The sequence below is a fragment of the Adiantum capillus-veneris genome, chromosome 5 (genome assembly GCF_014529385.1).
Source record: "Adiantum capillus-veneris isolate H3 chromosome 5, ASM1452938v2, whole genome shotgun sequence".
In the NCBI taxonomy this organism is placed as follows: domain Eukaryota; kingdom Viridiplantae; phylum Streptophyta; class Polypodiopsida; order Polypodiales; family Pteridaceae; genus Adiantum; species Adiantum capillus-veneris.
This window is the reverse complement of record NC_140935.1, coordinates 50978198-51050286: the sequence shown is the minus strand read 5'-3', so window position 1 is coordinate 51050286 and position 72089 is coordinate 50978198. Positions and strand designations below refer to the sequence as shown.

General features: G+C 42.7%; 1 protein-coding gene across 2 annotated transcripts; it reads left to right on the top strand.

Annotated features, from left to right (window-relative positions):
* The first annotated feature begins 34296 nt into the window (after nucleotides 1-34296).
* Nucleotides 34297-63924, top strand: LOC147457294 (brefeldin A-inhibited guanine nucleotide-exchange protein 2-like). 2 transcript variants are annotated; one of them, XM_086512223.1, is made up of 13 exons: nucleotides 34297-35074; nucleotides 35146-35219; nucleotides 35299-35644; nucleotides 35717-36034; nucleotides 36110-36458; nucleotides 36536-36958; nucleotides 37079-37371; nucleotides 37565-37838; nucleotides 59660-60168; nucleotides 60279-60600; nucleotides 60729-61077; nucleotides 61264-61928; nucleotides 63193-63924. In XM_086512223.1, exons 1-13 carry the CDS (start codon nucleotides 34446-34448, stop codon nucleotides 63817-63819), a joined length of 5178 nt encoding a protein of 1725 aa, XP_086368349.1. In that variant the 5' UTR covers nucleotides 34297-34445; the 3' UTR covers nucleotides 63820-63924. The 2 variants fall into 2 exon arrangements, with proteins under 2 accessions (XP_086368349.1, XP_086368348.1); XM_086512222.1 differs by having other exon boundaries at nucleotides 34298-35644.
* The last annotated feature ends 8165 nt before the right edge of the window (nucleotides 63925-72089 follow it).

Sequence of the window (72089 nt, the reverse complement as noted above, 5' to 3'; positions counted from 1 at the left end):
AAAGGAAAGGGAAGCCAAAGGCGAGCTCTGAGGTACTAGTAAGCATTGATCAAGCGGGCAAAATAGGCACCAGCTGAATCGAGTGCAAGAGATGCAAAGTTTGGAATCGAGCAAAAATTTGGATTTGCAGCTAGCGGGCAGTCCAAATCCGAACACACACACACACTGTGTGTAGAGAGCTATTGAAGAAAGACAAATCGGGCAAGACGCGAAGCCGAACAGTAGGCAATTGCGGGATTGCAGTAGCAATTGGGGAGCCACAACAAGGTTGAAAGGGGTCGACCAAGCTGCAGTAGACTCGAGGAGCAAGAAATCAACAATGAGTACCCTCAGTTGAGTGCAGAGAAATCGGCAACATCGGGCAGCAGGCAGAAAAATAGAGCTTGGAATCGAAGCCAATCGAGCAAGTGCAATTCCCTTGTACTCAACAAATCGGATCTGTCGGCAGCACAACAGGAGAATTGTACAAGCGGGCAATGTGCAGGAAATCGAGACAGAGGAGGCATTATCAGACAGGATTGCAGTGAGTTGGAAGCTCATAGGAGAGAGAGTGTGTGCGTGGCATAGCAGCAGCCCATGGTGCGCAGGGTTTAGCACAGATGATGACGTGACTGCACCGCGAGGAGCACACAATGCCTTGATGCCTCAGAAGGTGATGACACACAGCAGTACAGAGGACTTGATTGGGGTGGAGGCAGGTGTCGGCAAGTCAGAGAAGGTGATTGAAGCAAGAGTCGCAAGCAAGAGCACACACACCCACACCCAGATGTCGTCAAAACTCTGCAGGCCGAATGCTGTAAAAATCAAATTTTTTTAAACTTTGATTACACACTTAGTGTGTGCAAAACCTCGTTCCCACCATCTAGCCCTCCACACCTCGAGCTCACACATGCCTCTCAGGGAACGTGAGAGAAAGGGAGTGAGAGAGAGCAAGCAGGTTTTTTGGCAACCTTGACATCGGCATCATCTTAGTCATCAGTGGCGTCTAGTGATCCTCGGCCTCGGCTAGAGGGTGAGAGAGTGAGAGAGAGAGAGAGAGAGAGAGAGAGAGAGAGAGAGAGAGAGAGAGAGAGAGAGATTAGACAACTCTCCGGTTTGCAGTCTTTGAGATCGGCATTAGGCTCCCCGCTTCAGCGAGCCTAGCATAGATGGCTCAACATTGACTCAAATTTCAAACAACTTACCTCTACGACTGGACATCGCACCGCTCTTGCGACACGGCACCGACACCTCTCCTTACCCGTGGATTTCGACATCCGACCCAAACACCGGGCGTTTTTCCACACAAGCGCGCTCCCGCGATCGACGACCGTGCTTGCGACATGCGCGGGTGAGGTACCTCTATCATAGAGGAGTGACACCGGCATCGGCACCGAGCGCATCGATCGCCCTGTACGACACAGTTTACGGATACGACACCTTTGGCGGCTATTCGACTAGCATATTTCTGCCCGGCGGCAGAAATCGGCACATAGCGACACCCACACGCAGGTTACAGGTTACAGGGAGTTTTTCAGCCCATTCACTCACAGATTCTCCAGGTTACCAGACACAGCACTTTCATAGGCGATTTGGCAGTCATTACGATAGCAGATTCTCTACAGACACATGCATTGACAGATGCATTTTGTTGTGAGCACACATAGTGCTACTGAGCTCTTTGGAGAGCAGATATCCCCGCAGGGATCACTTTCACTGCATGCAGCAGTTCTTGGCGCCTGTTTGAGTGCGATTTTACTCATGTACGTTGAGTTGCGGACACTGCCCACTGTACTCCGTGTGGAGCCATTTTTGGCTATTTTGGCAGTTTTTCCCGGCCGTTTCTGAGACTCGGACCGGAAGAGCCCTTTCTGAGACTGTGGCTAGTCCATTTGTGTCTGCATTAGCCTTTTGGAGGGTCGATAGCGTGAGGTTTTCTTTGAGCTGGGGTGTGCTCGAATGTTGAGACACCTTCGGTGATACAGGTAGCTGGAGTTCCCCTTTACGGTACCCTCGCCATAGGATATGTATCTGGACGATTATTATGCTTTTGACACCGAGTTGGCACTCACATACCAGTGGTTTTGTGCAAAGCCCAGTTAGTGCAGTTGGCACATTTATCTGCATTTTGAGTTGAGTTTTGACTCCTCATACAAAGAAAACTCTGCCGGATTTACTTCCCGCGAGTCGTGCCTTCCATAGTTGGCACTTTTGAGTCTATTTCGGTTGAGATTTTACTCCCGATACAAAGGTTACTCTGTCCAAATTTCTACAGCTTCTCGCCATAGTGTGGCACCTCTCAAACCCTCTTATTAGTGATGGCTTCTTCTTCAGAAAAGGAGGAGTATTTCATTCGGAAGTTCGATGGCAGCAACTTCACCATGTGGAAAGAGCGCATGAAAGATGTTTTGATAAACAAAGGCCTCTCGGAATCGTTGAAAGAGCGCGCAGAGGATGATGATTATACACAAGCTCAATGGGAGCTTTTGGATGCAAAAGCCATGGCTACGATATGTCTACATCTAGCCGAGTCAGTCTTCTTCACTATCATAGGGAAGAAAACAACCAAGGAACTTTGGGATAGCTTATGTTCAGCATGGGAGAGCAAAAGTGCATCAAACAAAGTTTTTCTCATGAAAAAGCTTATGAAGCTCAACATGAAAGAAGGTAGCACAGTTTCTAGTCATTTAAATGAGTTCAACTCCTTGTTCAGTCAGCTGACATCTCAGGGCTTTAAGGAGTTTGACGATGAACTCAAGTCTACCTTCTTATTATGCTCTCTACCCAGTTCATGGGATATCTTTTGCACAGCCATTAGCAATTCGGCTCCAAATGGCAAGTTAGAATTCAATGCTGTCACAGATGCGTTGCTCACTGAAGAGATTCGTCGTAAATCTCTCGATAATGCTAGTCATGGAGATGCATATATGGCTGGCAGTTCAACAAAGCCAAGAGGCCGTGACAGGAACAAAAACAAAAGCAAAAGTAGAGAGCGGAATCCTCGTAGTCCTAGCAGACACAGGAACCAAAGTAGAGACTGCAATGCCAAAAATGTCGAGTGTTACTATTGCCACAAGAAGGGTCATTACAAAAAGGATTGTCGCAGTTTCCTAAGAGATCAGAAAAACATGCAAAAGGATAATTCTGGCAAAGGCAAAAGTACAGTTAAGATTGAGGAGCTCAATATTGTTGAGTCCCCCATGCCTACAACTACAGTAGAGGATGCTCCTCCTCCAGTGATGCTCATTATGCCCACAGAGATTCATCCCGAGGTGACAGCAGATGCCTCCGATGTTCTCATTTTCACTTCAAATCTCACTCCAGATGCTTTGGTTGCACAGGATGAGGGTTATGCACAAAATTGGATCCTTGATTCTGGTGCAAGTTTTCATGTCACACCGCATAGAGAGTGGTTTTCCTCTTATGCATCCATGCATGGAATAGTCAAGCTTGGTGATTCCTATGAGCTTGACATTATTGGCATTGGTGATGTGAAACTTTAGATGCATAATGGCACTACTTTTGTGCTGCAGAATGTCAGACATGTGCCCAAGCTTACGAAAAGCTTGCTTTCTATAGGGCAATTGGATGATCTTGGCTGCACTACAGTTTTTGGTAATCGTTCTTGGATGATCCACAAGAACAACCTTATCATGATGAAAGGCAATAAAAACGGATCCCTGTACTCTTTGTTTGTTTCGAGTGTTGACGAACACTCTATCTCTGTTGCCGAGCTGCCGTCGGCTAGGGCATATTAGCCAAAAGGGAATGAAAACACTTCAGCGTTTTGGCTACTTACCTGTGTTAGATTACACGGACTTTCCATTGTGTGAGCATTGTCTGTATGGCAAACAGACTAGATTGACATCTTCGCCATTGAATAAGAAACTAGGCGAACCTCTAGACTTGGTGCACAGTGATTTGTGTGGTCCAATGCCACATAAAACTCTCGGGGGGGCGAACTACTTTCTCACATTCATAGATGATTCTACCAGAAAGGTGTGGGTGTATCTCCTTAAGCGTAAGGAAGAAGTCTTTTCGACATTCCAAAAATTCATCGCCATGGTTGAGAACCAATCAGCAACAAAGATCAAAGCTTTTCCCACGGACAATGGTGGAGAATACGTCTCCACAGAGTTCAAGGATTTTTGCAATAGAAAAGGCATTCAGCGGCAGTTTACTGCTCCATACACACCTGCACAAAATGGGATAGCTGAAAGAATGAATTGTACGATTCAAGAGCGAGTTGTCTCTATGATGTCTATGGCGAAGCTTACTCCAGAGTTTTGGGGGGAAGCTGTTCTCACAGCAGTGCACATCATCAAAAGGTCACCTAGTTCTCCTTTGAATTTCAAAATTCCAGAGGAATTATGGACTGGCAAAAGGCCAAGCTATGAGCATTTACGTGTATTTGGATGTGAGGCATATGCACATGTGACCAAAGAACTTCGTCGGAAGTTAGATCCCAGATCACACAAATGCATCTTTATTGGCTATGGTGCAAACGGAGAGATGGGATATCGTCACTGGCACCCATAATCAAACAAAGTCATTCGTAGCTCACCTGTGATTTTCAATGAATCAAAAACGCACAAGAAGCCCATCAAAGATGTTGAGTACAGACGTGTTGGTTTTGAGGATGTAGCCTCCGAACCAACTCAGTTCAATAGTGTTACACCCACTCCTCAAGTGCAAGATACTACTATTGCTCCGGAGAGAGCGAAGTCCAGCAGTCAGGCACTGCGACGCTCTGAGAGAGTATCATGTGTGCCCGAGCGGTTTGGGCCGGGTATACACCACATTTTGGTCATTGACACTGGAGAGCCAACCTGCTACAAAGAAGCTATACAAATGGAGGATAGCGTTAAGTGGGAGCAGGCTATGCAATCAGAATACAATTCGATTGTGGCTAATGAGACATGGGATTTGGTCGAATTACCAAAAGGCAAAAATGCTTTACCTTGCAAGTGGGTATACAAGAAGAAGTATACAGCGGAAGTTCCCGAGCCTAGATACAAGGCTCGTCTAGTTGCCAAGGGTTTCAAGCAGCAAAAAGGTGTGGATTTTGATGAGATTTTCTCTCCAGTAGTCAAGATGACTACACTTCGCACCGTGCTTGGCTTGGTTGCTATCCAGGACATGGAACTTGTCCAAATGGATGTGAACACAGCATTTCTTCACGGGGATCTAGATGAAGATGTCTACATGAAACAACCACAGGGCTTCGTATGTGAAACCCAAAAACCAACGAGGACAGAATTGGTTTGTAGACTTAAAAAGGCACTCTATGGCCTCAAGCAAGGTTCAAGGCAATGGTATCAAAAATTCGACAAATTCATGCAGTCTCAGGGTTACATTAGAAGTCAAGAGGACCACTGCTTATACACAAAAAGGTTGAACGATGGTTCTTTAATCATCTTGATCTTGTATGTAGATGATATGCTTATCACAGGCAAATCAATTGATGAAATCAATCAGCTGAAAAAGATGCTAAGCACTCAGTTTTCCATGAAGGATTTGGGAGATGCCAATCACTTTCTTGGTATGCACATCAAGAGAGACAGGCAATGTGGAATTCTTGAATTATCTCAAGAAAAGTACATTCACAAAGTCTTGCAACATTTTAGTATGCAAGGGGGGAAGTCATTGAGTACCCCAATGCAAGCATACTCCAAACTTAGCAAGGAAGACTCTCCCAAGACAGTGGCTGAGAAAGAGGAAATGGCTAAAGTACCATATTCTTCAGCAGTTGGCAGTTTGATGTACGCTATGGTAGCCACAAGACCAGACATTGCACATGCAGTGGGAGTGGTTAGTAGGTACATGGCAAACCCTGGCAAGAAGCATTGGGAAGCAGTGAAGAAAATCCTCAGATATTTGAAAGGTACAGCTAGCAAGTGTTTACACTTCGAAAACATTGATGCATCTATTGTAGGTTACACGGATGCGGATTATGCGGGTTGTGTGGATCGTAGAAGATCCACATCTGGCTATGTGTTCATGTTTGTTGGAGCAGCTATCTCTTGGAGATCGTGTCTCCAAGATTTCACGTCTTCATCTACCACTGAGGCAGAATATGTTGCTGCATCTGACGCCAGCAAGGAAGCCATATGGTTGGCTCGTCTAGTGGGAGATTTGGGCATTCACGAGGTTCCAGTACTACATTATGATAGTTAGAGTGCCATTGCTTTGGCAAAGAATCCAGTGTTTCACTCAAAGTCGAAACACATAGAGGTCAGATACCATGTCATACGAGATGCATTGGTTGGCAAGCGTATCGAGCTTGTCAAGGTTCACACTGATGACAACCCCGCAGATGCTCTCACAAAGAGCCTAGCCTCGGAGCGATTTACACATTGTATAGAACTTATGGGTGTAGAATGAAGCCTCGGCAATGCTTCATCAATTTTGTATAGACTAACTATACTAATGCCACTATTGGCCACCATGACCTTCAAGTGGGAGGTTGTTGGGGTGTAGGCCACGTGGCCGTGGGAAACCACCCTTGTACACTTGATTTTCCCTATTCAATATAGGGAGAGAAAGAGGAAGAGTTGACTCTCCTCTTTCCTCTCCACTAACCCACACAGTGGCTGCCTGTGTATCTCCCCCTTCCCATTTCTCTTCTTCCCCTCTCTTGCACACACTCCGTACACGCACGCGTTGTCGTGCTGTGACACGTACATAGTGGGAACGCATGCTACAAGATCTATCTTGTATTTTTTTAGATACATAATTATATTTCCTATAGTGTACATATGCATATTTAAGTATAATAATAAGCCTTCTATCTCATCCTATTATTTTTCTCAAGGGTAACATATCCTTACTTTACCATCAGAAAATACTATGGGAAAAGCATCAATAGCTCCGCCTCTTTAACTTGGGGCAAAAAGCATTGATTCTTTATTTTTACTATTTCATTATCATCTCACACCCTAGCTAGATCCTATATTTAGGGTAAACTCCAATATATATATATATTCTATGTATTTTTTATACTTTTCTTATATTTCTTTTTAAATAGCTACTAGGAGAGAATCAAATCCTAGTGGGACACTATGTGGCATGATTTCCAAGATACACTTATTTTAATGCATTATTGCAAGCATGATTACAAAACTTTGTCAATGAGCAATGTCATGCTTTCATATGGCATGAGGTGTCCTTTGGAATCAAATGAAAGTCTAAGCTAAGGGGACCACATGAAGACTTTTGCTGCCATAAATGGACCCTATTTTGATGAATTTTTTACACAAGGTTCCAATCTGAATTGGAAAACGATTTTAAAATGAAAATCGTAGCTAATGAGCTGAAGTTTTTGCCCATATTTTTACTTTTTTATTTGGAGCCACGGTTGAGGAGATATGATCAAAATATTGGACCCCAGTCTGCCCACATCATGCAGGGACAGCTCATTTCCAACTTTTTCAATTCCTGTTCACACTGGCTCCTCTCTTCTTGTGTAAACCGTTGGGGGTTCCCTTCACCTATAAAAGGAGACCTCTTCTTCCTTGAAAACCACTCAAGCATTCAAGCCATTGATGAGAGGAATTCTTGAGGGTGTGAGTAGTAATGCCTAATTGTACTTAGCCATTAACATAAGCCCAAGACTACACTTTCTCCTAGAGGGAGACTAGCCATTCTTGCAACAAGCTAACCTTGGAAGATCAACTCTAATCAAAGAAGGTCTTGCACTTGGTGTATCAATCAAAGTGGAATTATCCACTCTTCTTCTCTCTCCATCAATAATGGTGCCAAAGGGTTTGTCAAGTAAGATGTGTTCTACATTGATGTTTTCTTGATTTCTTGTTGTTTTCTTTTTCATCTCTAATCCAACATATATATATATATATATATATATATATATATCTAATATTATCTCCTTAACCAAATCTATCTCTCTCACTCTTAGTAATTCATCCTCTCTACAAATTTTAGGTTCTCTTTGCTACAGGTACATCTCTCCCCGCAGTATCCTTATTGTCTACGGGCAAGAATAGGGCTTGGGAGGGAAAATTCACATCTCTTCACTTCTCTCATATCTACATTTCTCACATACTATCCTAAATGAATAACCCACATGATGATCATTTCTATCACTTTCACTCTGTACAATCTATTAGAATTAACGTATGGATTAGCCGTAAAATACACTTTCAACAACGTATAGTGTTTCTCTTTGGCCCTGAAAGGCTCAATGAAATACTTCTATCACCGGATCCCATCATACTACCTCTCATAGACTATAACTTTTCTTTTGATGTAAGCGTAGTTATCTTGCTATGAACCAAGAGGATTTGTACACACAATTAATCCCAATCACTAGACAAAATATATATATTATAGTAAGCACAAAACTACAATTCCAAAGAACAATTTGTAGCCTATTTGGTCAGTCAAGATTGAATGCCATTAACCCTTTCATATTACCCATGATACAATATGACCATAGCCTTGATGTTTTCATCTTCGTATTGTTTTGACATTCTCTTTTGCGTTCTTTCTTTGTGTGTGTGAATGCAAGAGAGAAAGAGTGAGTCTTCTTTGATTGCACTTCTTTCCAAACCCTAATCTTCATGGCATCTATGGTTTAACTCCTTCATATAGTTTTTGTTGAGTTCTCTCACAAACTCTCACAGCCATAAGCCCAGTGCTTTCTTGGCAAGACCGCAAATTTCTCGATATATTTTTGGTGAACCCGACGCGAATCTGCTAGGGTGAGAGTTTGTGGGTAACCATGGGTGATCATGTTGAGCAACAGGGTATGCATTTTGACCCTGCAACAATGCAAATGTTTCAAGCATTTGCAATGTTCATGCAACAACAACATGCTACTGAAAGAAGGAAGATTTCAGCAACGAAAGCCATACAAGCGGTCGTCAACAGAATGGATCAGTTCAATGGCAAAGATGTAACCAAGTACTTACGCGAGTATGTGAAGGAGATGGAGCTGCATCGCGTGTCAGAAGGTGAGATGATTCAAAGCTTTGAGCTAGTTGTTGCTCCAGAAATTAGGGAGCATGTTAGGACAATTAAAGATGGGCATGGGAGAAATTGGGAAGAACTCAAAGTAGCTTTAAAGGAGGAATATTTCATGGAGGACTCGGAGAGAGTGACCAAAAGGACATTCTTAGAATGGGTAGTCAAGCCAAAGCAAGGACTATCAATAACAGAGCTACTTAGGGAATTTGAGCAGCGCTATGCACAACTCACTAGGACAGAAAGGGCCACACTAGATACAGAGAAGACAGATCTTTTCTTACAAGGTGCAGGTAAAGAGTTTCAAGAAAATTTGGAGCTTCTTCTTGAAGATAAAGATGCTGAGCAAGGACTAAAGACCGACTGGAATGAGGTTGAAGGTGCTGTCTCACTGCTTGCCAAACGACAAAGAAGAAGGGACAAGATGGTAGTAAACACTACAAGTCCTTCCACCTCAACTTCTGACAAAATGGTAAAGCCTACTTTTATCGCTCCCAAGTTTGATGAGTCCATGCTAGATGAGCTTGTGAAGGGAATGCGTGACTTGAAGGTGAAGTTTGCAAAGCTTGAAGAAAAAGGCCAACCATCAGGGCCACTTTGTAGGCAAAGACAACAGCCCAAAGAAGGGTTTGTTAATAGATGTATTTGGTGTGATAGTACAGACCATGTAAGAAGGGATTGTGATGATTTTAGTGATGCTTTGTCAAAAGATGTTGTCTTTTTTAAGGATGGTAAAATCCACTTAAGAGAGACAGGTCTACCCTTGAGAACTAACTTTGGGAAGGGGGGAATGCAAACCTTAGTTGAAGATATGGCAACCAAGCATGCCACCTCTTCAGTTGAGGCAGCTACTTATGGAGTAAAAATTGAACATTTTTATGATGAAGAGGTGAGTGACCATCATGGTCAAATTTGGCCAAATGTCATGCAATTAGCTAAAAAGGGAAAGCTTACAAAAGAGATTCTACATGAAGCAGGTGATTGCATACGTCTAGAAACAGGATGGAATGATCCAGTGGACTCATTGTCAGTGCATGCCTACATTACAAAATGCCAACAAAATGAGGCAATTGTAGAAGAGAAGCGCAGACATGAGAATGCTGATGAAGGACCATCAAAAAGAGCTTCTAGAAGTGGGAGAAGAAGCGACTCAATGCCTTCTCAAACACCCTCAACACAAGGAGCATCTCCACCTAAAGTACTCATGGAGGAGTCTACAACAGGAAAGAAGAAAGAGCGAACGAAAGGTAAGACAAAAGGTCCAACTTATAAACTACAATCTGATATTGAGGTTGCTACAGATTTAAAGAAAGTCTTGGGGGAAAGGATCTTGAATAGCAAGATTGAGTTTACTCTGGGAGAAGTTCTTGGCATTGCAAAGCGTGAATTCCATGAGGAGATCATTGACATCATCAAGAGAAAGAGGCAAACCCTTGCTGAAGTTTCTCGTCCACAGGTTGAAGGGGAAACCTCAAAGACACAAGGGATACAACTGCAAAATAAGGAGAATAATGGAGTTGTGGTAGGATGCTACCAATCTAGTGGGAGAGTGAAGCAAGTGTATTTCTCAAATGATGATGAAGAAGTTGAAGATATTCCTAGGAGTTACTATTCACGAAGTCATTGGGCAAGGGCTACTACAGAAACTTTGGTCAAGGTAGGTGATCTTGAAGAGCCATTTGTTGCCTTGATTGACCATGGTTCAGAAATAAACATAATGTCAAAGAGTCTCTACAACAAGTGCAAATGGCCGATGGACACAGATCATGGCTGGATGGTAAAAGTGGCAAACAATTCATCCGGTGAATTGTATGCAGCATGTCCAGGTGTGAAGGTAACAATAGGTGATGTAAAGATTGACCAAAACTTCTTTGTACAGGATACATCTTCATATCATCTCATCCTTGGACAACCCTACATTGTGGGAGTTCGAATGGAAACAAAGGTAATGGACGATGGTTCAGCATATGCTAGAATACATAGCAAAGATGGTAAACGAGCTGTCCAATTTCTCACAGTCTGTGTAAACCATGAAAGAAATCGTGACAACCTCAGAGAACATCCTCTACCAAAGGTAAGCAAAGAGTTTCATGATCATAGAGAAATGATGGGTTTTTGCCAAGTACCATTGTAAAGCGGGATTGCAGTGGTACAGAAAGAAAAAGGGTCTCGCCTGATCCAAAAATAGGTGAAACTTTCTCAATGAGCTCCTTGGTAACAAGGAATGGATCAGTATGTTTTACAAAACTTGAAGATTTGAAGAGATATGAGAGGCAATATGTGCATAATGTACAAATAGGCATGAAAAAGAGTGGGTTGCTAAAGCCTACTGAAAATGTTTTGGGTTTGTGTGAGCAAGTTTCTTTTGTAGATACTATGGGTGAGCTTGATGCTATAATGAGGTCTAGTTTGCATCTTGAAAATGAAGTTGTGGAAGTTTGCTCTATGGAAATGTATCAAGTAATAGAAGCCTTTAAAGAAAGCCAAACAGTTGGCCCAGAAGTCCATGTTGAAACTAAATACAAGAGTGTAGCAAAGAAGGTGAAACCAGTAGCTTCACCCTTACCACCCAACAACAGGGAAAAGATTGAACAGGCTTCTTTACAACCAAGTTTGCGGAATCCTAAAAAGATCGGGCATACCTTCACAACGGAGTCTTTTCAAGAGTTGCAGATTGGTTGTGAGGAGTTTCTAACACAGGAGGAGACAAAGTGCTTCAAAGAAATGCTTTCAAAGCATGGTAAGGCTTTTGCATTTGAGCCACATGAGATAGGATGTGTTGATCCTTATATTGTAGCTCCTATGGTAATTTTCACAATACCTCATGTACCTTGGAATCTGCGGCCTATTCCGGTTCCAAAGGCTCATTTGCCAAAGTTAGTAGAGCTACTGAATGAGAAAATCAAAATGGGAATCTTGGAGCCTTCTTGTGCTCCATACTCAAACAGGTGGTTCACAGTACCAAAGAAGAATGGTTCTCTACGCTTCATCCAAGATATGCAACCAGTGAACAAGGTGACAATTAGAAATGTAGGTACAGGTCCAATTGTGGATGAATTTGTAGAGGCGTTTGCAGGGAGGGCAATCTACTCAATGGGGGATCTCTACTCAGGGTATGATCAGTTTCAGCTTGCAATCGAAAGCAGAGACTTGACAACCATGAGGACACCTTTGGGTTTGGTAAGGATGTGTACCTTGCCACAGGGAGCAACCAACTCGGTTGCACATATGATGAATGGGATGAATAAGGTTTTACGTGACTTTATTCCTCAAATCACAATGCCTTTCATTGATGATTTGCCTATCAAAGGATGTGAAGAAAGTGACAAAGATGAAGCTTTGGATCTCAAGGGATGTCGCAGGTTTGTGGTAAATCACATAAATGATTGTGATAAAATTTTGTCTAGGTTGGAAGAAGTGAATCTTACATTGTCAGGGAAAAAGTCTATGTTTGGTGTCAAAGAAGTGCTCATTGTGGGGCACATGTGCGGGCCATATGGTAGGAAACCTTGTCCATCAAAGGTAGATGCCATCCAAAGAATGAAAGAAACATGCACTAGAATCACTGAGGTTAGAAGGTTTCTAGGAGCATGTGTCTTCTATGTTATTTGGATTCCACATTATGCATATGTAGCTGATCCTCTTTATCAGCTGCTTAGAAAGAATCAAAAGTTTAAATGGACAGAAGCACATGTAAAATCCATGAAAAAGCTAAAGGAGTTACTCCAGTCAGCAAAGACTTTGAGAAAGGTAGACTATGAGTGTCAAAGGCTAGTGATTGTGACAGTAGATACCAGTCCTACAGGGATTGGATGGGCAATAGGGCAAGATGACAAAGAAGGACACAGGTATGTGGTAAGATTTGGAGCAAAGGTACTAAGTGCTCGCCAAAGAAACTATCCACAGATAAAGAGAGAGTTATGGGGTATGGTTACAGCCTTGAAAAGTGGGAAAGAGTACCTAATTGGTGCATGTGTGGTTGTAGAAACAGATTGTCTACCACTTCTTGGGATGATTACAAGCTGCTCAACACCAGACATTGCTATGTTGCGGTGGATTGCCTACATTAAGTCCTTAAATCCCGAGTTTAAGCACATTGCAGGTAAAGACAATACAGTGGCAGATATGCTATCAAGGGCAAGGTATGAAGATGAGTCACAAATGATTGATGAGGGAGATGATGTAGGCACAAAATTCTATTCTATCTCTCATGTCAAAGGTAACAATGTCTGCATGACTAATTCACTTGAATTGTTCTTGAAAGATCTTTATGAAGGTGATTGGCTTTCTATTGGAAGGTACTTGAGTACTCTAACAAAACAGGATGATTGGTTTGAACAAGAATTCAAGAGGATATGCAGGAAAGCATATGGGTACGTTTTAAGGGATGGTTACTTGTGGAAGCATCTTAAACAAAAGGGTGCTACACCACAACGGGTTATATGTAAAAAAGAGACTCAAGTAAAGCCAATGCAAGAGTTTCATGAGAGTCTATGGGCTGGACACAGGGGTGTGTGGGCAACCTTCTCCAAGTTGAAAGAAAAATACCGGTGGAAGGGTATGTATAAAGATGTATCTCAGTTTGTAGAGTCATGTGTAACTTGTCAAATGTATTCAAATGTTCGACATCGTGATGGATTGCACTCTACATATCCACTAGCCATGCACTATAAATGGGTTGTGGATCTAGTCACGATGCCTTTAGGACTCTGGCAGATGAGATACTTGGTTCTTGCACGAGAGGACCTAACTAACCAGGTTGAAGGAAGAGCATTAAGAGCTAAGACCACAGAAGCTGTGTGCAAATTCCTTCTTGATGAGGTGATTTGCCGTTATGGTTGTGTGGGAAAAATCACTGCAGATCGAGGTGAACTGGATGCCGAAGAAGCAAGGGAGTTCTTTTCTAGATTAGGGATCAAGCTTTCTCTTACTACAACTTACAACCCTGAAGGCAATGGAAAGAGTGAAAGAGGGCATCCTCCTATCATCAAAGCTTTGGCCAAGGCTTGCGAAGGAAGAGTTGGTGAGTGGCCAAAATTGTTACCATATGCTTTATGGGCTGATCGTACAACACATAGCTCAGTAACTGGCTACATGCCTGCGGAGCTAATGCATGGTCAAAAGCCAGTGATGCTGATTGAGGATACAATTCCCACATGGAATGTACTACCTTGGTAAGAGGGGCTTAGTAGGGAAGATCTCCTTCAATGCGTATAAGGCAGCTAGAGAGAAGACCTGGAGACATTGAAGCTGCAAAAGAACGACTCAAAAATGCAAGGTTGAAAAACAAGGACTATTTTGATAAGCGACATCGACTCAAGAGCAAAGCAATTGACAAAGGTGACTGGGTTTTAGTGTATGATAGTAGCCTTGATAACCAGCACACAGTCATGCGTAAGTTCTCAAAAAGATGGTTTGGACCGTATGTTGTAAAGCATGTGCATGAAAATGCTACTTACAGCTTATCTGAACTAGATGGTACAGAAGTAAAGATTCCCATTGCAGGAAAAAGGATTAAAATGTTTAAGAGAAGAGGAGACAATGATCTAGAAGATATGGATGAGGAAGAAGAGAAAAACACAGGTGAAGATCAAAGTGAACATGAAGCTCTGGAATCATCCAGTGAAGAAGAAGACAAGGAAGATGTACAAGAGGTCTAATCTTATAAAGAGACAATGTGGCACATACTGGAGGATGTGCAGGTTTAGAGGGGGTGGATGTCGTGCTGTGACACGTACATAGTGGGAACGCATGCTACAAGATCTATCTTGTATTTTTTTAGATACATAATTATATTTCCTATAGTGTACATATGCATATTTAAATATAATAATAAGCCTTCTATCTCATCCTATTATTTTTCTCAAGGGTAACATATCCTTACTTTACCATCAGAAAATACTATGGGAAAAGCATCAATAGCTCCGCCTCTTTAACTTGGGGCAAAAAGCATTGATTCTTTATTTCTACTATTTCATTATCATCTCACACCCTAGCTAGATCCTATGTCTAGGGTAAACTCCAATATATATATATTCTATGTATTTTTTATACTTTTCTTATATTTCTTTTTAAATAGCTACTAGGAGAGAATCAAATCCTAGTGGGACACTAGGTGGCATGATTTCAAAGATACACTTATTTTAATGCATTATTGCAAGCATGATTACAAAACTTTGTCAATGAGCAATGTCATGCTTTCATATGGCATGAGGTGTCCTTTGGAATCAAATGAAAGTCTAGGCTAAGGGGACCACATGAAGACTTTTGCTGCCATAAATGGACCCTATTTTGATGAATTTTTTACACAAGGTTCCAATCCGAATTGGAAAACGATTTTAAAATAAAAATCGTAGCTAGTGAGCTGAAGTTTTTGCCCATATTTTTAATTTTTTATTTGGAGCCACGGTTGAGGAGATATGATCAAAATACTGGACCCCAGTCTGCCCACATCATGCAGGGACAGCTCATTTCCAACTTTTCCAATTCCTGTTCACACTGGCTCCTCTCTTCTTGTGTAAACCGTTGGGGGTTCCCTTCACCTATAAAAGGAGACCTCTTCTTCCTTGAAAGCCACTCAAGCATTCAAGCCATTGATGAGAGGAATTCTTGAGGGTGTGAGTAGTAATGCCTAATTGTACTTAGCCATTAACATAAGCCCAAGCCTACACTTTCTCCTAGAGGGAGACTAGCCATTCTTGCAACAAGCTAACCTTGGAAGATCAACTCTAATCAAAGAAGGTATTGCACTTGGTGTATCAATCAAAGTGGAATTATCCACTCTTCTTCTCTCTCCATCAATAATGGTGCCAAAGGGTTTGTCAAGTAAGATGTGTTCTACATTGATGTTTTCTTGATTTCTTGTTGTTTTCTTTTTCATCTCTAATCCAACATATATATATATATATATATATATATATATATATCTAATATTATCTCCTTAACCAAATCTATCTCTCTCACTCTTAGTAATTCATCCTCTCTACAAATTTTAGGTTCTCTTTGCTACAGGTACATCTCTCCCCGCAGTATCCTTATTGTCTACGGGCAAGAATAGGGCTTGGGAGGGAAAATTCTCATCTCTTCACTTCTCTCATATCTACATTTCTCACATACTATCCTAAATGAATAACCCACATGATGATCATTTCTATCGCTTTCACTCTGTACAATCTATTAGAATTAACGTATGGATTAGCCGTAAAATACACTTTCAACAACGTATAGTGTTTCTTTTTGGCCCTGAAAGGCTCAATGAAATACTTCTATCACCGGATCCCATCATACTACCTCTCATAGACTATAACTTTTCTTTTGATGTAAGCGTAGTTATCTTGCTATGAACCAAGAGGATTTGTACACACAATTAATCCCAATCACTAGACAAAATATATATATTATGGTAAGCACAAAACTACAATTCCAAAGAAAAATTTGTAGCCTATTTGGTCAGTCAAGATTGAATGCCATTAACCCTTTCATATTACCCATGATACAATATGACCATAGCCTTGATGTTTTCATCTTCGTGTTGTTTTGACATTCTCTTTTGCGTTCTTTCTTTGTGTGTGTGAATGCAAGAGAGAAAGAGTGAGTCTTCTTTGATTGCACTTCTTTCCAAACCCTAGTCTTCATGGCATCTATGGTTTAACTCCTTCATATAGTTTTTGTTGAGTTCTCTCACAAACTCTCACAGCCATAAGCCCAGTGCTTTCCTGGCAAGACCGCAAATTTCTCGACAGCGCGCACTCATCATGGATTGTATATATATTTATACAATCCCTAAAATTGGAAAGCTCAAGGGTCAGGGAAAGAAGGGTAAGAGGTAAATAGTTCAATAGGCTGACGTGAATGAAGACTCCCCCCTTCCTTGGGTAGATCATACTTTAAAAGCATGTCATCACATTTTGGAACTAGTTATTCCAATTGGTAAGAGATGAGGATTTTAGCCAATAGTTCTCTATTACCTTGGGTGCTCATCGAGTTGCAAGGGTGGTAAGGTACTCTCCCATGATTTTATTTGCAACGTTGTTGTAGGTGGTGAACTTACAACGGGAGGTGCAACTTCTTTTTTGTTTGTATGGATATGCACAATGGTAGGTGGAGGTTGTGTCAAAGCTTCTATTTCCATATATGAACTACATAAAGAGCAAGAAGCTTCATTTGACTTCCCTGTTCCTGAGCTAGGTGGAACAAATCATTCTTTCTTCGGTACCCAAACTAGCTCTGGAGCGGGTGTGTAGCATTCCGTGATTTTTTCCTTTCCGTGATCTTTAATTTGTTTTGGAGCTACAGGATTGGGCTCACATGGGTCGGGTGTTAGCTAAGAGCACAATTTACATTTTGCCACCCAGATTTGATCATTCCCTTCATAGTAACCTTGGGCTTCCAATAGTTTTTTAGGAATCAAACGCAACGTTTCTTTACATTTCTTGGGATGAGTGGAATGTCACTTACCAGGCTCCTGTCTTTTAGCACTAGCTATGGTCGCTAAGGAAGCTTTAGGGACCCACTTGTTTGTTTGCTTTGTTATATTAGGATGGGTCTTGTGTGTCTCAGGCTTTATTTCAACTACAGAAGTTGAAGCTCTAGAGAGTTGGGCTATGGGGACATATGGTTCAACCTCCTAGACATGCAATGTTTTGGGTTTTATTTCTGTAAGAGGCGATATCTCAGGGACTATGGCTTGAGTGGTAGGACTAAGAGTTGGTTTCTTTGTTGTGACACCCGCAGTCCCCCAATCAATAGTGCATTTGGTGGCTATCATCCACGTACATCCTAGGTTTATATTACCCTCCATAGTTCCAGTAGGCATGACCAAAAAGTCTTGAGCTACAACCCCGTTGTCATAACTGACAGAAGCGTGCCAGATTTCAAAAATCGTGGTTTTTTTTTTTGTTGACACCCTTGACTTGGATAATACTCTCAGATAGAGATGGCTTTCCTAACTGACATCGCACTCCATATGATAGCAGATGATACTTAGCACCCGTGTGCAATAAGGCGCTATATAGCACTTTTCCATAGGCGTTATTTAGCTCAATAGGATATTGTAGAGGTGTGTCGGAGTCCAACCAATCATCCTCTGTTTCAGTGTGGAATGCATGTGTAACTCCTAGATTGGCCTCTGCGATAGATTTCTTTTCATTTTGTTAGAAGAAGGGGAGATCGACCGCTTAAACTATTCAACAAAAGCTCCCAATTATCACCATCAACCTGTCCACCTCTTCTTCCAATTTCCAAGCACACACACTCACACCTAGACACACACACACACACACACACACACACACACACACACACAGTAAACATAGAATTGACATAGACATGCTTGTAAGAGAGTGTAAGAGATCTGTAAGGGATGGAGACTAGATTAGAGAGTACACAACAAATAACCATAGCATAAGAGAGTAGAGAAGAGAATCTGCAAGAGAAAGGCCTAAATCTAATCCCAAACTCCACGGCACCTCTCTTGTGGAGTTGATATTTAATATATTATTTTTGAGTTTAAGGTGCTAAAAATTGAGGCCCCTCTTTTTACAACCACTTCACTTTTGTAAATGAGTGAAGTTCATTAGTTCTTGCATGACCCATAAGGGGAGTTCCCACTACAACTATTTACAGAGCCATAGTGGCTTATTGAAATGATGTTCTAAGATACTGTGCAAAAATGGCCAAGAGTAATTGCTGTTGCCTCTTCATCAACTCCCCGCATTCCACTCTACAAAATCATCATCAACTCAATCAGTAAAATAAATAGACAGCACATAATTAACCATTACGCCAGCTATCCCAATTGCAGCTAACCACTACAACAAGAGGGTGCCCAGTCTCGTAACATCCCTCCCACCAGGGATAGCAACTATCCTCAGTTGCTCACTAGAAAAATCAACTAGACCGTGAGTGATGGAAAGTGTGGAGAAGGTCGGGAAAGTTGCGAAAAAACTTTTCAGGCATCCATTTGGCATCCTCTCTAGGGTGGCCTTTGAAAGTCAAAAGGTAACGGTTATAAACCATTCCAGTGCGTGTAGTGGTGGTCTCATGATCAACTATTTTATCAGGGATGAGTTGCTCTTCTTGTTCTACAAGTGAAGGTGGGTCTTCATAAATGTGGTGTGTTGGTAGGGGTCCTCAGAATGGGCATAAAAGACTAATGTGAAAGGCATTGTGAATGTGCCAATGTGCAGGTAGTTCTAAACGAAAAGAAACATCATTAATGATAGCTGAAATTTTGAAATGTCCATAAAAACGAGGAGAAAGCTTAACAAAGACATTAGTATCAACACTTTTGATCCTTCATTTTTCGATGTAAAGTAAAACATGATCACCTTCTTTGAATTGGTGTGCCTTGCGGTGCTTGTTAGCATGCTTGGTGTAAAGTTCTTGTTAGTGTTTAATGGCAGAATGCACACTTGCATAAATATCATTAAAGTCAATAGTGAAATCATCAGCAGGCACAACATTAGAAAGACGTGAAGCAGGAGTAGGAAGAGAGTGACCATATACAATTTCAAATGGAGACTTACCAGTGGCAGTGTGAGTGGTGTTGTTGTATGCAAATTGCAAAATATGTAGGTAATCATCCCATTTCTTAGGTTGAGAAGAAACATAAGCCTTTAACAAGTCAATAATAGTGCGGTTGGTGACTTCTGTTTGACCATTAGATTTAGGATGACATGCAAAAGTGAAGTCAAGTGTAGTGCCAAGATTGTCAAACACAGTAGCCCAAAAAGCACTACAAAATTTTGAATCTCAATCAAAAATAATCACTTTAGGCAAACCATGATGTGGGAAAACAATCTTAAGAAACAAAAGTGCAGCTTGATGTGCTGTGGTGTTTTCTTACAAGGAATGAAATATGCTTTTTTAGAGAAACGGTCAATAATAGTCCATATCATGTCATGTTTCTGCATTGTGAGTGGGAAACCAGTGACAAAATCCATTGAAATATGTTCCCAAGATCTTTCAGGAATGGGGAGAGGGTATAAAAGTCCCAATTTCTTACCTGTAGCTGCTTTGATTTTTCGACAAATCAAACAAGTTGAAACATACTGTTTAACATCCATTCTCATAGTAGGCCAATAGAAATCACGACATAAATTTTGAAAAGTTGCAGAAAATCCTCTATCTCCAGCATAAGGTGGTTTGTGTAATTCTTCAATAATTAATGTACGGAAAGGTTTAGTCACACACAATTTTTGTTTGAAATAAAGGAAGTTTTCTTGGATAGTGTATTCGAGGAATGTGTGTACAGAATTATCAAGCATGTGCAACCATGTCGTTTTGAAGTCATCATCATGTGCATAAGTGTCAGGCATAGTGTCAAATGAAGTTCCCGTAATGGTTGATAGATGATTAAGTGAGGGTCTTCTACTCAAAGCATCAGCTACAACGTTTTCTTTACCAGGTTGATATTGAATGTTGGGCTAAAAGCTTTGAATAAAAGCAGCCCACTTAATATGTCTATCATCTATTAAGGGCTGAGAAAGTAAATATTTGATACTTTGTTGATCAGTTTTAATGATCAAGTCAGTACCCATTACATAGTGTTTCCAAATTTTCAATGCATGTACCACAGCAGTCAACTCTTTATCATAAGTACTGAACTTTGCTTCAGACGGTTTGAATTTACGACTTTCCAAAGCAATTGGATGGTTATCTTGCATAAGGACTGCACCGATACCTTTTCCACTAGCATCAGTGACTACCACAAAGAAGGTTCTTTCAAAATCAGACAATTGCAATACATGTGCATTAGTCAATGCATGTTTAAGTGCATTAAATGAGCTTTCTTGCAAATCAGTCCATTCATAAGGCATGTTTTTCTTCAACAAGAGAGTCAAATAATGTGATTTGTAAGCAAAATTACGAACACATTTCCTGTAATAGCTACAAAAACCAATAAAAGATCGTAGCTCATCCAAGTTTTTGGGTCTAGGCCATGATTGAATGGCTTCAATTTTCTTTGGATCGACATGTATTCCCTTACCCGATACAATGTGTCCCAAATATTCAATTTCATATTGGAAAAATGAACTCTTTTCAGGATTCAAATACAAGTGATTTTGTGCAAGCAAATCAAATACACGTGTTAAATGTTGTCTATTCTCTTCTTCAGATTTACTGAATACCAAAATGTCATCAAAAAATACAATCACAAAATCTTGATGGTCAATGAAAATTCTATTCATCATGCGTGTGAAGGTAGCTGGTGCATTAGTCAACCCAAATGGCATGACAAGGAATTCATAATGTCCAGTTTGTGTTCTAAAAGCAGTTTTGTAAACATCATGTTCAAACATTTTAACTTGATGGTACCCTGATTTGAGGTCAATTTTGCTAAAGATGTTTGCCCCTTTCAGTTTGTCTAATAGATCATCCACTCTAGGAATAGGAAACCTATTCTTAATGGTGATCTTGTTTAAAGCCCTGTAGTCGATACACATACGAAAGGTTCCATTTTTCTTCTTGACAAGAAGTATTGGAGCTCCGTATGGTGAACTACTAAGTCGGATTAGGCCTCGGTCAAGTAAATCAGTGATTTGAGTTTGTATCTCCCTGTGTGCGGTTGGATTTACACAATAAGGTGCTCTACAAGGAGGTTCAGTACCCGGTATAATGTCAATTTTGTGGTCTTTTGGGCGTGATGGTGGAATTCTAAGTGGCAGATCATGCATGAAACAATCTTTAAATTGTGAGAAAAATTCATCGTGTGTGGAGTTACGTGAAGTTTCAGTTTCAGCAGAAATTTGATTTACCAATACTAAATATGTTTTCCCCTGTTTTCGAATAGCTCGTTCTGCTTGAGTGTGAGAGAGGAGTGGAAATTTTTGATGTGCCAGTGTTGCTTGGATGGAGAAATTTTTATTATTATGAGTGAGAGACATTGTACGTGTTTTATAATTAATCAACGGGTCAAATTCATGACGAAATGGCATTCCCAAAATCATATCAAGACCATGCAATGGTGCTACCAAAAATGTACGTGCTTGTGTGAATTCACCAATGCAAACTTCAATTAAAACGTTGATTATTAACAACAATTTTGACCTTGTGAGGTGATGAAATTTCAGAGAGTGATAGTTGCTGTGCCAATCGTGTGGAAATGAAATCATGGCTACTACCATCATCTAACAGAATGGTGACATTTTCACCCTTAATAGTGCCTTGCACTTTAAACAAAGTGTGAGGAGATATAGGAGTACCTGAGGATGGGCTGTCATCGTTATCATAATCAGGATCATATCCCTCACCGTAGTTAGCTTCCACTTCATTGTTGTCGGGTATAGCATCTTCGATGAGGTTAAGAGTAGCTCCATTGGGGCGGTTGTTGTTGAAGGGTTTTTTACTTGAATTTCTGTTGACTCCATTGGAATGGCCATTGGATTGACCATTACCCTTAGCATGACCATTTGGACACTTATCTGCATAGTGACCATACTGAAAGCATTTAAAACACTTCACCTTTTTTGTTACCATTAGAATTTGGAGGAGAACGTTGATTGAAAGAATTTTGGTTGCCTCGTTACTGGGTGTTGTTGTTGTTGTTGCTCGTATGAGGTTGAGCAGATGTAGGAGAATTGTCGAATCTACGTCTTTTGAAAAAAGTACGGCTTTGATGTTCGTTTATGTCAAAGTTAGTAGAGAAAGGAGGTCTCTTGTTGCGGTTAGTGTTAGCAGGTTGATCAGTGTGAGAGGAATGTCCACCTTTCTTCTTTTCTGCGTTGAGAGCCAAATTAATAGGCTTTGACAGAGAATCTGGTTGGAACATATCTACCTCAGCACTAATTTGTAGTGCCAAGCCTGATATGTACTTTCGCTTCAATTTCCTGCGACTAACATATTCAATAGCTTGCAATTGAATTAAACAATTCCAAAAACAGTCAGTGTAACCCTGTACATCTTCATTTCTACCCTGTCGAATTAAATCCCACTGACGTCATGCTTTAGCTTTGTACTGTGTGGGCAAAAATTGGGGTAGAATTACTTTTTTAAATGCATGCCAGGTGCGTGGTCTTCTTCCATGTTGTTTGGTGGCGTTCCACCACAATGCAGCGCTGCTAGTGAGATGATTTGATGCACATTTTACCATTTCACGCTCGGGAAAGTCTTCATCATGAAAATAGTCATCTAGTTGACTAACCCATGCTAGAACCGTGCTAGCATCTTTAGTGCCATCAAAATCCTTGAAAGTGAAGGCTTTTCTGCTAATTTTGTTTTTCTTGGGTGCCGGTGCAGATTCGATGCGTGCAGAATGCAATAATTTATCTTCAAGTTCTTGCCTTTGCATGCGTTCATATGTGAGTGATTGTTGCAGATTTTGAATTTGTTCCGCAATCGTGGGGTGCCTGAGGAAGGTGTGCCGTGATTAAGTGCTTTTTTTATGTTTTTCTCTTCTTTTTTTTAAAAATGGTAATGCTTAAAAAGGCTATTTGGTGATATTCACAGATGCAATATGCGGAATAAAGAATAAAATAAATAACATAAATGTAATGTACTTAGCTAAGAAAAAGTGGTGGCGTCCAGTCCGGAATGGCGATGCGCTAGGAAATGGCTAGAGAAGTGGACGGCGTCACCGAGCCAGTTGAATTTTGTAACGTCCGGTCTCCCTTATCCTCCCGAAAGAAGACAACAATATCAATTATCGAAGAAAGTCCGTAGGTTATTCAAATAAGTGATAATTTTTTTTGATTAATTTGACGATGTTCGGATTCTTGGCAAGTAATTTGGTAGCTCCATTGAGTTAGTCGATGTCAAGGAGGAATTAAGTTGGAAAATTTGACTATTTTCGTTCCAAAATGTGTGGCAATTGTGGGAATTTTTGGTGCCAACGTCGCCCCGTCGACTTCTTGCAAGAAATGGGAAGCCAAGATTTCTGGAAAAACAATTGCCCCTTGGAAGTGAATGGGACCCGATTAGGTTGGGAGAGCGGGCGGGTGGAAAAGAGGGAGAGAATGGAGATTTTGTTTTTTCTAAAGGGAATTTTTTTTTTGACTTGAAGGCTTGAGTGGGCGGCCAGCCAAGGAATTTAAGCCACACCCTTTTTTAAAAAAGGTATGTAAAGGCTTATTAAAGCCTTGCATGGCCTGCAGAAAAGCTGCGGGCAGCGTGATGCCCAAGGGCGAGCTCAGGGCCGTGCAGAGCGAGAGGAGAACAATGATGGGAAGTGCATGCCTTTACCCAACGGTCCTGGGCGACCTGTTTGTGGGCAGCTTCCATTGCGCCTTTGGTGAAGTTTGCAGCTCGGACTGAGTACAGGCAGGGCCTCGTTCCCGCGGGCAAATAGCCGAGTAGCTTGCGAGTAGGAGTAGTGCCTTTGGTGAAGTTCAGCACCGGAAATTGTATGCGGCATGGGTCACATACCACAGAATCTCGTGCGGGATGTCATACCCACAACATGCATCGTCCTTCTTCCTCTTTAATTAAGCTTTCCGATATCATCCTTCATAACAAAGCAATTGCTCGATTGCAAATAGTTTTCGAAACCAAGAATCTTCCGACCCTCCAAGCCTTTCTGCTTTCTTCTTCTTGATATTTAGTCTATTCCAAGCTTTAGCCGTCCAAACTTCCTTCTGATTCCTCCGATGTCGGATTCAACCCTTGTTCTGTCTCTTGCTATTCCTTTCCAACAATCCACAAGAGTTAGCTAATATACTGAATTTTTAAGCTTGCCATACCGAATTTGGATTGTCGGTAAGTGGAAATAATTAGCCGATTTGCCAATTAATCGTCATATAAGCCTTGATTTTCAAATCCGATGCTGCAAGCTTGAAAATTCCTCTTTAAAATTCGACAATCAGATTGTCGGTTGCCACGAACCTTTGCTCTGATACCACTATTGGGAGAAGAGGGGGAGATCGGCCGCTTAAACTATTCAACAAAAGCTCCCAAGCATCACCATCAACATGTCCACCTCTTCTTCCAATTTCCAAGCACACACACTCACACCTAGACTATGACACACACACACACAATAAACATAGAATTGACATAGACATGCTTGTAAGAGAGTGTAAGAGATGTGTAAGGGATGGAAACTAGATTAGAGAGTACACAACAAATAACCATAGCATAAGAGAGTAGAGAAGAGAATCTGCAAGAGAAAGGCTTAAATCTAGCCCCAAACTCCACGGCACCTCTCTTGTGGATTTAGTATTTAATATATTATTTTTGAGTTTAAGGTGCCAAAAATTGAGGCCCCTCTTTTTACAACCACTTCACTTTTGTAAATGAGTGAAGCTCATTAGTTCTTGCATGACCCATAAGGGGAGTTCCCACTACAACTATTTACAAAGCCATAGTGGCTTATTGAAATGATGTTCTAAGATACTGTGCAAAAATGGCCAAGAGTAATTGTGTTGCCTCTTCATCAACTCCCCGCATTCCACTCTACAAAATCATCATCAACTCAATTAGTAAAATAAATAGAGAGCACATAATTAACCATTACGCAAGCTATCCCAATTGCAGCTAACCACTACAACAGGAGGGTGCCCAGTCTCGCAACACATTTATTCTAGCACGCACATTTGCTTGATATCGTCGTCTCTTATATCTCTTACTCTTCTTGTCTAATTTTTTATTACAGTCGATCTCTAGTGAAGAGTCACTAGATGAATCGCTACTTGTGTCTTCTGCTCCCTTGGATAGATTGTCATCTAGGGTACCACTGGGCCCTGAATGGTTTGTCCCCACATTTGCACTAAGATTTAACTCACATTCTTCGTCCTCAGAGTCAATTTTAATTGATGATTCTGATCCCAAATCGTGTGGGCTATAGTCTTGTGAGACGCTACTGGTTCCAATGCCAATCAAACCTTCATCTTGTAGGTCATCAGAAGCTATATGCATTGCTTCTAGCATATCTAAGGGTACGAATGGTGGCATTTCATCCCCCTCAGGTGTTACCTAGGTCATCCCCCTATTTCCCCAAGTGTCTATGGTTGCTGCTAAGTGGACCCAATCCACATTGTCCAACTCAATCATCCCAGGTAGTACATTCATATAAGGAGAATCTTCCCCAACATGAGTGTCCACTTTACATGTGTAATAATACTGCAATGGGGCCGAGTGAACTGTGGTGTCAGATCTATGATCAATTATAAACTTGTTTCCTAGAGGATGTGCTCGACCAGTTACAAGATCCACTCGAATGACAGAATCTTGGAATTGCAAGTAGACATGGTTTTTAGACCAGTCTGAACCATTTTTGCTTCCCTCATGAAAGGACGTCCTAAGATCATCTCAGATGCCATAGTGTGCTTGGAGAAATCCATAACAATGAAGGTATTTCTTATTTTATGTCCAAAGACCTTGATCTTGAGATCTTCTAGCATCCCAATAGGTTTAACAATAGACCCATTGGCCATCTTTACTACTGTGGTTGTGGTCCCAAGGTGAGGTCTTTCCATAGTTTCCCATCAATTTTTAGTCACAATGCTGACCCCAGCACCACCATCAAGAATTCCCTTCACAATTAATCCCTTGTTAGTGATTGGTATGGTTGCATTGGATTCATCGCCCTCAAAGTATTGTCCCAACTTGCTAACATGTATTTCTACAACAGGATTCTCAGCTAGGTTGGGTTGTGGATCTAAGTGTTCCTCCTCTATTGGCATTTCCCTAGCTCCATCCATCTGTGAAAATTGTGGTAGCCCGACCTTCAGCTCTCCATTGAGGAAAGCTCGAAGAGCCAAGAATAACTCAGGGTCTCCATATAGTTTGGACATGATGGTGGTTCTAACTTCTGAAGCCATGAAATCCATCAATTTGGCAATATTTAACGACACCTTTTGGGCTTCAGTTTCTTGACGTGGGAAAGATGGGATCTCTATTTCTTCGATAGGGTCAGGTAGTCCCTCTCTAAACATTCTTTCCAACAAGAAGTGAGTATGCCACTTTCCCATGACTTTAAGTCACTTTATTCTTGGATGACGCTAGGTATGGCTAGGAGTCTATGGACTTTGTGAGATTGTTGTTGTGTAGGAAACAATGTGTCTGTAATCTGGATCTGCCTAGGTGCTGGTTCTACATCCCTTTGGGTATCTTCTACCAAACTCCTTAATTGCTTGACTCGCTCGATCTCCTCTGTAGGGTTTGGATAAGTTCCTATCTTCTTCTTGGATCCTGGCCATTGTGGCTCATGACGATCTTCCTTGTTGGTTTCTTTCTTAGTGGTTGTTTTGGTCTCCATGGTTTCACCTGAATCAGAATCCTCTTCAGCGTCGTTCATATATATGGGGTCGTCACCAATCCCTATGGTCTTTGAACTAGGGTCTGACTTCGCTGCTTTTTGCGATCTCTTCCTTCGTGTTTTCTTCTTCTTCTGAGATTGGGCAATTGATGTGGTGTCTCTTTCTTCAAGAATATAATTTTGTTTTTGGAGCATCGGTCGTGTGAGTACGTTTAATGGTACCACATGTGTACTTTGTGATGGCTCCTTGGTAACGTCAATCAAGTTTAATGGCATGATCTTCAGCGCATTTGGATTATTTGGACATTGGGCAATCAAATGATCTATGCCACATCAATTACACATGAGTATTGGCATTGTAGACGTGCTCGCTTGATTGGTTTGCATTAGTGTGGCATTTTTTTGTAGCCTAATAGGACACTCGGACACACGATGTGGACCTCCACACTCATAGCATTGAAGAGGTGGTCTCTTGGCAGTGTAATTGATATTCTGGCCTCTTGCAGCAAGAGCAGCTACTTGATAGACAGGTTTGACTTGTCCCCAATAGTCCTCCATGTAGTATTGTGGACTTTCTTCAAGCGCATCAATCCCATAGGCAATATTAGGGTCTATATCTTCCTCACAGCCTTCCAAAAAAGCAATAGATGACTCTCAACCCATTTGATTCATAGAAGTGATTCTCAGATGTGGTGGCTGCAGTCCTTGCACAGTGGAGGTGGTAAGGGTGTTGCTTGAACAACATTTTGGGCCCTAGGGACCATGTGTTGTGACGTTTATTCAAGAGGTGGGGTTGGCATCAATGCAGGCACTCGAGGTGTGTCTGTCCATGCTAAGGTTGGTCTATTGGCCATCGCGCACTTAAATACTATGGAATCCTTAGCTTGATGATCATACCTCCCACATGCATTGCAATCCCCATTGAATTTTACTCTAAAAGTAGGGAATTCACTGGTATTATGCGAACCATAGCATACTGAGCACCATTGTTGCTCCCTTCTTGGATACATATGATTGTTTTGCGAAGCACGATTGTCTCTAAGACTCTCTTGAATGGCCTTGGTGAGACCTGCTAGAGTCATCTCATATATCTTTGGCTCCTTAGCAATAGGCTTTAGGGTCATTGGTTGATGCCCCGATGCTTGCGACCTAGTAGATTTAGGCTCAACAGACACTCTTTCTCCTTGAATCATTAAATTATCCTTCAATTGGATCGCATTAGTGGTGACTGCTTCCCAAGTGGTGATACCTCTAATGACTAGGCCATTGTAGATATCCTCATGTCGTAATCCCCTAATGAATTTATCAAGCAATTGATTATTATTGAAGCACTTATTTGGATTACAATGAGAATTCAAATGCTTCAAGCGACTAATAAATTCTCTCACAGACTCTCCTTCCTCTCGTTGGGCTTTCTGGAGCTGAGAAGCTACACCCTAAAGCACTCCCTCTCGTATGTATTCTTTCAAGAACAGTCTCCTAAGAGTAGGGTAAATCATTTTTTCTTCCACCCTTAGGGTTCTATACCAATCCCCAGCCTTCCCACTTAAGGTTAGGCTTAAAACATTACTCTTATGCAAGTCATTGTGTTCTCCTAGAAAATCACATATTTGTTCGAACACTTTGATTTGCTTTCTCACATCCCCGTCTCCACTAAATTTTTGTGTGAGCTTGGCTATTTGTACTGCTTTACTTCTAGGCTCTCTATTAGGCGTGTTACGCATATTCTCAGCAATAGATCGACCAATGGTTTGAGAAAATGCTGCCAGCAGGTATAGTGGACGCAGGTGTAGGTGCTCCTAGAACTACATGTGGGATGGGAGTTGGCCTTGGCCTTGGCATACGCGTGGCCCTTGGGTCCCATCCCTCGTATGGTGGTGTACCACATGGTGGTCCAAAGTTCATAGGTGTGGCCCTAGGTATCACTAGTGTCGGATACGACATGTTATTGCTAAATGGTATGGCCCCACTTGAATAAGAGCTTGGATAATGCCATTGTGGAGTGTAAGACCTTGGCATAATTGGGGGTGTGGGAGCTACATGGACATGAGGTGCGACATGTACATAGGCTTGATGCACACATGTAGGTATTGTTGGGGGCACTGTGCTACTAGGTAGCAGTGTAGTGCTAACAAACCACGTCGAAGGTGTACTTTTTGTACTCATTACCGGAGTAGGTATCGTAGCTGTAGTGTCTCCGAGAGACAGATGAGCTAGATTTGGAAAAGTAAAACTACTACTTGTGGGTTCATACTGTACCGAAACTCCAAGCAACACTATTGGACTCACTGAAGGAGTTTTCATCTATGATAGTGTCGGTTTCCTGGCCTTGCCCATATCCAAGAATCTCATAAGGCCCGTTGAAGGAATGTTAATCCCTCGGTTTTGCCTCTCCGATTGGATGATGCTATGGATGACATTGCAGACCATCTGTTGCCACTCCTCTAGACTTGTGGTGCTAGAAGTAGATTGTGCAACTTCTAACCAACCTATATGGTATGTGTAACCTGTGTACAAGTCAGTCAAGGTTTCAGTTTGTAGGTCATATTCCCAATTTTTGTTGAGAAATAACCCTTCTAGGCCGGGCGTACTAGAGGTTTCACTTGAGGTGGAAGCATTGTCGTTCCCCATAGTTTGACCCACATTGCCTACTAACTCAGGAGCACTTGATGCTCGATTGCTATGCCTGTTGTCCCAGGGGTCTTTCCCTTCATGGCTCGGTGTTGTTCTAGGAAACTCTCCATTTCCCTCTCCCTAGCCGCTTGCATATAGCGCTCAACTTCTTGCACCTCCGCAAGACTCCTACCATCGGGTAGTAGAACTTCGGGGGGTGATTGCTTTGCAAAGTCTTCCATGAAAGTAGGGGGCAGGATATCGATGTGGACACTCTTGTGGAGTATAAGCTCCCCCTGAGATACCAAAGGTGAATCTACCTCTTCCTCACCTTGGTTAACTTCACTAGCTGCAGGTTCAGAGCGAGTAGCTCTACTAAAGGTTTCTATAAAGCGATTAAACACACTAGATCCAGGCTGTGGGGCCCATACATGTATTTTTTTGTTTACTTGCTCAAGGTTTGGTGTAGGATGCCTTTCCATAATATTGTAGTCAGATGAAGAGTCACTAGCCGCTATGTTTAGGTCTTGGGTTGTACTACCTTGGGTCTCCGCCGAGGGCGCGGAACCTAAGGTAAGTGGGTATTGAGAACCCGTGTAAGTCGAAGTGCTTGCTAGTTGCTCGACCTCTAGCACATGACTAGAGTGCACATGCATGTGCCTTTGGCACCCTACAAGCGTCGGCAAATACCCTCGAAGGTTAACGGCTTGATTTTTTAGGAGTTTTGCACCCGTTTTCACTCGTTTTTTAATGTCTTTTTACGATCAATTTTTGGATTACAGCGTGTGATAGTTCGAAATGAGAGTATCACTCAGGGGGTCGTGGTGTGCTGTACATCACAGCGTTTGGTTACCCGAAGCTATGATGGTCCTCAAAAGGGTCGATTTTTACTTAGGCATGAGGCTAAAATAAGTAAGTCCAAAGGGTGACTGAAGCTTGAGCTTGGGTTTTTGGGCTTGGGGAATGTTCCCGATCCCGGTCCTTCTTTAAATAAATAAATAAATATATTGGAGGATAAGATCGCCGCGCGCGCACACACACACCTAACCTACCTACTTGCAACTAATAGAGCTACTGTTACACACTGTTTAACACAGTACTACATCAACTAATTAACTAATAGATCTACTTACTGCACCTTATAGATCTAACATTATAGATCTAATACCTTAAATCTAACACCTTATCAACATAAAACACTACATAGTAGCAAAAACAAAGTTCACAAATCCTTCTTAACAGCCACACACCTTCTTTCTCTACCTGTCCTACATCTCACATTGCACCACAAAGCAACATAGAGTGCTATTCCAGCTTAGTGCAAGGCATCTCCCTTGCAGCGGCACAAAAAATGTGCGCATCTGTCACACGTGTCAAAGCAAGGGACTTGCCGTACACTGTGTTGGAGCCACAAATGGCTGCAAGCACACAAACAGGTTAATCTAGCAAGCTCAAGAGAGCAAGGGTGTGTCACTCACCGCCCTACGCTCGCCTTCTGGAGGATTCCTCGCCGCGAAGAAGAGGGAGCTACAGTTGTGCCGCGCTCAACCGCCTCGCCGCTGCCGTGCCGTCGCAATGCTTGATCACTCTCTCACTCTCTCACGCATACACACACATACACAAGAGATGAAGGAGAAGATGGAGATGGAGCAAGAGCACTCTTCAATTGCACAAATGAGAGAACGAGTGATCTTTAGATTTAGGTGACTTTTACATGAGCTCGCCCATTCACACTTGGGCGCCCATGCTTAGTCAACTAACCCTTGAATGTTCTAGTTAGAGTGCGCCTCTCATCGGCGATCACTCTTACCCTTTTCCTATTGGACCGACAACGGCCCATGACTACTAGAAGTGGACGTCAGTGGTTAACACCAGTTTGTATTCATTTTGACCATTCAAGAAATCTATAAAGTAAATACGTGCAAGAGAGAAACGATCACTCTTACAGGGGGAAGATTGCACCCAAGGTTCGTGTATTCCTGCTCTCTCTCTCTCTCTCTCTCTCTCTCTCTCTCTCTCTCTCTCTCTCCTCCCTTCTCTCTCGCCATGCCGACGTAGCACTCTGCTCTAGGAGTTGCATCTGCACGTGCTCTTCTACTCTCTCTCTCTCGCCCCTTGTCTCTCTCGTGCCAGACTTGCTATGGATTCTTTGTGTACATGATTATGCAAGTATATGGATCTGTTGAATTTACCATCGATTATATGCTATTTGTATATTTTGCAGGGATTTCCGCGCCTTCGTTCATTGCAATTGATATCCTGGTTGCTTAGAAATATCACATACCAAACATTGTTTTCATAAAAAGGAGATCTTCAGTAGCTGTTTCTCTCTCATTTGCATGTGTTAACTCATTGGTTTGTACATACATACATTATTCTACACATGTAGTAAAGGTTGAAACATTGGGAACTAACTGTCAATGCTCACTTTGTTAAGCCACAAATAACTCTTTGATGTATAGTAAGGGAAAGATGAAGCTTCTTTCATTTGACCCACCTACTGCTCCTCAAACAAGAAAATAGTCCCTAGCTAGGAATATTTCCTTCTCCCTTGCCTCTACGTGAGCTCCTCCTCTCCTCCTTGGGTAACCTACCTCCTCGGCTTCCCCCTCCTCCTGCCTCTATTCCCCTCCTCTCTACCCCCCACTCCGATCCCACAGGCCTGTTGCTAACCCTTCCGTTACCTCCCTAACCTACTAGGTTGCAAAACTCCAACCCTAAATTTCTTATCAGAGCATCACAGGTTCGTTTCTTCTCCAGAATAACACAAGCCATTCTCAAAGCTTTTTCTGTTTTCATTTGCCTCAGAGCTATAACAGAGGTGAAGGCTGAAGGTGTCTGCAAGGGTAAGAACACAGATAGTGAAAGTGATCGTGCCAAGTAGTGGTGATCCACCTTCCCTAGATTCCTGCACGAGGAGGCTGTCCCTACCTTAGCTAGGTGTGTGTGTGTGTGTGTGTGTGTGTGTGTGTGTGTGTGTGAGAGAGAGAGAGAGAGAGAGAGAGAGAGAGAGAGAGAGAGAGAGAGAGAGAGAGAGAGAGAGAGAGAGAGAGAGAGAGAGAGAGAGAGAGGCCTCCTCTGCGTGCGATTAGCCGCGATGTCCTCCTCCATCTGTGCTCTTGACTGGAATCTAGCTCCAATTTGGTGGGATTACTGTTGTAGGTGGGACAAGGATCACACCCTCAGGTTTTCCAAGTGGTGGTTCTAGTAAAGCTTGGGCTTTTTGAATCATTTTCTTGCACATTTCAAGTCTGTCCTTTTTTAGTTCCGCATATAGATATGTCATCCATCTCTGTTCTTGGGTTTGGTTGTTTTTGAGCCGTGTTTCATACGCTTTCAGGAGGGTTTCTAATGACTCGTTAACCTTTTCGAACGATACTTATCCTCCTGAGCTAGCACTTTTTGGTTTCTCATTTTTGGATGGTTCTTTTGGAGGTTAAGGCATTTGCGTAAGAGAAGGTGCAACCATTTCCTCATGTTGTCTTATCTTCTCTTTAGCTTGGGTAAGTTTCTCAGCCAGGGATTTTTTCTCTCGTTCCTTACATGCTTTCATCTTAGTCTTTCTAGTTTTCCAACTATTTTGTTTGCTCTTGGTTTTTTGACTAGATGTGTCGGTCTTTGGTTCACCCGTCTTTGGACTCGCGTCACTTTCCGTTTTCTCTGTCTCTGAGTTCTTAGCAGCTTCCTTTTGAGCTTGTGCTCTTGTCACTACTTGAACTGGTACGACGTTTTCATTTTCCGAGCTACTTGGTAGCTGAACAATTCCTAAGACATTCGTTGTGATCTTTCTGCCTTGGTTTGGATTTTTTGGACAGTTGGGGATCAAGTGAATGACTCCACAATCAAGACAATAGGCATTTACTTGTGTGATCTCCATCTGAGTACATTGTTTGACAAAGTGGTCGCCACGGCTTTTGTGACAATCTATCTTTGGTTGATCTTTGGTTGAGGAGCTTCTTCTTGCAGTTCCTCTTGGCTATAAACAGGCTCTAATCCAACTAATCCTCTATTCACAATGAACTCCAATGTCCTTTCGTCCATCTCATACCTTCTTTCTTCAGGTCGAAACGCAAGAGGTGGAGGTTGTACCGGCCTCACCATTCCATGTGTTTCTCTCATGTTCCGTTGCTTCGAAGTGCAGTACCCGCATGATACATTGTAGCTAGTACTAGCGTTTGTTTGTTAGATGCTTCAATCATCGGTGTGTATCTTATGTCTATAGGTAGAGTTTCTGTTCATGCAATCCCTCGAGTGCCAAATGGCATCTTGCCTTTCCTAGCACATTCTTTTCATCTACTTATCGCTTCAGCCTTCTTTCTAATGAAGCATCTCCCTGCATTCTCTCTAATAAAGCATTGAAAATGATTGGGTAAGGTGTTGGGTACACCTTCCCAACACCTTACTTGCATCTCTCTTTGACTTCACAATCATGTATGACTTGCAAACCTCTCATCTCCCCTCACAATACTCCTTCCGTGCATTGCTAGTTGTAAACAAGCTTGAAATATAGCTAAGACTTTGAAATTTTAGCTGGTTAAAATACATTAAAGCTTTTGGCGAACATCTGTGCTGAATCCGTCAGGCCGCAGGTTGAGCTTTTTGTGCTGCGTATGGAGTGAAGTTTCGCCAGTATCCACCTAATTACGACTATGCCGAGCCTGCATTGCTTTTGATCCGCATGGCAACCCCGGGGTCTCCTCCTCCCAATCTTTCCCGTCTCGCGCGTGTTCTGAATCCTGCACTTGAGAAGGTCATAAAAAACGCAGCGTGGAGGAAGCATAGCAAGCTTGTCCAGGACTGCAAAGCCGTGATCGACAAGCTTTCTGTCCCAGAGACTTCACCTTCTCCATCAGAAGGCAGTGATGCCACAGAGAAACCTCCTTCGAAGGTTGTAGAAAGCCCTCTTTTTGATGGATCTCGTTATCTCAGCGCAGATGATGCCATTTTCATCTTGCAACCCTTGGTTGTGGCATGCGAAACTGGATCTCTGAAGGTGGTGGAACCAGCTCTAGACGCTGTGCAGAAACTCATTTCACATGGTTATCTCCGGGGCGAGGTAGATGCTGCCAATGCGGTGGATAATGGAATTTTGGTACAGCTCATGGAGGCTGTTTGCAAATGCCATGACCTGGCAGATGATGCAATTGAGCTTTTAGTCCTTAAAACCCTCCTCACAGCTGTGACGTCTGTGCCGCTTCGTGTGCATGGTGAAACCCTCCTCAAAGCCGTTCGCACTTGCTACAATGTGTATCTTGGAAGCAAAGTCATCGTCAACCAGTCAACTGCAAAAGCATCCCTGACTCAAATGTTAGTTATTGTTTTCAGAAGAATGGAAGCTGATTCTTCGACCGTGCCTGTGCAACCCATTGTGGTGGCAGATCTCATGGAGCCTTCAGAGCGATCTGTTTCAGATACCAATATCACTCAATTTGTGCAGAGCTTCATTTCAAAGGTAGTTCAAGACATTGAAGTAGTCCTGAATCCATCCCCCTCTTTGAAATATATGGGACATGACGGAGCTTTTGACACAGTGGCTACAGAAGGTGCAGATCCGACCAATTATTATCTGGAGTCCACCGATAAAGACATGCTGGATGCTAGATATTGGGAGATAAGCATGTACAAAAGTGCTTTGGAGGAGAGAAAAGGTGAACTTACAGAAGTAGACTTGGACCGGGAAGGGGATATGGAATTGCAGATTACGAACAAGCTACGAAGGGATGCTTTTTTGGTCTTTAGGGCGCTCTGTAAACTTTCTATGAAGTCTTCACCCCAAGAAGGAACAGATCCATTGGCTATGCGTGGAAAAGTTATAGCTTTGGAGCTATTGAAGATTTTACTTGAAAATGCTGGAGAGATTTTCAGGAAAAGCGATAGGTTAGCCATCGAAGCTTATCTTTTTGCTCAAAATTTAATGCTGAAAGGCTCAAACATTTTTATTTTGAGCAGGTTTTTGGGAGCTATCAAGCAATACCTATGCCTGTCGCTGCTGAAGAACAGTGCTTCAGCAACAATGAATATTTTCCAGTTGTCATGCTCAATCTTCATGAGCCTGGTCTCAAGGTTCCGTGCAGGTTTGAAGGCAGAGATTGGTGTTTTCTTTCCTATGATTGTCCTTAGAGTGTTGGAGAATGTGGCACAGGCCAATTTTCAACAAAAAATGGTGGTTCTACGCTTCCTTGAGAAGCTATGCGTGGACTCGCAAATTCTTGTTGATGTCTTTGTGAACTATGACTGCGATGTGAACTCATCGAATATCTTTGAAAGGTTTGGCCCGAGTCAAAGTGCCTCTGTTTGCGGACTGTCTTTGTTAAACAGCCTAACTTTTCTTTCAGTTTGCAGGATGGTTAATGGTTTATTAAAAACAGCTCAAGGCATCCCTCCTGGCGTGGTCACAAGCCTCTCACCATTGCAAGATGCAACCTTGAAGCTTGCAGCCATGAAATGTTTGGTGGGAGTTTTGAGATCCATGAAAAACTGGGTTAACAAACAGCTGCGCATCACGGATGCACAAACTCATAAGGTTTCTGAATCAGAAGAGCCTAATGACGCTGTAAGTACTACTCTACCCCCTGTACAGGAAGGGATGGAGGAAGCCATGGAGGGTTCAGAACCTCGTCCAGAGGCTAATGGTGAAACGACAGCAGTGTCAACATTTGAGCAACGCCGAGCGTACAAATTAGAGCTACAGGTTGAACTTAGGCTGTGTTGTTTTTCATGTTGATGAGCCAGGGCAGTTCATTTGACTGGTCTTTAACCATTATGCAGGAAGGCATTTCACTTTTCAACAAGAAGCCTCGCAAAGGTATAGATTTTCTGATAAAAGCCAATAAGGTTGGGGATTCTCCAGAAGAATTATGTACATTTTTGAAGAACACATCAGGCTTAGATAAAGGGATGATTGGAGATTATCTCGGGGAAAATGAGGAGCTCTCTTTGAGGGTCATGCATGCGTATGTTGATTCATTCAACTTTCAAGGAATGGAGTTCGATGAAGCTATTAGAACACTGCTATTGGGGTTTAGACTACCAGGTGAGGCGCAGAAGATAGATCGTATAATGGAAAAGTTTGCAGAGAGATACTGCAAATGCAATCCAGAGGCTTTCAGTAGCGCAGACACTGCCTATGTACTTGCATATTCAGTTATTTTACTAAATACTGATGCGCACAACCCACAAGTGAAAAATAAGGTACTGCTGTGGATGCCATTATAGATGGGAATGCATGTTCAAATTGGTTTGTTCTGAGATTATCTGAAAGGCCAGTCTCTTGCTAGGAGACTGACTGGTATTTTGAATTTCACTTTGTAGATGTCGAAGGCAGAGTTCCTCCGAAATAATAGGGGTATAAATGATGGAAAAGACATACCCGAGGAGTTCATGACAGCATTATATGACAGAATAGTGAAAAACGAGATAAAACTGAAAGAAGATTCAATCATTACTCAGAGTAAACAGCCTACAAATACAAGCAAGATCTTAAGTCTTGATGCCATACTTAACATTGTTATTCGAAAACGAAACGAGGATAAAGGGTTGGAGACTAGTGATGATGTTATCCGCCATATGCAGGAGCAATTTAAGGCAAAGGCCAGCAAATCAGAGTAAGTTTGCCTTCCTTCTTTATGGATTGACATGTGTGGTGATGTTGAACAAAGAGCAAAATTTTGATCAAGTCCGACCTCAGCGTGACAGTCGAGCAAGTCCCAAGCATTTGCCTTTAATTCATATTTGCATATTTGCATGGTGCTTGGATCATTCATGAGTGATGGCCTGTGCTTTTGGTGGACTTCGCAGGACTGTTTTTTATGCTGCTTCAGATGTTGATATCTTACGACCCATGGTAGAGGTTTCTTGGGCCCCTATGCTGGCTGCATTTAGTGTACCTTTGGACCAAAGTGAAGACGAAATTGTAACCTTCCAATGTCTGGAGGGGTTTCGATATGCTGTGCACATTACAGCGGTAATGTGTATGAAGACCCAGCGGGATGCATTCTTGACTTCACTAGCAAAGTTCACATCCCTGCATTCTGCAGCAGACATAAAACAGAAGAATATTGATGCCATCAAAGTAAGTATTAAAGCCATTGGCCACGTCAATCTTTTCTAGCTTGGTGTTTAAAGGACGAGGTGTTGATCTAAAGGATAACGAGGTTGAAGCCGTTGAAGCATCATGGTTTTAGAACTCCACAATACTGCAAATAACAGCATTATTACTATGATATAGCAGTAACCAGCATTTTCTTGTGCTGTGACTTAATAATCATTTTGAAGGGCATGCAATTTATGAATCTCTGATGCTTTCTTTTCAGTAGACACATTCTCGCTACTCTTGCAGCTTGTTTTAGAGAATTGAAAGGGCGTTGGAGGACTAAACTGCAGCAGTCAAGCATTACGAGCAGCAGAGCCCAAGTTGTACTACTTGACCATGCATAATGCTCTTGATTAAAATGATCGTACAGGGCATAAACATGTTTTTACATAGCTGGGACATCTGTTGTTGTCATCATGTAGATTAGAGCATGTAAGTCTCATGTATCCAATCTTGTGCTGATCGGAGTAGGGAATGATGATGTGCACAAATATGAATTAGAAGATGGATCTCGTTCATTTATAGGTACTCCACATTAAGGTCAAAATTGAGTGATCACTATGGACATTGCTACTTGAGGTCAAATTGACTGTTCGGGCTAGGGTTAGGGCTCATTTTAAGTGAGTGTAAGAAGAGGCTAATAGGTCAATTAGTGACGAGGCTTAACCTTCTTGAAATGATTCAACAGGTTATAGACTTGTTGTACACATTTGTGGGCATCCTGCATCCTCATCATGCAGATCATAGCATTTAGGTCTTATGTATCTGATCTCATGCTGATTGGAGTAGGGAGTTTGAGATATACACTAATTTGATCAGATCTCATTCATTTTGAAGGTACATAGAATCATGGTCAAAAGTGAATGGTCACTTTAGGAGACCACACACATGATCATATTAATTGCATGGTTTTGTCCATAGGTTACGTCGATTGAGACATACATTTGCATTACATGAATGATTGAGCTAGTTATATTTTAACATACTCTAGCTTGGAAAATAAGGGATAAATATAAAATTTTCACTGAAATTCAAGCAATATGTGGCTGTCTCTGTTTTTGCCAAATGCAACGTTCACTATGTGCTCATTTTCTTGGCTATCTCTTGAGATGAGTCGATTGATTCTAGAAATTGGAGCCTATACATGCAAGCCTGAGAGACCCTGTCTCTACATAAAGTCTCTCTCTCTTTCTATGCTCTTTGGCATGCAACCTGCATGGAACTTCGTCTACCTCTTCCTATGAATTGACACTATAAGCCATGGCTTTCAAATGGGCCGCAACCAAAAAAGAGGGTGAAAATGGGAGAGAGCATTATTCATGTAATGACTGGGAAAATTTTGAGTGCGGAAGCGGGGGGAGAGAGAGAAAGAAGAAAGCTTTTTAACGTCTAAGTGAGCCCGAAGTCGGCTTATGAGACAAATCAAGTATACATGCGTGTATGTCCTGTGTCTATTGGAAAAGACAAAATAGTGCAAATTGGTACAAAATAAAAGAAAAGGACTTCTGGTGGATGATGAGATCTATGGGGTGGGTGGAGCTCTAGTACTAGGGATCTGTGCATGCCTATATGCTCAAGGTAGTACGAACATGCATATAAGGTGTAGCGGAAGTGAATGTTGACTTTGCTCAAGATGAGTGCTCCGAACTGTGCTCAAGGGTTCCTTTTACTTTCGGAAGGGAGAGCCTTCCGTTCCATTAGTGAGAGAGTGCAATGATCACAAACAAAGTGAATGCTACTATGAATGAAGGTCCTGAGACTCAGAGAGAGAGAGAAAAGAATATGACACCAGACGGTCCTCAAACCCTCCTCCCAAGTCCCCCCCTCTCTATGGTGAGAGGTGTCTATGCTATAGATTGCACAAATCTGGTACAATGGTCTAGATGCAATGGACTTGGCGATGATGTCGACGACAATGATGACGACGACGAGGACGGGCTGAAATCTGAAAACGCTAGGGCTGAAATGATGAAATCTGCAAAACGCTGACTTTCTGCTGATCTCCCCTGACACTGTGCCGGCGAGGATGGCGATGACGACGACGACGACGCGATGACGATGCGCTGAAAACGCAGATGCTGAAATCTGAAAACAGCGGGCTGAAACTGTAAACACTGGCTGACTCGACGGTACGACGAGGATCTGCTACGGGTAGGTGAGATATGCGAGGCTAGGGGCTGGATCTGCTGTGTAAGTGCTGAAAATTGAAAACGCTGTTGTGCTTGGGCTGATCAGACGTTGAAATCTGCAAACGCTAGGCTAAGTTCTGCAAACTGAAAATGCTAGTTGATCTGTAGCAAAAACGCCAGACTGATCTGCAACTTAAAAACGCTATCTGCTTCTGTTGGCTGGAAACGCTAGGGCCTCCTGCCGGTCTTGCTGAGAAGGTTCACTGCAAGTTGCTGGAACTTCTTTTGCCTCTTCTGCAAGACAGTGCTAGCGCTAGGTTTCTTTTATAGTAGCTTAACAAATTTCCCCTACTCACTTTTCCAATAAAGCCACTTATTAAATAATAAGTGAAAAATGAGTAAATAGGGAAAATGGGTTCTGTGCATTGTAAAATGCTCATGATGGGTACTGAATGTCATGCTGATGATCATGCTGTGTGCAACCAGAGGATATGCAACTAAGTGCTTGGACATGCACGGCCTGCGCATAGGCTCACAAAGGTGCCAGAACACTTCCTAAGCTGACCTGACCCCTAGACCTGAGATAGCTTATCCACATGCACATAGGGTTAGATGTGCACGTGACATCCCCTCCTTTTCAAAGTGAGGTATTGATACTGAGCTACATGGATTCCTTATAGTCTGCCAAGTTCCAACAACTCTGGATAATCTGTGAAGAACTCTTCGCCGGCCCACTTTGATGCGTGGGTCGTGCGGTACTTGAACTTCATGAAGGACTGAATGCTTGCTTCTTTGGGCCGCCCCGAAAGCGACACAAAGTGATATGTTGCGGCTTCAATGCTTCAACTGCGTCGATGGTCGTGCGTCTACCTTCGTGAAGAATGGAGGAAAATTCTTGAAACCATTGGCAACACAAAACCATAAACATACCCATTCCATGTAGAGTAACTGGAAAAATACTATTCGTTTTAAATGACTGTGCATGCAATGCAGTTGAACAAAGTGACGGAGTGCCAAACCGTTCATTAGACACACGCAAAAAGTGGGATCGAAACTTGACTTTTTGACCTAAACCTATCAACTGTGGCAAATCACAACGGAAATGCCGATGCTTGATTGATAATCTTGCTTGTGCTCTTTCTAAGACTGTGTCATGCTAAGGAAGAAATATGTAAAAGTGATTGACAAAACGGACAATCGAGAAACAATGTGAATTCCTTGAATGCAAACTTTTTTCTATTCGTGACTGATCCGCATACATCTGTGCTCATCCGTAAGTGAACTATGTGCATCGTACAATACGTCATGCCTGTGAAAAGGGAACACATAAAGATAGTGACGAAAATATAAGAAACCGTCATGAATGAAAAACTTGAACAATGCGTGCTGAATAATTATGCGAACACACAATACTTCTTGAGTGGGTTCTTTGGACCTCGGCTTGAGAGCCAAGATCGGTCCTGCGTGACTGATCGTATCTGCAATGAGGTTAGCTTCACTAGGAAAATCATCTAAACCATCATCCTTGTGAATAGTCACATCTCTATCATGCAAAACATGTGTGTCATGCTTTGGAGAACAAAAGAACTGAGAGAGTCTCCGTCTCATGTTTCTTTTCAAGCTTCGCCTGCACATTAGAGATGAGAGGTAAAGAATGAACAACTTCCTCACCACACGAATAATAATGGGAGAGTCACTTTTGGCATTTAGAGTTAGCGAATTGTCCGCTCACGAAACCATCTAATGCCCAAAATCATATCACATCCTGAGAGAGGAGACACGACAAATTTTCTACGGAAGACAGCTTGTTGAACAATGGAAAACACACATCAAGGCACTCTTGCGTAATGAGAGAGTCCATATCGGGAGCGAAGCTCGACACCTCGAGAGGAGTTGTCTGACCAACATCTAGGTGGGCTCTCTCTACAAGAGAGTCACCAATCACATCATGCATATTGCCTGAATCAAGTAATATGACAAAACGTTGACCCTTCACATGACCATAACATTTAAAGAGAGACTCATCAATGTGTTTGTTAGAAACATGTGGAGACTCAGATTGGGTCATTAAAGTGCTTGTGGTAGCTGTCGGTGCTTTGGGTTCTTTAGGTGGTGTATGGACAAGCCTTCTCAATGTGACCCGTGACGTGACATTGACGACATCGACCTTTCTTAGCATAAATGACTTGTTCTTCCGTTATGTATCTTCCTATAATTCCTTGTGCAACTTTTTCATATGGAGTTAGCTTAGGTTTAGCAGGTGTGTTAGCTTTACCCTTAGATTCATTTTGAGAGTTCTTTTCTGAAGGATTAGAGGAAGATTGGCTAGAAGAGTTACCGTTCTTACCGTTCTTACCGTTCTGTGGGTTCTGAGGAGTCTGAGAGGTACTGTGAGAAGACTTGTTCTCCTTAGGCTTTCCTTTGTTGTGCTTCTATCTCTTGTGCGAGAGCAATCGCTACCACCTTGTTGAGATCCACGGGATCGAGTACTTCGACATCAAACTTGATATACTCGTCCAACCCATAAAGGAATGCCTCTTTGCGCTCATCATCCGATTTGCGTAATTAGGTGCCGAGCTGCAAAACACGATAAGAGAAAGACATAACTGGCATACCATTTTGCGTGAGACAATGCAATCGTCTTTCAACCGCGCTAGGTACTGAGGAGGCATAAACCACGCTTTGAGCTTGTCTTGGAAGTCGGTCCAATTGAAAGAAAGGGGCACGCCTTCTTCGGCTTCCTCTAGGTGCGTGGTCAACTGTGCCTCTTGCCATGCGTGATACCAATTAATGGTATCACTGACAAGATACATGGCTGCCATCAAAACCTTGCTATTTCCTGTTTTCTTAGTTGTCGCAAAGTAAGCATTAAATTGATGCAACCAAGAATGAATAATAGTAGCATCCATCTTATCGTCATACTTACTGAACGTCAGCTTCTTAGTGACGGGGTTGTTGGAATCCGCTTCTCGACTTGTACTACCTGATGATTCGCCCACGTCCTTGAGTGGCTTGGACTTCGAGGTGAGTACCTGTAGGACCAACTCTTGCATGCGTTGGTCTCTTTGCGCCTCACGTTCTAATTCCAAGGCCGCTTGTCTTTCTTTGGCCGCCAAGCGCGCACGCTCACGCTCACGCTCACGCTCACGCTCACACTCACGCTCACGCTCACACTCACGCTCACGCTCACGCTCCAAGGCTACCTGTCTTTCTTCGGCCGCCAAGCGCGCTTGCTCACGCTCACGTTCCAAGGCTGCCGTTCTTGCTTCGGCCGCCAAGCGTGCTTGCTCACACTCACGCTCCAAGGCTACCCTTCTTTCTTCGTGCTTGCGATCCAAGTCTGCCTTTCTTTCTTCGCGCTCGCAATCCAAGAGTGCCTTTCTTTCTTCGGCTGCCAAGCGCACTTGGTCATGCTCGCGATCCAAGGTGGCGCAACGTGTTGTAGCATCATGTCCATCATTGACTTGACCAAAGCCTCCATAGGATTTGGTGCAACCCGTGGCGTAGATGGGGAAGGGGGAGGGTTGGAAAAAAATCCTCCTGGTGGGGAAAATTCTTCTTCACCACCTCCATGCTCATCATCTTCACATAAAGTATCCATTCCGCTTCGGGTGATGACCATACACTTAGATCTTGGGTACTTAAGTTCACGAGGTTCTTGGGTTCTTGAGAGTTCTTGAGGTCTTTAGCTTGCAATCGGTGTTTGAGAAGGCTTTTCTCTTACCCGACCTCATCTCTTCCTTGCGGGCACACCCCTTGGCGGCCTTGCGCTCACACCAAAGTTTCTTTTTCCCACCTCACATCGATTGGCCGGCCGCTAAGTGCACGGTCTCTTGAGGAGTGAAAAGAGGAACAAGGGGAGGCTGGACAAGCTCTTCTTTCTTGGGTTACCTGTCACTCTTAAAAACACGATTAGGAACCGACACGCCCAAGTGGAATTGGGTTACGTGCGTCCGCAACAAGCAAAAACATTTCTTGCAGTTCTTTCCTTAAGTGATACAGAACACTGCCAAAGCTCTGATACCAATGTAAGGTGTAGCGGAAGTGAATGTTGACTTTGTGCAACATGAGTGCTCCAAACTGTGCTCAAGGATTCCGTTTACTTACGGAAGGGAGAGCCTTCCGTTCCTTTAGTGAGAGAGTGCAACGATCACAAACAAAGTAAATGCTATTGTGAACGAAGGTGCTGAGACACAGAGAGAGAGAGAGAGAGAGAGAGAGAGAGAGAGAGAGAGAGAGAGAGAGAGAGAGAGAATATGAAACCAGACGGTCCTCAAACCCTCCTCAAAGGGCTCCCCTCTCTATGGCGAGAGAGGTCTATGCTATAGATTGCACAAATCTGGTACAATGGTCTAGATGCGAAATGGACTTGCCGACGATGTTGACGACAATATGACATCGACGAGGACGGTCTGAAATCTGAAAACGCTAGGGTTGAAATGTTGAAATCTGCATAACGCTGACTTTCTGCTGATCTCTGACACTGTGCAGGCGAGGATGGCGATGACGACAACGCTACGACGATGCGCTGAAAACGCAGATGCTAAAATCTGAAAACAGAGGGCTAAAACTAAAACTGTAAACGCTGGCTGACTCGACGGTATGACGAGGATCTGTCACAAACTGGTGACGTGTCATGCTTGGGCACTACCGGGCAGCAGAGGACACACACACCGCCGGACTGTCTGGCTGACACGTGGCTGCTCTTGTACGGACCTGAATATTGCGCTGCTTTGTTGACGTGGGAGGCCGTATGGCACCAACAGAAAATGCGCTGCAAGGCTGACGTGGCAGATTTTCCGTACGGTAGATTCTACGCAGTTTTTGGCTTTGCTTTTTCCTACGCAAGGAGAGAGAGACTCTTGCTTTAATTTACGTAAGCTGGAGAGAGAGAAAGAGCCTTATTTTTTTAAGGTGCTTTTTTATGAAAGCCTTTAGAGGTAGTTTTTATGGGCAGCTTTTTAAAGAAGCTTTTGGGGCTCTCCTTTTGGCATCCCTTGTAACCTTTAAATAAGCGAGCTGGCTTCTTACAACTCAGAGCATCTGGATGCAGAGTTTGAATGTGAGCGCCTGCCCGCACTCATGTACTTTGAACTCAGATTAATACAAAAAGAAATACCGAAAGGGGCGTCAGTCTTTGGGGCCAATATTATCTCTAGGCACGGAACTCCGCCGGGCCAGTGTCGAATAAATTGTGAAAAGGCAAGAAAGCAGAAGAAGTGTGTTTGATTTGAAGGAGTACCCAGTTCTTCTTCTTCTTCTTCTGACATTTTTTCTAGCTCATTTGACTCGAGCAAAGAAGACAGAAAAGGCAAAAAGCGAAGCAAGAAGCAACGCTTCGGAAAGGGCAAGAAAAAGGCAAAGAAGTCTAAATCTCGCCCTGTGAGTGACAGTTCTTGTCACAAACTGGTGACGTGGCGTCCTAGTACACACACCCCCCGGCTGGCAGGCCCAAGAAATAAATGCAGCAGTGACACATGGCATTTTTCCGGAAATTGCGTTGTTTTTGCTGACGTGGCAGGTCCGTACGGACAATCTCGTGATTTGCGGCGGAACCTGTGGCTTGATTTGCGCTGGGTGGGATGACAGCTTTTGGATGTTGCTTTTTCTACGCTATTCTGCTTGCTTTATTTAACGCAAGTGATGAGACAGAGAGAGAAAAGTCTTTTGCTTTATTTTTGTGAAAGCCTTTAGAGGCAGATTCTTTTATGGGCAGCTTTTAAGCTTTTGGGGCTCTGCTTTTGGCATCCCTTGTAACTCTTTATAAGTGAAGTTGGTCTCTCACTTCTCAGCCCGCAGAGTCTGAGAGTGAGACTTAACCGCACTCTTGTACTTTGAACTCAGATTAATACAAAAATAACTACCGAAAGGGGCGTCAGTCTTTGGGCCAATATCTCTAGGCACGGAACTCCATCGGGCCAGTGTTGAACCTTGTCATGAAGTAGCTTGTCCACGTACACATAGGGTTAGATGTGTCACGTGACATCCCCTCCTTTTCAAAGTGAGGTATTGGTACCGGACTGTATGGCGTCGAGGGAGATCGCCAACAGCGTCTGGAATCCTGGAAAGGACTCTTCGACGGCCCACTATGATGCGTGGGTCATGCGATACTTGAACTTCATAAAGGTCTGCAACGCTTGCTTCTTTGGGCCGCGCCGAAAGCGAGACAAAGTCATTTGTGGCTCCTTCAATGCTTCAACTTCGTCGATAGTCATGCGTCTACCTTCTTCAAGAATCTCCAAGGATGAAAATTCTTGAAACCACTTCCAACACAAAACAATGAACATACCCGTTCCATGTAAAGTGACTGGAATAATTCTAGTCTTCTCTAAAGACTGTGCATGCAATGTAGATGAACATAGAGACGGAGTGCCAAACCGTTCATCAAACACACGCAAACAATGGATTCGAATCTCGACTTTCTGATCTAAATCAATCAACTGTGGCAAATCACAATGGAAATGCCGATGCTTGATGCAATCTTTCTTGTGCTCTTCCTGATACTGTGTCATACCAAGGAAGAGACATGGAACGTGTATTCCTTGAATGCAAACATTTCAACTTTTCATGAGTAATCGCATATATCCGTGCTCATTCATGAGTGAATCGTGTTCATCGTACAATACGTCATGCCTATGAAAAGGGGTCACATAAGGACGGTGACTAAAATACAGGAAAGCATCACGAATGAAACACTTGAACAATGCGTGCTGACTAATCATTCGAGCGCAAAATACTTCCTGTGGGGATTCCTTGGAACTCGACTTGAGAGCCAAGATTGGTTCTTTGTGATTGATCGAATCTGCAATGAGGTTAGCTTCACTAGACAAAGTATCAACTAAACCATCATCCTTGTGAACAATCACATTATCTTTCTTAAAATCATCATGCTTGTGATATTGATCATGCAAATTATCATACTCGTGAGAAATCACAACTTAATCATGGAAATCAGCATGCTTATCATTATTATGCAGATCATGTGTGTCATGCTTTGGAAAAGAAGAGACTGAGAGAGTCTCCGTTTCCGGATTCTTTGCAATCTTCGCCTGCAGATTAGAAATGAGAGATGAAGAATGAACAACTTGCTCTCCACGAATGACAGGGGAGAGTCACTTTTGGCATTGAAAATGAACGTATTTTCCACCCAATCAATGAGAGGGTTATGCTCACGAAACCATCAAATGCCCAAAGGCATATCACATCCTGAAAGAGGAGAGACTACAAATTTCTTGCGGAAGGACACTTGTTGAACAGTGAACAAAACATGAAGGCACTCTTGCGTGATGAGAGAGTCCATACCGGGAAAGAAGCCAGACACCTCGAAAGGAGATGTCTTGCGAACCTCCAAGCGGGCTCTTTGGACAAGAGAGTCACTAATCAAATCATGCATACTACCTGGGTCAAACAATATGACAAAACGCTGACCCTTCACATGACCATAACACTTAATGAGAGACTCATCAATGGGAGGATCATGAGAGACTTGGGTCACACTCGAGTTCTCATTTACTGCATTGACAGAGAAAGTGGGATCTTTAGATTCATTAAATTCAAGCTTAGGACATGTTCTTTTTATGTGACCCTTGATGTGACAATGAAAAAAACGATCTTCCTTAGAATAAATGCTTTGTTCTTCCGACGTGATGTATCCTCATAAAATTCCTTGTTCTGCCTTTTCATCTGGAGTGAGCTTAGGTTTAGCAATTGTGTTAGCTTTACCCTTAGGTTCATTTGGAGAGTTCTTTTCTAAGAGACTATTGGAAGATTGGTTAGAAGAGTTACCGTTCTTACGATTCTTACTGTCCTTATCGTTCTGAGGGTTCTGAGAAGTCTGAGAGGTACTTGTGGAAGTCTTGTTTTCCTTAGGCTTTCCCTTGTTGTGCTTCATCTCCTGTGCGAGAGCAATCGCTACCGCCTTGTTGAGATCGATTGGGTTGAGGACTTCGACATCAAACCGGATATAGTCGCTTTTGACCGCAACAAGCAAAAAAAAATTTCTGTGGTTCTTGTGGTTCTTTCCTTGAGTGATACAGAACACTGCCAAAGCTCTGATACCAATGTAAGGTGCAGCAGAAGTGAATGTTGAACTTTGCTTAAGATGAGTGCTCCGAATTGTGCTCAAGGTTCCTTTTACTTACGGAAGGGAGAGCCTTCCGTTCCTTTAGTGAGAGAGTGCAATGGACACAAACAAAGTGGTGAACACTGTGAATGAAGGTGCATGAGACTGAGAGATAGAGAGAGAAGAATACGACACCAGAATGTTGTCAAAACCCTCCTCCGAAGGCCCCGCCGAGAGCGGTCTACTATTGATTGCACAAATCTCTACAATGCTTTGGACTTGCCGACGATATCGACGATGACGAGACGGGTTGAAACTTGAAGATGCTAAGGGCTGAAATCTGCAAATCTTTATTTGCTGAATTCTGACTCTACGGCGATGACGACGATGAAACGACGACGCGCTGAAAACGCAGATGCTGAAATCTGCGTTTTCCGGGCTGAAACTGCAAACTGTGGCTGATCTGACCGTGCGGCGAGGATCTGCTCCGGGAAGGTGAGACCTGTGAGGTTTGGGACTTCTACTTCGGTGTCTGACTGCTGAAAACTGAAAACGCTGGTGCTCCTTGGTGTTTCGTCGCGGTGAATCTGCAAAACGCCGGGGCTGATTTGCAAACCAAAAACGCTGAGAATTGTCTGCTGTGGGGAATCTGCTAACGCTAGGGCTGATCTGCTGTGGTGCTGTGGAATGTGCTAACGCTAGGGCTGATCTGCTGTCTCTTGTTGTTGCGGAGGCTGGTCTGTCATGCAAAAACGCCAAGGCTGGTTCTGGGTGAAAACGCTAGGCCTTTGCTGTGATGCAAAAACGCTAGGTTGGCTGATGGGGGTCCTGCTGAGAAGTTGCCTGTTGAACATGGAGTTCCTGCTGCCTCTTCTGCCAGAAATGCTAGCGCTAGGTTCCTTTATGTACTTGCTTTCTAAAATTGCCCTACCTAGTTCCCAACAAAAGTCACTCAAAAATAATAAGTGAAAAATGTCAAAAATAGGGAAAATTGGTCTATGCACTGTAAAAATGCTCCTGACGGGTTCTGATGGAAATCTGATTATCATGCCGTGAGCAACCAAAGGATATGTATCTACTCTAAGTGTTAGGACATGCACGGTTTGCGAACAGACTCACAAAGGTGCCAGATCACTTCCTAATCTAGACTAATTGAACCCTTGTCATGAAGTAGCTTGTGCACGTATACATAGGTTTAAATGTGTCACGTGACAGATAGATATCCTAGTTATACCTGCCCCATCTCGCCCTTCCTCTCCCATTTTCACTCCTTCCACAGTGACTACCTTACCTATCCCCGTTGCAGCCGTTTCCTCATCTATACGCATTTCTGTTACACCCACTCCACCTGTCTTAGCTCGACCTCCCAGCCATCCTACCAATTCACCACCAGGGACCCTGTCCAACCAGAAGTTGCTGTGGGATCTTCAACAGTAACAGACTCTACCTCACTTTTTTGGCTATCTGAGGATATAATACAAGGTCCAGCCAGGCCATTGCTACCATTGAGCTTGGAGCATAGCGGTTGGCTGCTACTCACTAGCACCACTCTGCTACATACGTAGCTATGGAAGGCTCTCTGCGTGTTGCAGAGAGCGCGATTACGGATAGAGACACTACTATTTTTGCTTTGCGACACGCATTGCAAGAAAAGTCTAAAGTCATTGACAACCTTTGAGCTCAGATGCAGGGACTTCGGGAAGTGCTACTTCACAGTGATATGGGATTTCAGGCTCCAGTGAGTAAGGCACATGGCTATATAGTGCAGGGGATACAGGTACTGACTCCTGTGGGGTATGCACAGCCAGGTAGCTCTGCCCAAGTCATGGAACCCTCTACACACACTCCTGTTGGATACGGCCAACCTTAGTACTTTACCTACTATCCTCAGGGGCTTCAGCCGTCGGCTTTCTTACTAGATATGCAGTCGACACAGAGCATTCCTTGCGACGGCCTTGCTGGTGCATACCGACATGGCTGTGTTAGTCGACGGCCTGAGTACACTTCAGGCCAGGTGCTTCCATCAGCTGCGAAACAGGTGGCAGCTCTAGTCACAGGGAGCCAATTTGTCCAGAGCAGTAGAGCTCCGCAACAGCAATCTCCCACCATCGATTTGATTGCTCCTCTCCCAGAGGTGGATACTTCAGGTGCAGCAGTGGCAACGACTCTTTCTCTCGGGTGATAGGACCGCACTGCTCTGCTCAGTCTTCTTTTATACATATAGTGACTTCTTGGTTCTCTTCGCAGCCTAGTGTTCCTCTCATCGAGACGGTGAGTGGTTTTGTGGAGGGCAACTTGTAGCAGGGCTACAGTGTCTCAGGCATTGGATAGACTGTTAGTTGCAGTTGGGCTGGGGTTCAGATTGGACGCACTTTTGCCTGGGCAGTGACACGTGGCAGGCATACGGGTGGTGGTCTAGCCGACGCGGGGTCAGACCACCACGACCACAGTTTGGAGATAGTCTTAGCTGGACGGGATATTTGTGAGCCGTTGGTGGCTCTTTATGGTTGTATATATCTGTAATGTTTGGGGGTTTGTGTGGTCAGTAGTCTAGAGTCTATCATCTTGAGTTAACAGTCTGCACCATCCCTGCACAGTTGAGCCTTGACACCCCATTGTACCTATGAGTTCCTGGCTAGAGTTGAGTGTGCTGCTATTGCTAGAGTCTGTACTGGTTTCTTTGAGTTAGTTGAGTCTCATATGTTCAGGTTCTATTGTTGAGTCGCTGTGTTTGTTTGCTCTATTATCCCTTCTTTTTGTGTTTTCATTCTGTTGAAATGAGATGTCACGCACATTGCAGTGAGGAGCATCCAATGTAGAGAGCGCGACACATTATCTCCCCTATAGGAAGAAGTCGTCGATGAAGCATGTTCACGTGGCACACAGGCCATGTGCACGTGACATGGAAAAATTCCTCGTCCACCCAAGCTGTTGTCGTGCAGCTCTGCTCCCATGCTAAGAAAGATATCAGGAAGATGCATATCGAGCTTATTTGAAGCTTACCTGATTAATGATTAGTGTTCAGGGCTTGGTAACAAGCTTTTTACTGTTAATGTATGCCAAATGCGGCTTTAAAGGGCCAATAGATGCCTTAATGATGCTAAAAAAGAGTATGCTTTAAGTAAGAACAGATGGGAGTTTATGATCTAGAACTATAGTGCTTGAAGTGCTCTATCAGCTTACCTTTACGGCTCATCGATTGGAGCTACGGTGGAAAAGTTATGGCAGTTTGAAGTTTAAATTGATGCAGATCCGTACCAGATTGGGTAACTGTAGCTCAGAGGTTTGAGATGAAGTGAATGCATGGGCCTGAAGCGTGGAGCGTGTCGGCTTTTTCAGATCAGCGGTCGGATTTCTGGTTGCTAAGATATTACCAGTTTAAGTTTCCTCGGGGGCCGGTTCCGTGCCAGGTCGGTCGTCTCGGTCGGTTTGCCATCTGGGAATTTTACAGCCTAGCAAGACTAAAGGGATTTACAGATTGCCAATCGGAGTCCGGAGCTGTAAGAAATTAATGTTTGAATTCGGCGGCAATGAATGTCATCTTATGTAGTGCATTGATAGTGGGGTATGTTGCTAGAGTCGTGCCCGGCACCACGGTGGACAAAATATATGTCTAATGTAGTGTTTGGAAATCCCCTATAGGGCAGTGGGTAGACGCGGCAAGGTGTGTTGTGCTTAACAATGCTTTGGTCGATATGTATACCGAATGTGGTGTCCTTTCGGAGGCACAAAAAGATCTCAATGAGCTTTCATTTAAAAGGTTTGGAGAATGCCAAACATGGGTGGTGAGAGAATTCATGATGAGATTGCTCGACACGGATGTTGGAGAAAGATGTTGTGCTTGGCAATGCTTGGTTAATTTGCATGCTAAATGTGGTGCCCTTATGAATCGAGGGCCAAAAGGCCGTTGCCCAATGAATTAAAATGGCGCCCAAGGGCCAATTAATTTGGGGAGGCTTGAGTGGGAAAAGGACAATGGCGTGGAGAAGAAAACAGGCAGGTAGCGAGGATGAGCGCAAGTTGGGGAGATTTGGCTCGTGCAGGCCGAGGTGGTGCTCCAACGGTGGCGACCAGGAGACGAAAAATGTAGAGCAAGCCATGGTGACCACATTTGGAACAAGTCTTGTCGAATTTCATGCCGTCCACAGTTTCGACTGCCACGTCATCGCACCCGCTCCCATGCCACGTCAATCACGGCGCCGTGATTGCGTGGAGGGGGACTTATTTAGAAAATTTTGAGGGCATAGCGGGGCATAAAACAACGGGTGTGTTACGAAGGGAGGGAGGAAGTATTCGACAGAAGGAGGAGGAGAGAACTCTCTCTCTTGTGCGTGAGCAAGAAGAGGCTGCTCTCTCGCTCGCTCTCGGACAAGGAAAGCCGCTCTTTCTCTCGCTCTCGGATCTAAGCAAGGAGAGTAGAGGGAGGAGGGGAAGGAAGGACAAGCAGGGATCGCTTTCTCTCTAGCTCGCGAAGCTCTCGAAGCTGAAGGACGCTCTCTTTTTCTCGCTCTTGGATCTAAACAAGGAGAGAAGAGGGAGGGGGGGAAGGAAGGACAAGCAGGGACCGTTTTCTCTCTAGCTCTCGAAGCTCAAGGACGCTCTCTTTTTCTCGCTCTCGGATAAGCAAGGAGATATTTTTTTTCTTGTTCTTGGACACAAGCAAGGACGAAAGATTCTCTCTTGATCTCGCTTTTGGATCTAAGCAAGGAACAAGTTGAAGGAAGCTCGGTAAGCTAGGGCTCAAGAAGATCAGACGAAGTTAAGCGGGCTGAATCTGGGAGCCCAACATAGAAGAAAACTTGATCATCAACGTCAACTTAGAGTTGATTAATTCGTTTTGATGAATCACGGAGCTGTTAACGGCCCGGGAAAAGCTGTAAGGGGAGTTTAAACTCCTAAACCATCATCTAAATTAAGTAGCAGGTGTTGTTAACGACACTGCCTTAACGACACTGCCTCAATAATTGTGCATGAGTTTCATCAGTGTTATCAATGTTCAAGTGGTTTTTGTGCGTCGTTAGCATTACCAAGAGAATTATAACATCATATTGTGTGGTGCGGCAATTCTTAGCTCTCAATTTTCCCACAGCCAACAGCTCACGTTTCGAACCCATATCCCTCGACACCGCTTCATGTGTCCCTGAATCCTTGAACTTGATCAAGTATTGCCTTGCTTGCTTCTTTGTTCCGTGCTTGAATCGTTGCAAAGAATTTGGTCTCAGCTCCATAACTTCGACTTCATGAATTATCTCCGGTTGCTCCTTGTCGGGGATGCTCCTTGGACGTTCACCGTGAAACCATTTACTCCAAGAAACACGGAAAACATTATGCATTACGAAATGAGAGTTTAGGACACCTCTTACCAACTTGTTGGAGACGTTGCTTTATGATCCTTAAAAACACCCAGTCACTCTCCTTGAATGAGACATCTTTTCGATGCTTATTAGCATTCCTAGAATAGGGCTCTAGGGCCTCGCTAAGCCGAAGCTTAACATTCTTGAGTACCTCCGCATAGGTTTGATTAAGAGAACTAGCATGATTGAATTTGGAAATGGACCTAGTTAACAACGATTGAAAAGGTGCCTCATAAGGAGTACAGCCACACTACAGAACAAATCATTGAGGAGAGCTTGAAGTAATCGCAAATATTGTTCCCACTTAGAGTGCTGGTCATGAACATACGATTTGAGAACATCAAATGCAGAGGAAAAGTTTAACTTAGTGTCAAAATTTTCAAACAAAGCATGCCAAAAATGGGATGTAAACTTGGTATCACGATCCAACACAATAGACTTGAGTAGATACCAATGTTTGATGAACAATCGTGCAACATCTTGTGCAGTAACATCGGCCTTGCAAGGGGTTAACATGTAGAATTTGCTAAATCTATCAGCGATAGTTAGACATTGCGTGTTCCGTGCAATGTGGAAAGAGGTAAAATAGTTACAAAATCCATACTTAAGTCCTCAAATGGTCCGTCAAGGATAGGCAACGGCATGAGTAGGCCCTTGTTGCTTACCATTAGGAACTTTAACTTTTTGATATACAACACACTTAGTAACATAGTGGTACACATTCTTACGCATCTTTGGCCAATAGAAAAATCGTCCAATTTTTTCCAATGTAGCATTAATACCCCTATGACCACCCGTTAATGCATCACGTGCGTTATGCAAAATTGGTGCTTTGTGAGAAGATAGCACACACAAATGGTTGTAAAGAAAAGCCAACCATCACGAACGACATAATTGCACGGACCTTGTGCATTAGTGCTTGTAACCAATGCTTTTCAAATTCGGGTCCCATGTAATTGTCTTTGAGATCATCAAAACCAACACCTTGAATAGAGAGAAAAAAGAATGAGACTCACGAGAGAGAACTTGAGCTTTGCTTCTCAATGCATTTGCCACAGGGTTAGCTTTGCTAGGGATGTACTCAATCATACCACCAAATTGTTTAAAAAATTAAGACTATCGTGCTTGTCTATCACTCCAATGTGCTCTAGGCATAGATTGAAGCCATTTAAGTGCTTGGTGATTTGTACAAACGACAAGCTCACGCCCATAAATGAAATGCTTTCAATGCTTTAATACATGAATGACAGAGAGAAGTTTCTTATCATAGACATAATACTTTTTCTTAGTAGTATTTAGTTTACGAGAGAGAAATGCCACTGGATGGTTGTTTTGCTGTAACATTGCGCCAATGGCAATGTTACTAGCGTCAGTTCAAACCTCAAGAGGTTCATCCCAAGAGGCAAGGATGAGGTATGGTGTCTCAGTGAGTGCTACTTTGAGCGCTTTAAAAGCACTCTTAGCAGCATCGGTCATGACAACTCACCGACGCGAGTCTTGACACCCTTTAACAAATCATATTCAAAGTGCTTGGTGTGAGGACTGTATGCTTGACACAAACCCGAAAATGAGCGAACATCATATGTTGTCTCAAGCATAGGCTACTCTCTTACCTCACTTATTTTTGTGGGATCAAGTCGAATGCCGTTGGGAGAGATGATGTAGTCCAAGTACAGTAGTTAGAACAAATTCCAACTTCTTTTCTGCAATATATTGACGGTTAGCATTCGATCGGGCCAAAAATATCTCCACATCAATAGCATGTTGCCCCTAAGAAGAGGAGAAAATGAGAATGTCATCCAGAAAAAGTAAAATGTTATCCATAAAAAATAACCACGCACTTATCGACCAAGTGAATGAAGATACGCATCATCATACGATTAAACGTACCTAGTGCACCTGTCAGACCAAACGGTATAACAATGAACTCGTTATACCTGCGTTCCATCCTAAAGACGGTTTTGTAGATGTCTCGCTTTGCGATTCTTACCTGGTGGTAGCCACTCTTTTAATTGACTTTCGAAAACACTATCGTCCCATTGAGACACTCCAAAATGTGCTCAATGTGAGGCATAGGAAACGCGTTCTTGAATGTCATCTTGTTGAGGGCCCTGTAATCCACATAACCGCGATGAGCCATCTTTCTTACGAACAAAAAGAATTGGAGCAGCAAAAGGACTTACACTAGGACGTAACCCTATCCACAACTCAGCTAGTTGGCGCTCTAGCACCTCTTCATTAGCCTTGCTCATACGATATGGAAACAAACTTACAGGTTGTGCTCTATCCACTAGGTTGATGACATGATCCTTATGTCGTTTAGAAGGAAGTGCAGGGGGAAGATCATCCTGGAGAACAAACTTTTCAAATAACTCACCATACTTGTCAGGAATACCCAAATTCCGTCATGTGGGGTTGACGTAGATGACCATTGCTTGGGCTCCTCGACGTAGCTCTCTTTGAGCCTGGACATGAGAAATGAGAGGGAGAGAGGGAATGCTGCCCTTGCCTCGAACAAGGATTGGCTGCGACATATTATCGTTGATGGGAAGCGTAAACTTCTCCCAATCGATAATGGGCTTAAACATGCGATTCATGAAACCACTTAATGTCCAAAATGATATCACATCCTGCAAGTTTAGAGACTACAAAACGACGAGGAAATTGAGTTTGTTGAATGACCAATTTGACATCATTAACTTCTTGAGAGATCAAAGCGTCCATGCCTTCAAAAAGCCCTTGCATCGGGAGGGTGAGGATAGGAGAAGCCTGAAGACGTGCACGTTTCACAAGAAATTCACTTATGACATCATGAGAACTTCCAGAATCAAACAACACAATGACCCTTTGACCATTCATACGTCCATAACATTTTATGAGTTCATCCTCTTCGGAAGTCCCCTCCTGCTTAGCTTCTTGCTCTACCACACTCATAGGATTCACTTGGGAGGTAGAGTCAGAAGTTGACTCAGTAGAGTTTTCTTTTTGAGATTCTGTCACGTGCACATCTAACCCTATCTATATGTGGACAAGCTACTTCATGACATGGGTTCAGTTCAATTAGCTTAGGAAGTGTTCTGGCACTTTTGTGAGTCTGTTCGCAGACCGTGCATGTCTAGGCACTTAGAGTAGATGCATATCCTCTGGTTGCACACAACATGATCATCAGATTACAGTCAGTACCCATCAGGAGCATTTTTACAGTGCACTGACCTAATTTCCCTATTTTAGCCATGTTTCACTTATTATTAATAAGCGACTTTGTTGGGAAACTGGGTAGGGCAATTTGACCAAGCATGTATATAAGAAAAGCTAGCGCTCGCACTTTTTGGCAGAAGAGGCAGCAAGGACCAAGTGTCCAACAGAGCTCCTTCTCAGCAAGACTCCCCCAACAGCAGAATCCATAGGGTTTTTGCAACAGACACCAAATCTGCCCTAGCGTTTTTGGATCAGCCTCAAGCTCTAGCGTTTTGCAGATTTCAGCCTTACGACATCGCGACATGGTTCTTGCGGTAGCAGATCTTCACCGCATCGGTTCCCCCGCGACAGATTAGCCCTAGCAGCCCTAGCGTTTTTGGAACAGCAGAGCACCTGGCGTTTTGCAGTTCCTTGGCAACATATTCAGCCTTTGCATTAGCGTTTTGCATTTTTAGCGTATAGACACCGCAGAACAAGCCCCAAACCTCGCAGATTTCACCTTCCTGCTACAGATCCTCGCCGCACGATCAGATCAGCCAGCGTTTGCAGATTCAGCCCGGAAAACGCAGATTTCAGCATCTGCGTTTTCAGCGCGTCGTCGTTGCATCGTCGTCATCGCGGTCGTCACCGACATAGAGTCAGAATTCAGCAGATACAAGATTTGCAGATTTCAGCCCTTAGCGTTTTCAGATTTCAGTCCGTCTCCTCGCTGTCCTCAACGTTGTCGGCATCGTGGGCAAGTCCATTGCATTGTAGAGATTTGTGCAATCGATAGTAGACCGCTCTCGCCATAGAGAGTGGGGCCTTCGGAGGAGGGTTTGATAACTTTCTGGTGCCGTATTCTTCTCTCTCTATCTCTCAGTCTCAACACCTTCATTCACAGTGTTTTCCACTTTGTTTGTGACCACTTGCACTCTCTCACTAAAGGAACAGAAGGCTCTCCCTTTCGTAAGTAAAAGGAACCCTTGAGCACAGTTCGGAGCACTCATCTTGAGCAAAGTTCAACATTCACATCCGCTGCACCTTACAGATTCTTTCTTAGGACATTCCTTTTTCATGTGACCTATGTCTGAACAATGGAAGCACCTACATTCCTTTGCATAGAATGCTTGTTCTTCTTTACTTAATTGACCACCTAAAACTCCTTGAGAAAGATTTTCATCAGGTGTGAGGTGAGGTTTATCAGATTTTCCTTTACCCTTATCCTTAGATTTATCGCTCTTTGCTTGAGATTGAGATGGAGAATTAGATTGAGAATAAGAACTGGAAGAGTTCTTTTTATTGTTACCATTCCCACCTCATGCCAGCCTACTGGGTGGCACATACATGGCTTGTACTGCAAAAATGGTATGTCTACCTCAAATACGGTTGGGCACAGCCACAAAACAACTCACTCCCTAATCTTCTGATGAAAGATATTGGAGCCACAAGTGGACAGGAGATGAAACTCTCAACAACTACTCATCAGTGGCCATCCTAAAGTGCACTATTCTAGCTAGCATTATTCTAAAAAGGAAAACAAATCTTTAGAAAAAGTATAGAAAAAGGATAGACGTTTTTCCCTATTGAGTTGTGACAGCCCATCGGCTCTTATTTATTGGTCCTCAGCTAAGTAACTTGATATTGCTTAAGGACGTTAGGATGATTTCATTCACCCAATTTGGTGAGTTGTGGGTAAACGTTTGAACTTCAGTAGAAGCTTTAGTGTCACAAGGCCACTTCTTGTAGCTCGATCCTTATGAAGAGGGGTTGTTATGGCTTAATGATTTTCTTTGTGTCTTCGGCCTCTAGAGGTTTTTCAGTCTCTGGTACTATTCAGTCTCTGCCACTGCCCCGTAGTATGCCACTGCCCCGTCTACTACGAGATATGTGGCCGCTTCCACTGCTTGTTCAGAGAGGACCACTCTCCAGAGTCATGCGGTACGAGGATCAGAGATGCTTGGGTTTGTTTTTGCTCGAGCTGCGTAGACACAGAGAGAGCCTGATGAGAGGAGAGATCAGCCAGTCTCAGAGACGGATCATAGACTTCTTTAGAGCAGACACTGGACACCCGGAGGAGCTGCTACCACAGGAGAGCTCGCCGCCTCACATTGGAGGCACACTGATCGACCGAGCGACTGAGCTAGGGAGATCCAGACGCCCACGACTGCGGAGGACCACACAGCATCTACGGAGGTTGCATCAGAGGATTCGGATCACTTTGGCCCAGCATGCACGACGCCCGGTCAGGCTATTGACCATGGAGGAGATTGATGAGATCTGCCAGCGACCGATGCTGGATCTTTTGTGATCTGTGATTTAGCTATCCCACCTATTTGCTTAGATCACACCTAGCTGTTTCAGATTCCATAGCATTTTATTATGTCATTTTATTTTGTCATTTTTGTTACTCTGACTTTGTATCAGATCCACCACATTGTAACTTTCTGATCTCATAGGTCATTCTGGCCTTCTGAAGACGTTAATATAACATTTCATTTCATTTCATTTCTCTCTCTCTCTCTCTCTCTCTCTCTCTCTCTCTCTCTCTCTCTTCACGTACATGTAGTCTCCGGGGGGAGGGGCCAAAATCCCTTCCCCCATCATAATAGTATAGATAGATATATGGAATGCATTATATATGTTTTTATTGGCAAGGAAGTTCAAGCCTGTGGCATACTTCATTTATTTTCTTGATCACTTCATCCAAAGTATTTTTCAGACAGCTTTGAGAAAGATTTTGCTTGGCCTGAACATTGCTTCGACTTGCTTTGTAAAATTTCACCTTCTTTAAAAGCCAAATGCCTCCGTGCTGGGCTCTGGTCATTTAAGAAGCACCAGGAAAAACCGCCTTCAAATGAACTGTTGGATCCAAAAGTTATCCAATTGATTTTGTGCCTATGAATGAGAAATTTTAATAAAATAGCTATATCCAAAATAGCCAAATTACTTACGCATACATGGTTGCAATATGCTTTTAAGCACATTGAATTATTTTGGCAGTGATTCTTGTGCAGTTTTTTTTTGGGCATGATGTTTATGCCTTTACATTAAATCCTTCAACTTTATACTCTGCAGGCAATCATTGCAATTGCAGAGGAAGATGGTAACTACTTACAGGATGCTTGGGAGCATATTTTGACCTGTGTCTCACGATTTGAGCATTTGCATCTTTTGGGTGAGGGTGCTCCTCCTGATGCAACATTCTTTGCAGCACCACAAAATGAGTCAGAAAAGTCTAAGCAGGGGTTGAAGTCCCCAGTACTTCCTGTACTCCGAAGAAAAGGCCCTGGCCGCCTTCAGTATGCTGCTGCTGCTGCTCGGAGAGGGTCATATGACAGTGCGGGTGTGGGGGGCCATGCTTCTGGAGTCGTTACTACAGAACAAATGAACAATCTTGTAACCAACTTGAACATGCTAGAGCAAATTGGAAGTTTTGAAATGAATCGAATATTTACACGAAGTCAAAATCTCAACAGTGAAGCTATAGTTGATTTTGTAAAAGCATTATGTAAGGTCTCCATGGAGGAACTTCGATCTCCTACTGATCCCCGGGTCTTCAGTCTTACAAAGATTGTGGAAATCGCGTATGAGACGTTGAACTCATTTGTTACTTTCCGATAGTGTTTCTGTCTCCAACTAGAAGCAGCAGCTTCTCCATGTCCTCACCTGTTCTTTTGTTTGATTGTTTGCACAGGCATTACAATATGAACAGAATCAGGCTGGTCTGGTCGTCAATTTGGCATGTGCTCTCAGAATTTTTTATTAGTGTTGGCTGCTCTGAAAATCTTTCCATTGCCATATTTGCAATGGATTCTCTCAGGCAATTGGCAATGAAGTTTCTGGAACGAGAAGAGCTTGCTAACTATAACTTTCAAAACGAGTTCATGAAACCCTTTGTGATTGTTATGCGGAAAAGCAGTGCTGTTGAGATAAGGGAGCTTATTATCCGCTGTGTATCTCAGATGGTCTTATCCAGAGTAAACAATGTGAAGTCTGGATGGAAAATTATGTTCATGGTAACCCCTTTTTTGCTCACAGAACGAATACAAATTTTTTACATCCACTGTAGGTAGAGGTAGACTATTTGAGTAAAATGGCTAATATGTGAGGAAATTTAAGCACTGTTACTCACTTTTTCATGTAGGTATTCACGACGGCAGCAACAGATGACCACAAAAGCATTGTGTTGCTGGCCTTTGAAACGATTGAGAAGGTTGTCAGGGAGTACTTTCCCTATATTACAGAAACTGAGACAACTACTTTTACAGACTGTGTGAATTGCCTGATTGCATTCACAAACAGCAGGTTTAACCAAGATGTCAGTCTTAATGCTATCGCTTTCTTGCGATTTTGTGCATTGAAATTGGCTGAAGGGGAACTTGGTGCTGCTGGGAAAAATAAAGACAAAGACAAAGATAAGCCTTTGAAGTCAGAAACACCTACTTTCACAGACAAGGATGACCATCTTTATTTTTGGTTTCCTCTTCTTGTTGGTGAGTAATTATTTTCTAAACAATGCTAAACATTGAATGTGGGCCTGGCTTTTGTTATATACGTGTATGAACGAGTTTATGTATGTACTATGCATATGTGTTAATTTTAAGCACAAGATATGTGTGCGTGTATCTTTCTGTCTCTGCCTTTTGTTGTGTGAGAGAGGCTAACAAACTATTTAACAGGGTTGTCGGAGTTGAGTTTTGATCCTCGTCCAGACATACGGAAGAGTGCTTTGGATATCTTATTCGATACTTTACGCTTCCATGGGCATTTGTTCTCCCTTGGATTATGGGAGCGTGTCTTTGATTCTGTCCTCTTCCCTATTTTTGATTCTGTCAGGAGAGCAATGGATCCTCCTATTGAAAGATCCGAATCAGAGGATCTTGAGCAAACTGAAGTAGAGGTGGATGCTTGGTTGTATGAGACATGCACACTAGCTTTGCAACTGGTGGTTGATCTTTTTGTAAAGTTTTATGGTGTTGTCAACCCGCTTGTTGGCAAGATTCTGCACTTACTAACGGGTTTTATTAAGAGATCTCATCAAAGTCTAGCTGCAATAGGTGTAGCAGCATTTGTTCGCTTGATAAGCAATGCAGGGGCCCTTTTCTCAGATGAGAAGTGGTTAGAAGTTCTTTCAGCTCTGAAGGAAGCTGCAATAGAGACATTACCTGATGTGAAAAAGGTTGTGGAAAGTGCAGAGGCACAAGCGGCACGAACTATGCAGCAACATGGACTAAAGACTGGCTACGCAGAAAGAAACGACAGCATGGAGAACTTCCGTAACAGACTGCATTATACTGTGTCTGATATCAAGTCACGTATAGCTGTGCAGTTACTTCTTGTCCAGGTAAATTTTTTGCATCCTCCTGCCAGGTTGTGCTTCGTTGAGGTCTCACTATGGTTGTTCACTTTTGTTGCAAGAAAGAAAAATGTGCTTTCTCATGTAGCTTCCTGAAGCTTTTGTTGGCATAGCGAGGTATTTCAAAGAGATTTGAGTGATATGAGATCAAAGCAGTAATGTTGTCGAGTAGCTGCTCAGAGAACCTAGTTCAAATCCTAACCACATCCCATTAAAATTATCACCTGTTTTCCCACTGAGTGTGGTCCTTCTCAAACACCCCATCTCGACTCTTGAGTATCCTCTTTGCCTCAGGTGGTTGTAGAGTCTACTGCTTTACAATCAACTTCTTGAGTATCCTCTTTGCCTCAGCGTTGTTGTAGAGTGCAAAGTACACACTTGTTGCTCCTGGAGCCTCCAGCTTGGTCTTGTGGAATCTCTGGAATATGTGCATAACAGAAACACTCAAGAGTTTTAAATGAAAAACTGAAGGGTCTTACCGCTGAGTAGTCTTCTTGAGGTGTTATACCCCTTAAATCCCTTGTGTAGCTTTTGTTGAACCAGTTTATATGAGCAACAGCTTATCCATGTGGCTTCCATGTATGTGTTCCAATAACTAGGGTTGACATGTCTGAGCATCCGGTGCAGTGGTGCTAGTGCTGTCCGGTGTTAGTATGGTAGGGAATGGACCAAGCCAAAGCCAGTACGACACGTACTATGAAAGAAAGAGAGTCTATAAAAGAGCTTAGGATGCCTAAGTTGGAAGGCCCAAATGGCATCGTTGCTGCACGTGAGGCTCAAACTTTGGTCTGCGCCCTTGAGCCTTGTGCCTTGCCCATGGGTGATGTGGCAATAGTGGCTTAAAGGACCCAAATTTGCCCAAAACAACAGCCGATCAGTTGACAGTCAAACTGACTGGATGCCTAAATGTCCATAAACGACTGGATGGGTCGGACTCAAGGATCCGCGCCCTTGAGCCTTGTGCCTTGCCCATGGGTGATGTGGCAATAGTGGCCTAAAGGACCCAAATTTGCCCAAAACAACAGCCGATCAGTTGACAGTCAAACTGACTGGATGCCTAAATGTCCATAAATGACTGGATGGGTCGGACTCAAGGATCCGTCTGCCTGATGTGGACAACCTTGCCAATAACATCGAAGGAATTACTGAAACACAAATGCATTCTTGCATGTACACCATTTGGCAGTCAAGTGCTTTCAATTTATGTGCCTTAATAAGGATATTTATATTGTTGTGCATGTGTTTATTGCAGGCTGCAAACGAAATCTACAATATGCATGGAGGCAGGCTGACAGCCAGCCATACCATGTGTCTACTAGATATGTTGCATGACATGGCAGTGCATGCACACAAAGTGAACGGCAATTTTCAGCTTCGCTCAAAATTGCAGAAGCTACAGTCGGTCACTCAGTTCACAGATCCTCCATTGCTTCGGCTGGAAAGTGAATCCTATCAGATATATCTGACCCTGCTACAGCGATTACCGCTAGATAAGCCAGATCTTGCGAAAGACGTGGAGGTTGAAAGTAGGCTAGTAGAGCTTTGTGAAGAGGTTCTACAGGTGTATTTAAACACGGCTACAGCAGGTCCTTATCATAGTCTGCATCTAACAGAACAGCCTGCAACTGGAAGTGGTTGGAAAATCCCAATAGGTTCTTCAAGGAGACGAGAATTAGCATCTCGAGGTCCTTTGGTCGTGGCTACTTTGCAAGCGATCAGCGGGCTAAAAGACGACACTGTTGAAAAATACTTAAAACAATTCTTTCCTCTCCTTGCAAGCTTGATCAGCTGTGAACATGGTTCAGGAGATGTTCTACTAGCTTTAAGCAATATGTTTAGTACTTGGATTGGTCCTATTGTACTGCGGGGAAAATGTTGAGAGCTCTGATCTTTTGCAGATCTTACCATTTTTGTAGAAATTATTAGAAATCAAAAGCTAACTGTATATTGGGCACTAATCAATCAATTATTTCATTGTTGTTTATCAACCTTCTCAAGGATCGAGTGTTGACCACGAGTACTATGAAGCTGGACCATAGCTAGCACAGTATTGTTTTCTGTCACAAGAAATTTATGGTGCGTTCTATCTTATTATTTACGCCAAATCTTCAGGTAGAACTTGCATGTTTCAATTTTGTAACCTTTTCTTTACGGAAATAAACTGCAGCGCAGTGAAATGATCAGCGAATGACGGTCTTAACGAATGATCAATGAATGACGCTCTTAACGCATTGTAAATGAATGTAAACAATGAAAATTCATCCATGCACGTAGCATTCTCTGTTGTTCATAAAGACATATAGGGTGTTGAGATTTTCCATGTGGAAGTAGCTCTCATGCAAGCAATAAAAAATAATTTATCCCCTCTTGTATAGAAGAGTGGATCCTTATAGTGATATCAAGATGGTCTCGTCGACGTTTTGAGTTTTACAAAATGCTCCTAGGACCATTTTGTTTTTGGAGGATGTCCCGATGTCTCTCCAAGAAGGAAGGAAGATGCTAAATCAAAAGAGTTAGATATGGGTCTTTGTACTTCGTACACACTCGAATGACACAAAAAGAAGCTTAAAAAGCTAGGGATGGGACCACTTCTCCCCTCAATGATATGAAGTGGGGCATCAACTTGGGACAATTGACACTGAAAAAAATGCGCAATTGGATTAGTAGAAGTCGCTTAAAGAAATGCTGCTTGTTAGTGATTGATGCCATGTTGGAGAGAGTACATTGAGCTAGGGAACGAAAGAGCAAAAGCGGGAAATTGTAGAAGCTCAGGTTGAAGCCAAAGAAGTAGTTAAGTGGAGACGACAATCAGATGAGGTAGAATGTTAGCCCCTACATAAGACCTTGGTTGATTCAAGAGCTATGAGGTGTTAAAGCAATTCAAAGATGTCAATCTAAGTGAAGAGGAGATTGGACTGCTCAAAGTGCCACAAACCTCTTGATATTCAAGGACATGGCACCCTAGGTGTGAATCCATTGTAGTTGTAAAAGCCTTATTTCTATATCCCAGAGCCTTTCCACTATGTATTGACTCATTAAGCATAGAACCATTTGATAAATTGGCTCTTTGAATTTACTCTCTACTACTGATCTATATTCACTTTTGATGAGAGCAGCGGCCTTCAGAGCAAAGGTCCTCTACAAAGGAGGATGTAATATGTCCATCAGAAAGGGACAAAAATTCATCTTTACAAAAGGTGCAAGAGAGGATGTAGTGGCATAAAAAAAAACTGGCCAACGCTGACAAAGATACAAGCATATGAAATCTTTTTGCTTCATGTATTGTCATTAAGCTAACGCTAAAATTTTGTTATGCATGCCATGGACCATAAAAAATTCACATTCAATTTCTAGACAGGTAGTCCACAAGGAATTCAATCAAATTTTAGGTATGTCCAAGATTTTTTATGTAAAGGATAGTGGGACTAGACACTACCCGGGTACCTTTTATGAATTGTTCATATCACTCTTGTGGTCGAGCTACATCTTGTTGGGATTCTGCTTGCTGTTGTTAATTCCTCCGATGTTGTGAACCGATCATTGTCATCCATCTTCTTTCGAAGACAATTGTCGTCATGATAGCCATGTTGTATGTAAGCTAACCCTATTGCATGCATGTGTTGTATGGGGGTCATTTGTTGTTGCGATAGCCATGTTGATGGTTGGCTGGTCATATCGTGTCCACCCATAGTTCTCGAAGGGGGTGGATTGTCATGATAGCAACCATTGTTGTAGAGTGAGTCATTGTTGCCCCAAGTTTGTCTTAAGGGGGTGTAGTTGTTGGTTCTACGCCCAAGCTTGGACACTCTAGTTGTGAATCCACTATAGTTGTAAAAGCCTTAGAAAGTCTTAAAACCCTAATAACAATCTCTTTTTGTGTCAAGTAACTTTTGTCTTCTTTTCATTGCATCACCTCTATGCACCATAACCTTTCTACATAAACAACTCCATATATTGCCTCATGGAAAACAATACTTGTATGTTAATTGTGACAATTGCAAACCCCTCCGTCAAAATCCTTTTGACCAACAACCTCAAGACCCCTACTCTACACAAAACAATTTATTCTACATGCACTGACCGAGTTGTATAATGGAAATGGCCTATTCCTATTAACTTTGAGAGTAGCAAAAATTAGAGAGAGTACTTTTGAGAAATTACTTTGTGAGCATAGCGGGTGAACTTAATTGATGGTAACAACATAAACATAGCATTAAGCTAACTTGGCATGAACAATACTTTTGCAAGAGAGAGAGAGAGAGTTTAGAGAACATTGAGGACTGGATTTATGTGGAGCTGGCCGCCCCTCCAATAGGCATTTGTATTATGGTTTCTCCCATCAAGAGAGACTTGTTACAATACAATATTTGTGTTCCTTGTGACCTAGGTGATGCTATGAAGATGGAAAGCTTCATGCATCATGAGCATAACATAAACTTTGCAGAAAGCATTAAGTATCCCACGCCTCAGCCCCAAGGCCTCAAACACCTTCGAATGTGGAGAGAGCTAGCGGGGAATGAGGGTAGGAAACAGGGCTGGAAATTGCAGGGCACCCTTGCTCTTCCTAGGGAAGGGGAACTTTTATGGTTGCCAGTCCCATGGGAAGGGTAATCTTGTGGTCCAACCTTCACGATGCAGCGTTAAAAATTTTCCACCCTTCCAATCTAAACACAATAAGGTTGTGATTGCGAATCTTGGCATTATAGAATCTTGATTGCAAATGTGTTGTCCTAGTACAATCAAACATAAAAAATGAGATGTAGACGGTGGGCTGATGTTGTTGCATTGGGAGGTCGGGACCAATCAATTTAAATGCAGGCAAACTATTCTTGAAACAAAAAACGCAATGCCAATTCATATGCCAGGTATCAAAGAGGTAAAACTTTTGCGAAGATTTAGATGGGCTATTTAGCAATAGTGGTTGTCCGCCAAGGACAAAAACGCACCATCCGTTGATTGCATGCATAGAAGGCAGATTGGCTATCACACTTTATACTAAATAGTGGCTCCCAATGAGTATCTCCAATCGCTTCGAGTTGAGCGCACAACAGTGCATTAGTGAAAAATCTCAAGTTTGCAAAAGCACAGTAGACTCGAGAGCAAATGAAATTTTAGGCAATTATCATAAACCTCCTAAGCCCAAGCTCAGAAGTAGTGATGTGTAGCCCCATTATCAGTCCAAGTAATATATGATAGAAATGTAGTATTCTGAATAACAAAAAAGGAAAGTCTCAATAAGGGACTCTCCACTCTCGACTCTAGAGTCGACACCCAATTTCCAAAGTGGGCACCTAGTTGTACATGTTGAATAGTGGCTAGCATGAAGTAACCCCTGCAGGGCAATTTGGGAGCTTGCCCTTCCTGGGGAAGGTTTACTATGCAAGGACCGTTCATTGAGGAAGGGATACTTGACCAACATGCTCTTCTGAGTGAAGGGCTTACAAATTTTTGCCATGCATGTGCAGGGCAAAACGCCTCGGGAAGGGCGGGCAGGGTTGCAATTTCCGGCCCTGGTAGGAAAGAGGAAGAAGAAACATTTCATAGGAGAAAGAATTAGTTCCTCACTTATCATCACTCTTCTTGCTAACATACATAATAGCAAGTAATGAAGATGGAGAAGATGGAAAGCTTAAGCATTGAAGCATGGCTCTTGGTTGGATTTGCATTTCATAGGCTCTCAACTTCTCTACTTGCTTGGAGAAGGATATAGAGCTTTTGCACTTGCACTTCACACAATGAGAGTGTGTGTGAGTGTGTATGGGAGAGTATACCCCCGAAGCATATCCCTAGCTTCCTTGGTCGACCCTCCCTTGTAGCTCATGCTTGAAGCACATTGGACCCCTCTAGGCCTAGCCAATCACAAACAGGAGGCATTACAAGTAAGAAGGGTAGTTTTGGGACAAGTGTCCCCCTTTCCCCTTTGAGAGAGAAGACTTGATAAATGCTAAAACAATTGATTATATTAACTAATTTATGATTGGACCCCTTGGGTGGCCAATTAATAGGCTTTAGGCACACGATGAGGGCAGCATGAGGAGGAGCTTGACAAGTGTCCCTTTTGCTTTCTTTGTACTAAGCTTGCCCTGTGTGAGTGTGTGTGTATGTGTGTTCTCTCTCATCCCCCCTCTTGTGGGGCTCACCCTCTTCTTGTAGGGATTGATGATTGCCTTTTTGATAGCTTAAACCCCTCAAGCTTGGGCCGGGTTCCCACCTCAAGTACAACCCTAACATCTCAAGCATGACAAGCACCTCAAGCATCTCAGTCATCAAGCACCTCAAGCACCTTAGTCATCAAGCACGAGAAGCACCTCAAGCACCTTAAGCTTGGGCCGGGTTCCCACCACAAACTCAACCCTAGCTTACTTAAGGTCAAAGGATTTTTACACTAACCTTTGGAGGTCTTTAATGAAGCTAACCCTAAGGTCTTTAAGCTCCATTAGCTAACTTGCTCTTTGACAGATAATCTCTCATTTGAGCCCCTTTACCATTGGCCCCGTGTCTATGATAGATCTGAAAGCACATGTCTATATTCTAACCCTTGTTTCCGTTTATTCTCCCACATTAAATGATCAGTTTAATATGAGAAAATCATTTGGGTTGGTTATATATTAGTTTTTATAATATTTTTACCTCTCTCTTGAAATCATAGTCGTCCTCAACTATGAGGTAGAAGAGATAAAGCCTTAGTCATTAATCAATCTTTCTTAGTGGGTAGAGGATCCCTTTTTACCCTACAACACCTTTCCAAGATGGATGACTAATCCATTTGGTGCTTGGGAGACATAGCTGCCGCAAGCATCTCTGCTCTTTAGTCCATTTCATTCTCCCAAGTAGAGTGAAAAATTCTACTTGGTGTTTGAGAGACGTTATCATCACAAACATGATTCTAAACATGCATATTATTTAAATTTGTGCACAATAAAAGGAGAACTAGTCTTATAAGATAAAATCATTGATCATTTAAAAGAAAGTTGTACATTTGCTACTCTAATGTAGCATTGTAAGCATCGACAGGTTCATACTATCCTTAAGCTGTATTCCTTGCATCCATCTAGCATCTTCAAAAGGATAATTTTTGAACTTAATAAGATACCGTTGGATAATCTTACCATGTCGTAGTACCTTGTCTTCATGCCAAAGGATAGCTTCGGATTGTAGCACCTCTTCTTGGTCTTCAATTTTGAGAGGGTCTTCAATAATTGGTTCACTTGGTGGCTCTCCTTTGTAGGGCTTAAGTAGGCTGACATGAAAAACATTGTGTATGAGCCAATGGTTGGGCCATTTGAGTTGATAAGCAATCTCATTGATGGGCTTTAAGATTTGGAAAAGACCATAGTATCTTTTTGCTAGCTTAGCATAATACTTTTGATGGCCCGTAGGATTTTTGCCCGTCGTTTGCCTCAATCAAGCCTTAGAAGACTTAAGCAAGACCCAATCATTTTCTTTGAATGTTAAGGACCTTTTGTGCTTGTCAGCATCAACTTTTTACCTTTGTTGAGAGATGGATATATCCTTCTTAATCTTTTGAAAAGATTCTTGTAGGTCATGGCTATCCTCATCGACAACGAAGATCTTTCCTTGTACTTTAAGTAACAAGGGACTTTTATGTCTTCCTCAATGATTTCGAAAGGTGCTTTTCTCGTAGAAGCATGTACAATATTATTGTACGCATACTCTACAAGAGGTAAGTACTTTTCTCATTATGAGCATTGATCTACTTCGGTAACATAAGTCTTTAGTAGATCGAGTATTGTAAGATTGGCTATCTCACTTTGACCAACCTGGTTGTGGGTGATAGGCTGAAGAGAAATTCAATCTTGTACCTAGATTTTCAAAGAGACCTTTCCATAAACTACTGGTCATTCTAGGATCTCTATCTGACACGATGGATGTTGATAATCCATGGTGTTTGAAAATCTGTGATATGAAGAGAGTTGCCATTTGGTGTGCCTTAATAGTGTTTTTGACAGGAATAAAGTGTGCTTGCTTGCTAAACCTGTCGACTATTGTCCATATTCCCGTATTCCCATGGATAGACTTGGACAATCCAAAGATGAAATCCATGGATATACTCTCCTATGGTGAATTTGGGATAGGCAATGGATGGAGTAATCCAGGTTGCTTCCCGCTATCATACTTAGTCTTTTGGCATACTACACATTTTGAAAGATACTCTTGTATGTCCACTTTCATGATAGGCCAATAGAAATACGTTTCTACTCCTCAGAGAGTAGGTTGAGTGCCTCTATTCCCCGCATAGGGAGGAGCATGGGATTCATACATGACTTTCTCACGAAGGGAATGGGTAACACATGGCCTACGGCCGTGGAGAAGATAGCCATCCTGCAAGGTGAATGGTTCCTCTTTCTTCCCCAAAGCAAGGACTAACATTATGTCTCTATAGTTAGGGTCAATAGCATACTCATCTATCAAGATAGATCATTTATGAGTAGCTATAGACATTGCCCACCTCATTTGTTTGTCGGACAGGCTTTGTTTGTGGTCATGAAGTACTTGAGACTTTGGTGGTCGATTTGTAGACTAAATGGAGTCTCCAATAAATAGTGCTTCCATGTGTCTAGGACATGTAGAAAAGCCAAAAGCTCTTTCTCATAAATGCCTAAAGACTTGTTTGTCCGTATTGAGCCTTCAGTTCTCATATGCTATGGCATACCCTTCCTGAAGCAAGACTGCTCCAAGGCAATCACCACAAGCATCACATTGGACCTCAAATGGATTTGAGAGATCCGGAAGCATGAGGACTGGTTGGGAGGTAAGATTCTCTTTGAGCTTGTCAAAAGAATTTTGCTCCTTAGCAGTCCATAAATACTTAACATTCTTCTTTGTTAAGTCATGTAACGGTCCTGCTATTTGAGAGAATTTTGCTATGAAGTGTCTATAGTATGCACATATACAAATAAAGCTTCTTAGCTCATGTAGATTCCTTGAATTAGGCCATGCTTTTATCACCTCTAACTTTGATGGATCCATTCGGATACCATCTTGAGAGATAATATGACCTAAGTATTGAATCTCTTGAAGGAAAAATTCACTTTTCTTTTGGTTGAGAAAAAGCTTGTTCTCCCTCAATGCTTGAAAAATCACTTGGAGATGTTTCATGTGTTCCTCCAAAGGCTTGGAGTAGATGATGATATCATCAAAGAATACTCCAGTGAATTTTTGGTAGGGTCTAAAGATCTTCTCCATTAGATGATTGAACATGGCTGGTGCATTAGTCAAGCCAAAAGGCATGACTAGATACTCATAAAGGCCAAACGTTGTACGAAACTTGGTCTTTAGAATATCACCATCCACTTTTAAGGTCAATCCTATTGAAGTAGGTAGAGCCTTGTAGCTTATCAAATAGATCTTCTACCCGAGGCACGAGAAATCTATTTTTGATAATGATATGGTTTAGTGCTCGATAGCCCACACATGTACGGTATGTACCATCTTTATTTTGCACTAAAAGGACTGGAAAACAGAAGGGAGAGGAGCTAAGCCTCACCATCCCTTTGTCAACCAATTCTTGTACTTGCCTCATGATCTCCTCTTGTTGAGCTTGAGAAACTCGATAAAGAGGCTTGTTAGGTGGTGAGCTTCTTGGTAGGAGCTCAATTTGATGGTCATCATCCCCTCGTTTTGAAGACAAATCCATAGGGATATCATCGATGAACACATCTTGGAATCCTTTAAAAAAATTAGACAAGTCTAACTCTTCTTGATTCTCACCATTTACATTTGATGAAACATTAGGATCTTTTAGAGACTGAAAAAAATCATGTACGCAAAAATTGAGCTCTTCATTGATCTATCAAAAGCAGGAGGATTTACAAGTGGTATAGTGCGACCAAACTCACTAGCATCTATATACATGTTCTTTTCCCTATAGGTGAAGTAGATCCCCCTTTCAGGGAACTTCATGTTGGCAGCCATGCGGTTGAACCATGGTTCCCCTAGGATAGCATCCTCATGTTGGAGAGGAGAGATGAAAAAGTCTTCTTTGTCGACATAGCTTTGGACATGGAACCTCAACTTCCCAATCAAGGGAGTAATGGAGGCTCGCCGTCCCTTGAAAGCAGTGTCAGCCGTTACAACATCTCCCATCTCGAAAGCTTGAATGTCCAACTTGGTGGCCAACGTCATTGA

Bases quoted from the DNA above. Each gene is read 5' to 3' on its own strand.
- LOC147457294 (XM_086512222.1), top strand. From the start codon at position 34,446: ATGGCAACCCCGGGGTCTCCTCCTCCCAATCTTTCCCGTCTCGCGCGT. The intron at 60,169-60,278 runs GTATGAGACGTT...TTGTTTGCACAG, and splicing joins ACAAAGATTGTGGAAATCGC to GCATTACAATATGAACAGAA. The intron at 60,601-60,728 runs GTAACCCCTTTT...TTTTTCATGTAG, and splicing joins GATGGAAAATTATGTTCATG to GTATTCACGACGGCAGCAAC.